Source organism: Caenorhabditis remanei, chromosome II, assembly GCF_010183535.1.
Source record: "Caenorhabditis remanei strain PX506 chromosome II, whole genome shotgun sequence".
Taxonomy (NCBI): domain Eukaryota; kingdom Metazoa; phylum Nematoda; class Chromadorea; order Rhabditida; family Rhabditidae; genus Caenorhabditis; species Caenorhabditis remanei.
This window is the reverse complement of record NC_071329.1, coordinates 1,491,377-1,558,396: the sequence shown is the minus strand read 5'-3', so window position 1 is coordinate 1,558,396 and position 67,020 is coordinate 1,491,377. Positions and strand designations below refer to the sequence as shown.

The following is a 67,020-nucleotide window of genomic DNA, read 5'->3' as shown; positions in this document are numbered from 1 at the left end:
ATCTACCTGATAGGACAATCAGTAATACCATGACACCCTCTCAAAGTTGGGTTTTTTGTTTCCTTTAGTCTGTACGTTATACCTAAATGCGGACATCCGGATTTTTAACTGGAATTTTCAATAGATTAACATAATTTGGTACTTCAGAAGTTTGGAATTCTCTGAATATCCTATATCCTTTCCAACGTTCTCCCCTATCCCTCCCTATCCACCAAAACTTTTCCCTTCCCCTCCATTTTCTACATAAAACTTGGAACAGCCAGGGTTATGACCCTTTTTTCTCCTATTCTCCTATAGTAGCGGGGTGGTTGGTTCAACAATCTGACAAATGGCCTTGTGAATAGGCTGGTTTCTGTATAGAGAAGGAGGGAAAAACTGAACATGATCTGGCTTTGTGGATTTTCGAAATTTTATAGGGGAGGGGGGAAGGCGGTGTGATAGATAATTGGAAGGTTGTGGTAGCGGTGCTAGACTGAAAAAAACTAAAAAATTGAATACAGATTCAGAATCCTCAGGATTTTTCGGTTGAGATACCGCGACCATGTGTTGACCAGTGACTCGCCCTTGCTATCTGTCTATTTATCTAGTGGTTAGATTCAGAACATTATTTTTTTTATCTGGCCGATAAAATAGAAATGTCGAACAGTGGTAATTAACCTACTGTACCTAGACATTTCCAAAATTGGAATAGGATGGGTTTTTAAGCTTAGTTGACTTTAAATAGAGATACTTTAAATTGCAAATATCTTCATTTTTTGTAATTGATAACTTTTTTGTACTAGCGGTATCTAGATTTCCATAGGGTGAATAAATTGGGTGCGCTTGAACAGGATGTAACTGTCTAGGGAGGGTACGTACAAAAAAGTGGTCAACTTCAAAAATGAGTGTCTATTTTTGAAATGTGGTCTCAGGAAGTTTGGGCGTTGTGGAATCCACTGCAGAGTTGGGGTGCACGGTCAAATTAAAAAATTTCTTTTTGCAAATATTTAACTTTTTTGAGGTTTGAGTCCGCTTACGGTAGAAATTTCTGATCTTGGAAGGTCAGGCCAGCAGGAGCTAGGCCACCAGCTGACAATCTCCAAATACATGCGTTCCAGAATTCTGATAATCAAACGTTTCAGTTTCTCAATTTCTGTTTAATAGAAGTAGGTCTGCAGTTTGACAGTCTAAAAAATTAGGCCGCCGAAAGCTAGGCCATAAAAACAACACTTTGGTAATACTTCTGTAAGTAAGGCTGCTCAGAGAATTTCGGCCCATCTTTACTCAAAATTTGAATTTTTTGAAATTTTTTTTGAAAAAGTCCAGTTTTTGACTAAAAATTTAAAATTAATTCAAAAGGTGGATATTTATGATAATTAAAGCACCTTTTACTCTGAATTTCGGAAAAATTTCAAAATGTTTTGTCAAAAATTGAGTACCCATTTTTGGACCGGGCCGGGCTCTGCCGATTTTTGATATTCCTACTTCATACCTTCATATAGATCGCCTATCCACCAAAATCCTAGGCCACCGTAAAAAACTAGTCCCTAGTAGTTTTCTCTGACAACAACCCTCTGTATACCTTCGCACCACACCTTTTTCCCCCTCTACCACCACTACCATCACTATCATCTCATCTAATCGTCACCTCCTCTATCCATCTTCCTTCAATTCTCTTCTATTTTCCCACCACCGCCTTCCTTCCTTTCTTCCCTTCAAAACAGTATACGACCTTCTGCGGGCGGGCGAGCGCTCAACCGTTTACGAGAGATGTCTTCAGGAGGTCTACTGGCTACGGTGTCCGATTGGTAAAAAGACCTTGACTGGGTGTTTGGGGGGGGGGGAAGATCGTATCGTGTTGAGACGCAGAGACATCTGGCTTCTCAATTGCAGATCATTGTGTCGTCCTCAATTTGAATATCCGACCACACCTCTATCCATTTAGTCATTTTGAAAAAGTAGTGGTACCTTTTTAGGCTAATTGGTCAATTAACGTTTTCTTATCAATTGGCACCTAGGTTAAGACTAGAGAATCTATTACAGGTTCTTATCAATTGTCACCTAGTTGTTTAGCCTAAGCCTAGGTTTAGAGACTTAGAGACTTAGAGAACTCAGAGTGTCTAACTTCTCTGCGCTCTCTTATATTTCCATTGTCTCTAAAACCTTTATGTTTTCCCCAACCCAGGTTTCATTTTCCCTACCAAATGCCATAAATCAGAGCGTCCTTCCCCTACCTTCGCTATTATTTTCCATTTCTCTGCTGCCCGCTAACCTGTTGTATGTACCCCAAGTCGATATATGTAGATAGCTACTAGCGGTTTTTTTGTTCAGAAAGTTTGGTGGCCCTGGTTTGGATTTCTAGGCCACCTAAAAATATTTATGCGAAAACAGAATATGAGAATTATGCCTGTCATGTCAAATCAATGGATTATTGCTAATAACATTGGAATTTTTTGAATTCTTGTTTTACGATATTTTCTATTTTTCATTGATTCTATTTTTTGCTAATTTGTGAATTTCGACACGTTCTTATCTAATTTTCTAATTCTTGCTTAATCAGGCATACTTAGCTAGCTAATTATATGTTTTATCTCCGGTGTTCATCAATTTTTTGAAATTTTAAATAGTGTCAGGGTTAGTTTTGAAACCGGTGTTATAGCTTTTGCGCATTTTCCTGATTTGATTGTGACTTTTGTTAGAAATATGAAAATTTTTATCAGCCATACTTGCAACGAGCCGGGCTAAAAATTTGAACTAAATTTTTCCGAAAACGTCGGATTTTTGACTATACAGTACCGCTAAAAAGTATATTAAGTTTTGGTTTTTCAGTTGTAAAGGCCCAACTTTGAGACTTTGTCATGGTAATACTTATTGTCCCATCAAGTAGATTTTTAGTGGATCATACAAATCAAAAGTAGAACTCCATTTTTGTAGTTGACAACTTTTTTGTACGGACACTCCCTATAGAGTTATAGTCTTTTTAAAGGGGGCAGCTCAAAAATCGCACTATTTTGAACTGAAATGGGTCAATTTGAGAGAGAAATTACTTTGACGATATGTAACTTGCTAGGGAGTGTCCGTACAGAAAAGTTGTCAACTACAAAAATGGAGTTCTACTTTTGATTTGTATGATCCATTAAATAGTTATTTTGTGGGATCGTTAGTTTTACTATGACACATTCTCAAAGTTGGGCGTTTTCAACTGAAAAAGGCAGGACTTAATACACTTTTGAGTGGTACTGTACTTGAGAATTCAATCAAAAGCTAGTTATGCATCAAAAAATTGGATTTTTTAAAATGTAAAATTTTGAAAAATTCAAAAGATTTGGTTGTACCTTTTCTTGAATCCGGGCCGAGCAAAATCTCAGCCGGGGCCGGCCGGGGCCGGCCGAGATTGGACAAGTTTGGTTTTTTAATTATCGATTATCAATAATAAAACTAATTAAGTTTATCTTATTGCTGTCAAATGCGGACTTCTTTTGTTCTAATGACGCAATTTTTCATCAAATTCGAAAATTTCAACAAAAAAAACCTGTGAACATTGTCACCATCGGTGTGTGTGTCTAATTAAGCGTATGTTCTCCATTTCAACATTTCAAATCCTAAACATTATCTATCTCCGATGTTCATCTTTCTCCCGCCCGTCTTACTATGTCATTCATCTAGGACAGATGATCCATCCCGCCCAGGAACGGCTTCGTCTCGTCAGAAAAAGAAAAATGAAAGTTCGAAGGGGGGTCACTCGCTTCAATTCTCCATCCGTCTTCATAGCCTGTCTCCGAAAAAGAAAGAGACAGAAACGGGTTGTGACTCACTCCGCTTTTTGAAATGGGAGGATGGGGAAATTAATGAGGAGCGACATGGAGAGGGGGTACACTTAGATTTGTACTTTATATAGAGCGGAAAACTACTAAAATTATTGGGGAAATTCATAGGTTACAGAAAAAAGTTAGTGGGAAACTCAATGAATAGCTTTACATGAAAATTTTGATTTCCCAACTTCTAAAATCTCACTTATTTTTCACTATTCGTTATTTCTGGCGTTTTCGGATTTTTGACCGTTTTTCGTTGATTTTTTCCGAATTTTTCAATGCAAAATGAGTTTTGCTAGATTCGGGCACATAAATTATTGAAAAAAATGACAAAAAATTGACAAAAATTCTAACATTCGGTGTAAATCCAAAAATGTTGTGAAAAACATGCAATACCCAGAATTATAGTATTTACGATAAATACGTTAAACCTCCCACAGTTTTTTTTATGTGGCATAGTATTTTGATACGCAGTTACTATGCCATGATGTCTTTCTTAATCATTCATAGATCTGAATGTTAGTGCTGAAAATTCATTCATTAGAGGTTCGAAATGAAGAAAATCCCAATTAAAATTTTTTAAAAGATTTTTTGATAATTGATGTTCTAATTTTAATTTCACCCTAAAAACCTAATAATACGACTACCTGAATACTGAAAATCGAATATCTAAGGTTTTTAGACCTGCAGAATTTGAAAATAATTGTTTTTCGATTTCACAAAAAAGGAATGACCTAAATTTATAGTTAACATTTTTTTTGGATAATTATATATTTTTTGTACTAGAATTTTGCTGTAACTTTGTGATTCAGTTTTTAGAATCATTTGTTCTAAAACTTTGTTCTAAAACCAACATATCCTATTCAAAAATTTCAAATCGTCAATATTCTGTAACCTTCTTACTATACTTGTCCTAAAATCCTCAATTTCTAGGTTTTCCCATTTTCCGTTCCATTCGAACAATCGTTCTAACCTCAACTAATTTAATTCTTCTAAACTCAAACTAAGTCCTGACCCATTTCCAGAGCCAATTACAGTTTTAAACTTGCCCCTTTCCTCTAAACCTCTCTCCCTATTTCTCTGGTATGACCTTTAATGTCCGTATAAAGAGACATCGCACAGTGGGCCCCTCCACCCGATTACCTCTAATTTCCCCTTTCTATATGTCTCTTTTCTCCTTCTTTTTCCCCTTTTTCGGACCCTCTCTTCTCCTGACACAGACTAACACAGAACACCTCTTTATCCACCTACCCCACACACCGCACTACGCATTAATTATACTTATGGCTGGGGAAAGAAGGTCCTTTTTATATGGATTTCTTTTTGGCTGCTGGAGGTTTTGTAACATTTTTGTGAGATGTTGATTATCAGTAGAGCAATTTTGCATAGTCTGTTTTTTTAAAAGTAGCTATCGACAAGTTTCCTGTAAAACATCGTTTGATATTTCATAACTTTTCAAACGTTTGAATTTCTCTAAGTATGTAGTAAATTCGCTCTAATTTATAAATTTTAAAATTTCCGTTTTTTGACTATCAGTAGAGCGATTTTGCATACTGTGGGTTGGCATAGCTTTGAAATTTTTTGGATGTTTGTATTGACAACCGGCTGGCTGTATTTTACAACTTTTTGAAATCAAAACTGTTCCAAGCATGTAGCAAACGCGCTCTCATAACACTTATATTTCAAAGTCCCCTTTTTAGATGAGTTTTATGTAAATTTGTTTTTCTAAAGGTTTTTTTGAGCATTTTAAAGGTTTTGAACTGATTTTTTTCAGTTTAGAATTTTTTTTTTCCAAAATATGTCTAAAAAGCTAAATTCATGACAAATCTGAATCTATTTTCAAATTTTGTGTGGGATCAAAATGTCCCGAGTTACAACGGTTTAAAGGTGCTCCGCTTTGTGAAAGTTGAGCAATTTTAATTTTCAAAGTGTTTGGAAAAAATTTGGTATCTTCATGTTTTTAACTTTTTAACTATTATATAATATATCAGTTTCTCATAAACTTTTTCTAATGTTTCATTTTCTTAGGAGTCTTAACACTAGTGATTCAAAGCCATGTATGTATCTCTGTTCGTTTTGACGCCATCGAAAATTGAAAAACAGATTCAGAATCCTCACTTCATGAGTTTTCAAAATTTTTTTAGAATAAATTTGTGATTTTGGATGGCTGATACACCGGTGAAAAGCTAAAACTCCTCAGGTTCTTAGAACCGAACTTACTACATACTCATCTCAGTGGGAATAGCGCTCTATTGATAAAATTGCTTCCAACCAAATAGCCATCTCAACTCTATGTATCTAAATAATTGTTTTCATCCTCTCCATACGTCTCTCCATGGTAGCTAATATATTATTTTTTCTATTTTTGCTAATCCTCAAATACCATTTTTCCCAAATTTTCGTACAAGTTATGATTTGATAGTCCCCACATGCTTTCAAATTTCAATCAGAATCTCATATGACTAAAAAGATAAATTAATGACGGTTCTGAATCCATTTTCAAATAATTTGTATGATCAAAATGAACCGAGTTACAATGCTTTATAGATACTCCCGTGGTGTATCTCGGTTAATTTTACATGTGTCAAAAATTTTGGAAAAACTCAGAATCTTTAGGTTTTTAGCTCGTCAGAGATGCACCATACTCTCTAATCACATTTTTATGCTCTCTGGCGTGCCTTTGACGCGTTTTAAATGTCCGAATTTGCTGTTTTCACGGGTGTCTTTCAAGAGTTTGAAACCTTCTTTCCGCGAAACAGGCGTGCCTTTGACGCCTTCAAAGTCACGAAATACCTTTTTCGCGGATCTGGTGCTCCTTTAACGCGTCTAAAACATCTGTTTTTCGGTTTCAAAGTGTCCTGGCGCACGTTTAGACGCGTTTTGTCTGTGTATCTAAATAATTGTTTTTATTCCTCCTCAACGTTCCCCCCTTTTTCTCCCATTCCACTAATTACCCCCCTTCCTACCGGTTCAAAGAGAAATGACCTTACCTAAGGAGGTCCCCCCTCTCCTAAGTTAAGTGTTGTCGACTTGACTCACTGTGTTTTGGAAATACAAACATTCATGTAGAAAAGAAGAAACGCATCATTTCCGAACACACATACCCATACCGGGGGGCAATAAAATGTCCATCCCGATAAGTCGTCGGACTGTATTTTCCCTCTGCAGGTGGTCTAGCTATCGGACAGTCAGTTGAGGGATGCTTCTCCTCTTTTAGTACTCCCCCACCGTCTTCTTTATTCCTACATATTATCTTATTAGTATATACTAAATCCGGTCTGTCCGGAAGAGAACATTTCCACTTTTTTTATGAAAACGTCGTTGGCAGATCTCAACGTACTACGCATAACAGTTATAACGCTAGAACGCTTGGCTTAGTGTTTTTTGGGAAAAACTGATCCGTGGCCTAACTTCCCAGTTTTTTCTTTTTTTTCTAGACCAACCTCTTTCGACCTTTACCAATTTTTCACTGGTTGTTTTAGGGGTAGCGTTAGCACTATTAAAAAAAAATCTTATCCGTGGCCTAACATTCCAAATCTAAGCGCCCAGGCCACCTGTTCCAATTTTTCTTGTATACAAATCCATACCTGTGTAATAGGATTAAAGAATTTGAAAAACCTTCGGTAGCCTAGTTTTTGAAATTCCTTTTGTGTTTTCTAGGCCAATCTCTCTACAGGTTGAAAAAGTGACTTTTAACAAAGTTGATGTGAATTATCTGTCTGTTCGGATATATCAGATGTCCAATTTTTTTTCAAGATTTTCTGAGTATTTGTCTGTCCGGATTATTGTTTTTCCCGATGTCCAGGTTTCTGGTATGTCTATATGTCGGCATTTTTGTTACAATGCCGCCAACTCACCTCAAATTTTTCAGACTTTCAAAATCTGTATATTTAAACTTTTTATTATTAGGAGTTTCAAATTTTCCTAGTTTTTTTAAAGCTTGGCACACTTTTTGTTACAAAATTTGTATTTTGCATGAAATTTGAGTGACTGAGTCTGAAAATTAAAACAAAAAAATCAAAACTTGAAAACATGTTATATTTGCTAAAATTCCGCCAAATTTTACTGAGAAATTTCTAAATCCCGCTAAATTGCGTGAATTTTCGTAAATTCTATAATTTCCGTATATTTTGCTTAAAAAAGAGTTTTGCTGAAAATTGCTTCAAACGAATGCAGCGATACTTTGTCAATGTTTTTTTTGTCTGTCTGTTTGTTCGGTTGTCTGTTTATCCAATTTACCGAAAACTCCGATTACTCCTGTTTCAACGTTTCCTTCCTCACTATCTAAACCATATATTTTATTTTTTAATTCCAGATTTCAAAAAATGGACTTTGACTTTGACTCCGAGCCGAAAACGCCTCCCCAACTGCCCCCAGCACCTCCAATCCGTACAGTTTCCACAAACAACCCGAAAGTCACGTTCAAAGGACCCCAGACCTGGAGGGAGTCGATTGGAATGTTCATGATAATGGCTCTGGCATTGGTTGTGGCGGTAAGTCCCTTATTCATAGAAAATACCAAAGATGAATCCCCACCGGTCACGCTTGTCTTGTGATAAAAAAGAGGTGAAGTGAAACGAAAAGAAAGTTTTTTTCTAGAAAATGGATTATGTTCACTTGAATACTGCTTGTTACCTTTTTGCAGAAGGTTTAAATTGTTCCAGTGGAGCGCGTTTGACTCATTTACCCAGATTAGAATTATAAAAAGTTCCGGGAAGAAATCAGATTAGTTTAGTCATTTGTCATATACTCAGAAATGTTCCATTCTAGAACAAAAGTTAGTCAGAAATAAATAGTTGTGAGATCAAACGGAAGTAGATTTTATTTATTTTCGAGTAGGAAAAAAATGTGCTGAAAAAGAAATTCTGGCCTCGGTGCAATAAGATTAGGAAGAGAATGGAAATCGGAATAAATAAGTGATTAGGTTATGGGGAGGTGGATGTGAATGAATCAAAGTCTGAGATGTTTTGGACTTTTTGTGGAGGAAGGAGAGGTACAGTACCCCTAGAGAAGGTATACTGTAGTTTTGAGTATAAACTTGAAAGCAGATACTACTAATATACTGTACATAGCAACTGGTGCTCAGTTTTATGGTCTGACTGTAGCTGACTACTGTAATTACAGCTAAAATGGTCACCTAGTGATCTATATCATTGGAAAGCTGAAATCACGCTGATTCCAAATATGTATTCAGTTTTTGACCTCGAGGTCTGGTAATTGAGAAAATCGAGGTCAAAGTTTTGACCACCATTACCTTAGGTAGGTTTACTGTATATGAGTACTGACTACTGTAGAACCTACTGTTGTACTGAATAGATTTACAGGGTAATTAAGACTAAATGATAGATATACTGTACTTACAGTCTAGATTACTGTACCTGCCTCATTCTGTAATTCTGAGTTTCCTCTCCTACCGCAAGAGCTTGGCTACCGTAGTAACTTTGGTCGACTCAACCACATTTTCATTTTTCCCAGCGTACGTGAGAATCCGAAAAGTGTAGTTTGAGTAGTTGATTAAATGTTCGAGAACACTGGAGCCGAATTTTTATTTGGAATTGTGTGCACCTGGATGGTCAGGTACCTGGATGGCTAAAGATAGAACTGCTTAAGTTTAAAACCGAGTTAGATACCGTGATCCGGTACCGTAGTAAATTTCGAAAAAATTTCATTAAGAACCGTTGAAATCCCGGCAAAACACTAGTCTAAATCACAGATTTCACGGATTTAGGTTCCCGACGTGTGTCTGTTTGTCCGGATGCCCTGTTGATACAGTAACCCATAAGCCTATGTTCTCGACCTCCCAGTACTCCTTATCTTTCCTTTAGCCCCTCAAGACCTGAAAATTCCCCGTTTCTCCGGATGTCCATATTTTCAGGATTGATGTTAGCAATCCAGACAATCCTAGTTAAGTAGCTCTCTCATTTTCTACAGTAACCCCTTAGCTGAATCCTGATAGCTAGACCTACAGTTCAACTTAAGCCTAAGCTCTTGCCCAATCTTCTACAGTACCCCTTACCCCTTGAGATTTTTGGAAATCTGAAAATCGACAACATTCGACACAAGGTTTTTTCATTCAATAACTTTTTTATTAGCAGAAAATAATACCTTTTCTTTTAAATATATACAAAGAACATTCTTACTGAACATGGTGAAAAAAAAACAAGGGAAATTTCAGAGACAACAGAAACAAAAATAACATGATTGATAGATTTTGTAGAAGAAAAATATATATGTAGATCATAAGAGCAGCTACCCATTGTAACGATATTCGATAGAGCCAGCATTTGTATATGTAGATGATCAGTATTTGTACAGAAAGAACAGAATCAGAGGCGACTCAATAAAAAGCCGAATAGCACCGCCGGAATCCGCGACGCTTCTCCTCAATGGACCGCTTGATAGCCGCCTGGACGGCTTGCGATTTGTGAAGGTCGACGTTGTTGAGAATGTCTTGGTTGATGTGGAACATGTCTTAGAAATAAGTTGAAAACTTCACAAACTGAGTGAATGAGTAAAGGTGGAGCCCTAGGGAGCTTTTATATGTGCTCTCGAAGTGACCACGCCCCTTTCAAGCGAGCACATGAGGCGGAGGGTCAGAAGAAAAGGGGAGGAGGGGAGTCATGCTAATTAATCAGCAAGATTTGAAGGGATTATGAGATGGGAAAAAAAAATCTGAAAAATGTGGGAAAATAGGAGAGAAGAGCAAAGTTTGGGATATCTAGGATATCAAGTTTTGTAGAATTTGATAAGATAGCACAGGCAACAATTGTTTTAGCTTAGAGCCGTTCTGAGCCATAGTCGCTTTTTTACGGATTTTTAACCTCTGAAGAAAGCCTGGGTAGTCACGGAAGCATACGGAAGCTTCTGGATCCTCCAAAAAACGGTGAGCACGGTTTTAGAAAGCCGACGGATTCTGGACAGTTTTCGAACGTTAGAACGCCAATATCCCGTCCAGAGGCACGTCTGAGACGTTCGGCAGGTTCTGAAGCAGACTTTCAGCGTTTTGACTATTCCGAAGGCGTAAAGACCCTGCGGTATCTTTATGAAGCGTTTGACCGTCTGAAAAAGGTCCAGAAGTTTATAGAAGGCTTCAGAATCATCCCGACGTCTTGATGATGCTCCAGAACGTTTTCAGTTAGACTTTCAGCAACTTTTAGCTAATTCCCACCAAATCTTCAGTCGATTTCATACCCCCTCCTTTGCTCTCCTTGTTACATGCAAATTTAGCCTCCGTATCGTCGATTATCTGAAAATACCCATTTTCTTTAATTTTTAGTTTAAAAAAAAGGTATTTTATGCTGAAAATAGGGATTTTGAGCGCATTGCTGAAATTCTACAAACCAAATCACTGTGTCATTGTTGGTCAGGGTTTAGCGGAATTATTCCTTCCGCTTTCCGCTTTCCGCCTTTCTTCATTTCGAAAACCGCATTCCGCTGTACTGTACCACAGTTGGCGATCTCAGGAAGACCTTGGGCAATAAGCACAGGTACAACCGTTAGTGTGGAAACTGTGCTCTGTAGAAAATCTCAACTACAGTACCTCTCCAGCATGTGCTTTCTGCTCTCTTTCTCTATCAGAATGACACACCTGACATTATTGTTCATTCTCTCAAAAACTCAATTTCTTCTCCTTCCCTTGTCTGCCACTAATTTCAACGCTGACCCTCATTCGATTAGGTGTTGAGCTGACTGGAAAAATAGAATCTCATGGAAATTCTTTCAGCTGCAAGCATAGACTCTATAATTTGATAACACAGTGTGTTTTTTCAACTTTGACAAAAAATTCATATGGGAAAAAGTTGAAACTAATCGTTCGGATAATTGAGGTAATCGGTGGGAAGGAACTTTTGAAATTTGGTTTTTGAAAATTTCGACTTTTTCTTTGTTTTCCTTGAAGTTCAAAATTATATGTATGTCATAGCAATTCTAAGACCAAATTTCGGGCAATAGACTCTTAAAACTGGACTAGGGACCTAGCCGATCATACGAATAGTGTCTAGTTTTCTTCTGATTTTTTAATCGAAAAATCAAACCAGAAGCCTGTTAAGTACGCTTTGACGGTTTCATTCAAAACATCTCTTGTTGAATTACTAATAAGGTTAGTAGACCGGTACATCAGGGTGACCACGAGAAAGAAAAACAGATGAATGATAAGACTAGGCAACATGTGGGAAGTTGATGTATGAATTTAAAAAAAAATTGGTCGCAGGGCCAAAAATTAGAGAGAAAAACAGACTGTTTTCGAAGTTTCGAGTCGACATCTATGTAATACCAAAAAGGTCATTTTTTGCATAAAATACATAGAAATAAATAGAAAAAGAATTTTCTGGCAGATTTGCTTGCAAAGAAGATTCAAAAGAGTATAATCATGGCCAGGAGTAAAAAAAACCTAACTCTTGACCTAGAAAACCAGGTTTTGGGCGTCTAGGTCATCACAACTCGGTCATCATCAATTTTGTGTATAGAAATCGAATTCTAATTGACGCGACCGTTCTAAGGGTCCTGTTTTCTTATCCATGCGTCTTTAAAGTTGGATAATTGCAGAATACAAAAAAATCCTATCAGTATTCAAATTTTCTTCCGAAAAATTAACATGACCGAATTTTGGTGTCCTAGAAACCCAAAAATGGTATTTCTAGGTCTAGAATGAGATTTTGGAAGAAATCAAATGAAGTTGGCCATGATTGAACTTATTAGAACCGTTTCGAAAAGCTGAATTCAACAATTGAGCTCAAAATGCGGAAAAATTGCACATTTTCAAGGTTTGAGCCAAAAAAATGGTAACAATTGAAGAAAACCCTTTTGCGATTTTTCAGCTTTTTGAGGTTATTTAAGTTCAATCAGTTATTTTGCATTTACCTGAACCGCGACGCAGCACGCATCGCAACCATGGCCTAGAAATCCGAGCTAGGCCACTAATTTCCAAAGTACAGTTCCCCCAACTTATTTCTTCCTTCCTGTGCTAATACCTGGTCTCTAGTTTAGTCAACCATAAGGATAAGGCTAAGATTTCAAAAAATCAGTGTTGTTTTCCAGTTTTAGTCCAGTGACTTTCAGTTTGTCTGAAATTTTCTCGAGCACATTCCGCTTGACCAACACCACCAAAATTTTCTAATTCCTGATTTCAGATGAGCATTTCTTTGACATTTTTGCACGTAGCGATTATAACTGACTTGATTGCTCATTTGTTATTGTAGACTTTTTGAGATCTCCGGAGCATAATAGAGAGAAGAACGGAAATTGGACACCTCCTGTCTACACTGCCGTTTGTTCCAGCTAATTAATTGTAATCAGAACAGAGATAGCATGTGATATTCTACATAGACTATTCAAAAGTATAATAGAAAACAAGTCTCATTCAAGAACACTGTATATGTCTGCAGGCTGGGATAAGATGATCATTGATATTAGACAGACAGAGAGTCGACGGAGTTAGTGAAGTGGATCTGAATTTCAGACAAAAACTTCAAGGGGAAAAGTAGAGAGTAGTTTTAAGACACGGAACCTTTTTTTATAGAAAATGGAAGGAATTAATAGTAAGGGACATTATGACAGACCTACATTAGAAAACGTATAGATTAGATAAACCTGATAACTGGACAGACAGACATCTGGACAGCAATTTGACAGGAATTAAGACGGAATTTAGACAATTAGGCAGGAATTTGCTTACTTGGATAATCCGGACATCTACACATACAGACACTCAGATAGACATATCAATTTTCTGATCAACAGAAACATTACCATCAGACAAACTAATGTAAGGACATGCATGTGTCGGGAACATTTAAGCATTAGACAATTTGGGCATCTGGACACACAGACATTGTGACAGACATAATAAAAACTCACAAGCAGAGTTTCGAGGATTTGGAAAATTTTGACTAAATTGAAACTTTTCAAGTCATTTTTGTGGTTTATTCACTCAGAAACATATTTTGCTACATACGGTGACATCGGGATAGCTGGAAATCCGGACAGACAGAAAACGAGGAACACCTCGAGATTTGAAATCTACAGTAACCTGGACACCTGAACATCCCGACATTTGGAAATCGAAACAGATTGTATACAAACGCTGAAAAAAGATAGCCAAGACTATCGGAGACTCCGGGCATGCGGACACCCGGAATTCCAGACATACAATTTGTATCACACAACTCAGGCGGCGGCTTTACAGCGTCCGTGTTGATGTACATACCTACAGTGGTCCTCGGACATCTGGACACACCTGGGAATCGGTGACAGACAGACAGACTATCCGCCAGAATGGGTCGGGTCTCAGAGCATACTGTAACCCGGATATCTGGATACCTTGAAATCCGTACAGAAAGTGATAGCTTTAAACGTAAAATCTACCGTAACCCGGATTCAAAACATCTATAATGACGCTCTAATCCCCTAAAACATAGTTTTGACTTCCTAGGATGAACAGCCACACAGACAGACTCTCTGCCACTTTTCCACTCAAAGATGAGCCTTCCGACCTGTCCTCTGTCTTTCCAAAATAATGATTTCATTTTTCAACCTCAAAATCCTTGATCAGTACCTCCTATTACTTTGCTCATTACTCATTTTTTTCCAATTCCATTCATTTTTACTACACACACACATCACTTTCCCATTCATCTCCTACTAGACTCTTTTTTTTTCTTCAATTTTCAGTTTTCGAAAAAATTTGACAAATCCTCCAAAATCTGCCCCTTATTATCGGATTATCTCCACCACAGTGATAATGTTGATCCAATAATATGTACATATATTCAAGTGTTGCCTCTGAAGAACCCCCTCAAAAAATCTGAGAACAAAAACTATGATGAATTTTTTTTCGAAATAATATAATTTATTACATAGGTCAAACGTATTTGACAAGAGAGGATGTGTCATCTATTATAGCATTTTGACAAAAGCTGTTTGTTTTTTTTCTAAATAATTTTTGAGACGTCCTGTCTAGCATCAATTTGAAAGAAAACATCCAGTAAGAAAAGGGTGAATTGCGTCAGGGTGGTGGTGATACCGATGACCGATTAAAGTTCTTGGAAGCAAACTTGGGGATTAATGAGAAGAAAATATTAAGATGAAATATAAACAAGTCTGGAACAACGTCAAAAAATTGATGGTGATGACAATGGCTGGGGTGCCTGCGTCGCTTTCTGTAAGGTTTATAAAGATGAGGGACCGGGGTGTCTTACTGTGGGAAGGATTGTGGAGGTTACTGTATTTGGAAGTTTTTCGGGAAATTTAGTTCCAGCCAAGTCATCTAACTAACAAGAACTAGTTTTAGAAAATGTTTGAGAATTTGCTGAAAATTGACTCATAGGTAGTTTCGACCATTCTGAAAACAATGTTCTGCCCATTGAAGCTTTACACAAGGTACAGTACCTAAAATCTCGGATTTGTACTAGAGTTTTGAGAAATGCGTGGCGGTTTGCGTAGGTCTTACTGAAACTGTTAATTATAGTAGGTAGGATAGTCTGAACTTCAAGTTGACCGGCGCGTTACGGTTGCGGTGCGGTGTGAGATATCTCCCTAACAAAGCTTGTTCCTACTGTAGTGAGCTTGGTTCTCGTGAATAAGTCTAACCCGTAACCATTTTGGCTCTGTTCCGATCGGTAAAGGTCTCTTGCGAACTTCATGTTGTTATTTTTTACAGTAAACTCTAGGTTTATAGTGAGATAGATGTTAACCGAATCATTAGGGTTTGTTGCAACAGGTACCAATTAACAAAATGGTTAATCAGAAAAAAGAGAAACATTTTATGTGACTAGAATTCTGAGGGTTCTGAATCTGTCTTCAAAGTTTGTCTAGCATCAAAATGACCCGAGTTAGACGACTTTCATTTTTCAAAGTTACATATATCTGTCCGGTTTAACTAACGACAGACAAAATTTGTAGCCGGATTCTGAATTCACACGACTTCAGCTTTAATCTCATTACCAAAAAAGGAAACTATCACAAAATTCGTTACAGAAATTACACAAGCATAAACCTATCCTCTCTATTCTTTTCAGATCTCCAGTCTCATCCTCCTCTGCTACGTGTGGAAGGACAAACAAGTCTACGATCACATCGTTGACTTCCTCGACAAAACCATCCAAATCTCCAAAATCGCCGAACGCCCATTCCTCGGAGTTTACCAGCTATCGGAGAAGGAGCATGAAGTGTTGGCAAGTGAGAGAACGGTAGGTCAAAGGTTACGGTAGGCGTCGCGGCTCAAATCAAATTATCTCACAAAGGAAGTCTTTGGAGACGCCACTTTCCAATGATCCAGAAATTTGGTTATAGGTACTTTCGGCAACGGGGAGTCCATTTCTATCATCAGAACCTGCTAAATGCCTCTGCTATCCGAGTTATGAGCTCTCACATTTTTAATCTGGCCTAGCTTTTGCACATGGAACTCCAAATCAACGCCACCCAGCGGTTTAACTGTGTTCTACTATTTGCCAATTTGGAATTCCATGTGACAGAGGTTTACCATATGAAAAGTTTGAGAGCTCATAACTCGGCTCGCAGAGACATTTAGCATGTTCAGATGTCAGAAATGGACTCCCCGTAGCCGAAAGTACCTACAACCAAATTTATAGATCGTCTGAAAACAGCGTCTCCAAAGACATCCCTTATACAGTAAGATCCCCTCCCCCCTATTCTGAAATTCTCCTCCTGATCCTAGATTTTTGGTTTCCGGTGTGTCTCAGTTTTTGACACATACCCTTTACAATTTGTATAGAATCATTTTTGATCTTCATCATGTATATATATTTCAACTTTTGTTTTTCTACTAACCCACAAATACAAAAAACAAAAAAACATGGAGGATTAACTGAACGGAAATAGAAGTCCCCTGGTGTTTGACACTTTGATTCATTGAACCCACGCATCCTGAAAAGATAAAAAAAGAAGAGGATATTAAAATTAATGAACTTTAATTACAGTACAAATGGTTTCTTCGTGGATATCTATTATCGGAACTCGGTGTCTTTTTCTTCGTCTTCCTCGCCGGATTCCTCTACTTTTGCTTTGATATTTCCGGAGGGAAGGCCAAAGTTGTGTTCTGGGTGAGTTATTTGGATGGGGTGTCGGTGACGCGTTTTTCCAATTGAACAAAAATTGTGAAGGTTATAACTTTGCTGAAATTGGACCGATTTTAATGATAATAAGTGAATTTTGAAGCTGAAAAACAGGAGAATATGTTAAGTATGTCTGGATGTAGACTCAGTATGAACAACTAAAATTTCAATAGCCCTGGGTTCGCAGTATCGGTTCCTGATCTTATAATAAATCTTATAATAAAACTGTAAACAGTTTGAAACTATATAATCTTGACGTTCCCTAAAAATTTGTATACTAGCTTTTTCAAACATGCAGATTTTGAAAATGGTGTCAGTTTTGTTTTTAAATTGATTTTTTTGTGTCATTTCATTAATCCTGGATATCGTTATCCAGTAAAACAACGGTTTGACTATACAAAATCCTGCAGCCATGAACCCATTCGGTATTCTGAGCAACGTTTTGCTGTATCTTTTGTCAAAATGCACGTAATTTCTCAAAAACTAAACCAAAAACTGAGTTTTTAAGTTAAAAATTTTGTTTTTCGAAATTTGACTTTATTGAGTGATTAAATTATTCCACTGTCATTGTTTTTAAGCTCATTTTATTGTATCTACGAAAAAAAAACACAACAATCCCTTTCAGAACTTGTTTTCAGATCAAACACCTGTTTAAGAAGTTTTAACAAATTTCCACTTAAAAATCATTATTTTTGAATTTAGAGTGTGTCTAAAAATACATTTTCACAAGTTTTATAGAAAATTCCACGAGCTTGTTAACGAATTAGCAGTTGATCTAATTCTTCGAAGTTCAGTTCCGGTCAAAACCGGAAATACCAATGAAACATTAAGTTTTGTAGTTAAATGCACATTTGAAACTTGAAAAATATACCAAAATGATGATCTCGGCGAGACCTATGTCCCTGATCTACTACGAGACAGATGGCAGTTTGTTAGTGTGCCGCGAGGTGGCCTTAGTGATCATTTTTGGGGTTTTCAGCACATTAGTCCGTCCCGTAATATATCAGAAACATAGAACTAGATCTACATTATGGTATATTTTTCAGCTCATAAGATTGAGTGTTTTAGGCGAATTACGCACATGCAAACATGCGTTTAATTACAAAACTTAATGTTTCTTTAGTATTTCCGGTTTTGACCGGAAATACTGAACTTCGAACTGGATCAACTGATAATTCGTTAATAAGCTCGTGTAATTTTCAATAAAATTTATAAAAATGTATTTTTAGACACAAGCTGAATTCGAAAATGATGATAGTTTGTGGTGTGGAAATTTCTAGAAATTGGGTTTTGGTTAAATGTAGTACTTGGAATCTGCAATTCTTCGTATCCCCCAATTATCATATTTTAATTTCCCTCTCCAATTCCAGATAATCATCGCCACCGGCCTAATCTACGCCGTCGTGCCCATCCACATCTTCACGTTCGTCCTAATGCCCTACTCCTCGATGCTTCCGAATGCAACCGAAAAACTGCTAAACCACGCGATACCTCACAACGTGGGTGGCATTCAACAAATGGAAATGGGTCTCGGGTGCACATTCGATTTGAATTTGTACGCGGCGAATAGAAGAAAACTTAATCCGAATGTAAGTCTCTCTCTCTCTATTTTGGTCGAGTTGGGTGGGTGAAGTCTTTGGTTCCTTTTACAAATTGGATGAGCAGAAAAAAGAACAAAACGTGCAAATTATTTCTCTCTGCAAAAAAGAGATTAGATGAATAATTGGGATAGTAAGAGAAGCGGATTAGTAGTGATGGGTCAAACGTCACCGAATCGAAAAATTATGTGTTCAAAATTTTTCAAACGAAGACATATAACGGAACTAAATTTGTTGAGTAAAAAGGGTAGATGTCTAGATTTTTTGTCAGATTCTTAAAATAGGGTTCATGGAAATGGGGGAAGATGAGCCGGAGAGATCAGAAAATCAGAGGGCCAATGAGAAACTTGAGAAGAAGAGTGTGTGTACTTTGGATGTGAACGATCACTAAGTTTTTGGATAATTATCAATAATCAGTTTCGATGAGACAGAGTTGATTGGAGTCAACATTTATAGATGTTTCCAAAAGAGCTGGTTTCATGGAATCGCCGTTTTTACATGATACAGTTAGCTGGGGTAATCTACAGTACCCGTTGAAGAATGATCATAGTGTGTTGTCAAACATCTCTAATGCTCTGCAAAAAACGTCTGAAAAAAATATGAATGCAGATTTTTTGGTGAGATCGGTTATAGCTTACATTGCCTTAAATATGTAATTATATAACCGAAAAAATGAGGATTCTGAATCTGGCTTCAAAATTTCCCTAACTTTTAGAATAACGGATGTAAACGGTTTTTGTTAAAGGGTACGATTCAAAAATGGATAAAAGTCCACAGGCGTTTTTGAATTATTTTTATATTTCAAAAAAGCTAAAATTATGAGGATTCTAAAAATGCAGTCAAATTTTCGAATAATGCAAGTATGAACCGAGATACATAGGTTTGAAGTTGTCCTCCTGAAATTGACCCAGGAAAAAAAGGAGCAGGCTGAAAGTGGTGTATTTCGGTTCATACAAGTCCTAGGTAAATTTTGAAACCAGATTCAGAATCCTCACGACTTAAGCTATCCTATCATATAAGAATCTTTTTTCTTTGTCAGTTCAAGCGCAGAATTTGGCCAACATGAAACACCTTAATAGCTGCAAAACATATTTTCTTATATCGGACACGTGTACGACCGAGAGGACCTTAATCTGACACATGAAAAGTTTTAGCAGAGGGGATCCATCTGAAAAAACTTATCTGAAATTCCGACGGAAGGAACTCGAGGACTTTTTCTGACTGACGGATTAGTTACAGTGAGGTCCTCAAATTTTACCAGAACGGTCTCTAGGACTTTTTATCCTTAGCTTGCCAATCTGAGACTCCGGCGGAACGGACTTTTTTCTGACAGACAAATTAGTGCATGTTAGTGGCATCAAGTGGCACAAATTCTGTGTCTTCCCCTAATTAGTGACACCCCTTTCCTAATTAGCGCGATATAAGGCTTCCCCTTAACTGTACATTTCCCCTTTTAAGACTTCAGTGATGTTTAGACGGAATTTCCAAATAAATATGTTTATTGAAGAAGATGAAACCCGTTAAAAGATAAAAGAGAGCACAAAAATAAATATACATTTCCAATTAAAGATCAATTAAGTCATTTGAGAAAAAGAAAGTTGGGAAACCTTAATGAAGTGAGGTGAAGCTGCGACGGAGGCCACGACGTCTGTCGAGAAGACTTCTCTCGATGATCTTCTTCTCTCCGTTGCTCGGCTTACGGCTCACCAACGTCTTCTTGACCATGATCTCAGTGGTGGAGAAGTTGTAGACGTCTTGGTGAATATGGAACATTTTTAGACACAGAATTTGGACAGAATAGGGAGATGTCCTGAGCACAAGAATTAGGAGAAGACTTTGCTTTGATTTAGCTTGCCTAGAGAGTTTTATACTGGGCGCTGCTCAGACTCCGCCCCCATCGCTCCGGGTGGGAGGAGACAAGTGATATCAGATTAAAACGGAAGACATTCCTTTCTGATCTCCCTAATGATAAGGGATTAACGGGTGGGAGAGAGGGGTGGGGAAGAGCTAAAGTTGAATTGTTCAAGAGTTGATGAGGTCACTTCCATTTTCAGATTGTATACATTGTATACATATGTATGTTTCTAAGAATTGAGTGGTGTTGACGGAGTGAGATGGATGGGTACACTGACGTAGCACAGGATTACCTTTATAGAGGTAGACAGGTGTTTGAGGTGTTGGGTGTTTGCACATCCTGGTGTTTTGTCAGAATAAATCAGTCTGAAATATTTTCAGACAAGATAAGTTTTTGCAGAAATTAATTTATTTATCACATTGCAAGAGTCTGAAAACGTTAGCAGAATAGGTTACGTTGGAGAGCTAGGTTACTGTAACTGACAAATTTTTATTTATTTGGAAGACAATTGTTATCAAGAGATCGGTACGAGCTGTTTTAAAGGTCTTTTGAATCAATTTTTTGTCCCGGATTACTATGCTTCACTTAAAAAAATTTTGTAAACTAGCTAATGGTACATAATTAGTACACTTAGTTAGTTTACGTTGTCAAAAAGTACGTTTAGAAGAACTTAATATTTAAAAAGCCGATTTTTGCGATTTTCAGTAGAAAAACCCCAAACTGGGTCACGGTGTCCTTTATAGCTTCGTATTGTCAAATTTTAGGGCGTATAATTGAAACAAAGAGCCTCACTTTGTAGTCGGCCAATTTTTTTAAAGAACTGTCCCTAAACTCATGTTTTGAGGAACCGCATCTCCTTAATAAGAGATCACACAAAAAAGTTGTCAACTACAAAAATGAAGGCATTCACTTTTATTACATTGCCAAAAACTATTTCAACCCAAATTTTGGCATAGTGAGACTAAGAGTACTTTGTACTGGAGATGTTCTGCTAAATTCTGAAATTTTTCGGAGCATGAAAATGAGCATAGGTACCGTATACTCAAACTCAGAACACGTTCTTCTAGACTTCTGCGCCTCAAACGCAGGCATCAGAAACTGTGAATTGTCCCAGCTAACGGTGTCTTATCAAAATTGATATTTTCCATAAGTCATATCAAAAAAATCCAGATATTTGGTTATTGTTCTCATCTAAAGTACACAATCTTCGGTTTCTTAAGATCTCTAATAAATGTGATCGAGACCGTTTCAAAATGAGTTCAACTCGAAAGTACTAACTTAGGTCTTCACTTTTGTAGTTGGCCACTTTTTTAAAATGACTATACTTAGTGATGTACGTTACCGCACCACATCTCGCTAGAGACGGACAGCACAGAAAAGTGGTCAATTACAAAAGTGTAGCTCTAGGTTAGTTAAATGTACCCACAAAATTTTAGCCAGCATTATTTCTGACAAGGGAAGTCTTTGGAGACGCCACTTTCAAACGACCTATAAATTTGGTCACAGTTACTTTCGGCTACGGGGAGTCCATTTCTACAGTCAAAACCTGCTAAATGTCAATGAGAGCCGAGTTATGGGCTCTCAAACTATTCAAATGGTCAAGCTTTTTCACATGGAATTGCAAATCGGCCGCATATACGCTATCGCGCGGTTCCATTTGTGTTCCCCAGCAGTTGACCTTGTGCTCGTACGTTGCAAAAATGAGAATATTTGGCGTATACTATTTGCCGATTTTGAATTCCAAGTGAAAAAGCTTAACCATATGAAAAGTTTGAGAGCTCATAACTCGGCTCGCAGAGACATTTCGCAGGTTCTGATTACAGAAATGGACTCCCCGTTGCCGAAAGTACCTATAACCAAATTTATAGATCTTTTGAAAACAGCGTCTCCAAAGACTTCCCTTGTTAGGCGTGCTTCAGTCACTTTTTAGCAGACTTGCAAAATTCCGGGCCGGGCCGAGAAAGCTCCGGCCCGGCCCGGCCCGGTCGGCCCGGATTTGAATTTTTGAACTTTTTTCACTACAATTTTTTGTCCAAAAATTTATTTTCTGAAAATTTTTCATATTTTTCCTCAAGTATATTTTTCAAAACCCTTCGAAACCTATAAAAAATTGTTTTTAAGAAATATTTTTCAAAAAAAATCGGGAAATTTTCGAAAAAAAAATTTGAATTTTTTTCAGTACTGAACTTCCGGGCCCACCGGGCCGGGCCGGGCCGGGCCGGGCCGGGCCGGGCCGGTCCGCGGGCCGGGCCCTAGAAATTTTCATTCCGGCCCGGCCCGGCCCGGCCCGTTGCAAGTCTGCTTTTTAGTTACTCATGTCATTCCATTTTTTTCATTTCTACCCATATCCATTAAAAATTTGAAATTTTCCATTTAATTCTCTATTTCAACCTATAATCCTTACACAGGGTTTAGCTGACGACTCATAGTCTTGTTTACAACATGTACCCAGAAGATTTTTCCGAGAAATTTGAGGAATAATACGGAAGTTTTGAAGGGAAAAATCAAAACACATATGTAAAGTGTTTAGTTTGATGGTTTATTTAAGAAAATGGAAATTCTTTGATCTACATGCCGACTAATTAGTTATCAATAAGAGAGAATATTATAGGATTAGGAATAAAGTTGTTCGGAGCTAGTGATCGAACGGATTGGGTGGTTACGTAACAAATGTTAGTTCTGCAAAGAAAAAAGAACGAACAAGAAACAGAAAAGAATAAGAATCAACATGTTGTTGCTATTATCCGTTCCTGAGAAGATAAACTTTGATGAATGTGAACAAAGTGAAAATGTTAAAAATAGTGGGATTTCAGTTTGACTCAGGGGTGTCTGGAAAACGATTTGTTTGAATGATGGTTACAGTTAGGGTGCTGGATTACTGTAGGTATGAGACGGAGAAATTTCGAAGATTCCGACTTTTTGAGTAAACAGCTACCGTACTTTTTAAAAATAGAGTTTTTGGGTAGATCTTCGGTAACATTTTTTTAATATGGGGCAGAAATAAAATAAAAAAAACTCCTAAACCTTCAATATCCGCAAACGTCAGGTTCATACTGTGGAGTTACTGTAGATTCGAATCTCATCCTAGCATCTACTGTAGTCAGATAATACTCCGAAACGTGATCTTTGCTGAACAGTGCGGCTTCAAGTATACTGCAGTTATGACCATACCCATTTATTCCAGAACACGTGTGACCCTCAAATCGAGTCCTCCTTCATCCCACTCTACATGCTCATCACCCTCCTCGTTATCCGTCTCACCCCAATCGCCATCGGTGTACTGTTAGCCGCCAAAAAGACGCCGTTGAGTGAAGGTGTCGCCCAAGTTGTGGAGAAGATAAGGAAGAATGAGAAGCGGAGGTATGTAGACCCACTTTTTATGTCTTTCCTATCTTTAGAATAGTGTTTCTTAGTTAAACCGTTTTAGGTTATACGTTAAGAAGCAACAACGAACCACAACCACTTTTGATGGGGACCATGTGAGCAAGAGCACCACGTTCGGGATTGAGGGTACACCGCCGAGGTTGGTTTATTTTTAGGCTAGAAGATTTTTGATAGCCTCCTGCTTGAAAATCTTTGATCTTACATAACACATACATATTTACTATGTATATGTAAACACATTTCTCCACTATCACAAGACGAACCAGTCAGTGAATGAAATCCTAGTATTTGAGAGGGTGAGATTATCACGGATTGGGATATTCACTAATTGGATAAGGGATAAAGATCGACGATGAGCAACAACAAATAATAATGATGTTGAGGGTTATCTTATAGAATTACGTCAACTCCACTTCCGCCTGTACCGTCGCCAGCTCAGATTGATCATAGCATCAGGTAAGGGAAAATAGAGAATTTGGAACTTATAAAATCCAGATCATTTAAAAATATGGATCTTAAAATAAGGTTTTTGATCGTGGATGTTTAATTAAAGAGCTGATAGTACTGGCCATAAAGAATGCGACACTTGCAGTTTTTAGTTGAAAACGGTCAACTTTGGGAGTGTGACACGGCCTCGCTGATAGTCGCACAATATTTATTGTTAGTGGATTATACAGATCACAAGTACAGCTTCATTTTTGCAGTTGACAACTTTTTTGTACGGGTACTCCCTAGCAAGTTATCAATCGTCAAAGAAATTTCTTGCAATTGTTGCCATTTTTCAGTGCTAAAAAAAGATTTTTGAGCTGTTTACTTTGACGATTGATAACTTGCTAGGGAGTACCCGTACAAAAAAGTTGTCAACTACAAAAATGAAGCTATATTTGTGACCTACACACTTCATAAGCAATCTATATTGTGAGACTATCAAGGAGACCGTGTCACACTCATAAAGTTGGCCATTTTCAACTAAAAACTACAAGTGTCGCATTCTTTATGGCCAGTACTGTATATTCATGAAAATCGGCTCTGGGACATTTTGAGAAATAAAAATATGAATTGAATGAAAAAGCGAACAAAAACGAGCTGAATTGAGTTTTCTAGCCGTGTACTTCGCGTGGACAAGAGAAGTTTTTAAATGTTGAATTTTCGACTGATTTTTACGGGAATTTCTAGCCTTTCTCTTCAGCAAAAATGAAGTTTATTAGGGAAAAATAATTCGATGAAAAAACGAGCGAAAACTTACTAAATTAGCCAATTGAGCGTGTACTTCTCGTGGAAAAAAGGAATTTTGGCTTTTTGAGAACTTGAGAACTGGCCCCCAGAAATTTCAAAATCATGCGTTCAAAAAACATTTCTAGACCACGTTTGGGTTTCTAGGCCAAGAGGCATTCTTCATTCTTCACAGTTTTCTAACTCACTATAAAATCATAATCTGCAGTTTGAAAATATCACCGTCAAGTTTTTCCACTTTTGAAATTTCTAGGCCCACCAATTGCAAACCTCATAATTTTTACTCTTCCAGCTACAACAACGCTGCCTATTTCGCCACTTCCGGTGCGTTCTCCTCCAGATCCAGTGAAATATCACGAATCGATGCTAATGAGTTATTCAAGTGAGTTTTTTTTAATTCTGCAAAAGTTAAAAGCTGAAAATAAGGAGATTCTAAAAATCCGAATAGATTTTATCTTCAACATAAAATTTTTGACAGATTCAGAATCCTTATTACTTCGGCTTTCCAGAATTACCAATTTCGTGATCTTTCTCTCACGAGATCCCCCATTTTTTCCAGAAATCCCATCAACCGCGCCCCATCTGGCAGTCTACAGTCGGAAGTTTAATCCCCTTTATCTTATAACTACCGTATACCCCCATCCCTTCCCATCTCAATACCGCTCATCTCCAACGTTGCCTTTCCCTCCATCCCCGCCTTTCCCCATGTTTCATTTTCTCTCTCTCTATATATTTTTTGATCCCTTGACAAAAATCGTCCTCCTCCCACCTTAAAAACCCCCCCTTCCCTGTTCCGTACTGGTATATCTCTATTAACTTTTCTCTTCTATTTCTGATTTTGACTTATAACTATACTTATGTACTTGCTTCATATCAAAATTTTTTGAATAAACTGTGTTTTTTTTGTGCAGAAAAGATACCGACATGTTTTTTGACATCTGGGAATCCACAGAATAATCGGTACTGAATGTCACCGTGTTTAATAGAAGTCACGTTTCTGGACAAACAGACATCTGGACACACAGACAGACAACCAGACAGGGACGCAGACAAGTTACACACAAAGACGCAACGTTTTTTGGTTTGAAAAGTCAGCTTTTGACCAGAAACCTACATTTTACAGTCTGGCGCCCCTTTGACGCGTTTTGAGCAATTTGTACTGTCAGAGGACGTGTTTCGGGGAGATTTTCAAGCTGAAAGCTGAATTATGGACATTGGGGCCCACAAACTGACATAGATGGGTAAATAGAAGTGCAGACATGCAGACATCGGGACACACAGACAGACGCACAGACCTCCTGGCAAATATTACAGTACCGGACAAAAAGGTATCAACTTTGGCTGTTTTCAGTGTAAAATGATCAACTTTGACAGTGTATTTCCGTGTCACCTGATTGTACGATCAACTCAATTTTGTACGGGCTGAACAGAGCAAAAATAGCATATAATTTTTGTATTTGACCATTTTTTTGTAGGAACACTACCATGAAAGTTATAGGTTGTTTAAGTGAAAATCTCAAAAATTTCGCTAATTTACATTGAACTTAGTCGATTTCAGGGAGTAATTAGTTTCTTTACCTGTAACTTTCATGGTAGTGTCCATACAAAAAAATGGTCAACTACAAAAATGATGTGCTATTTTTGCTCTATCTAACCCATACAAAATTGAGTTTATCGGACAATCAGATAACACCGAAATACACTGTCAACAAAGTTGGTCATTTTCCACTGAAAACAGCCAAATTTGATACCTTTTTGTCCGGTACTGTACGTACAGATTTAGCATCATGGTTGTGATAAAAACTTTTTTTAGTTTCCGGCACGAACATTCCAAGGGTTTCAGTAACGCTGATCACTCAAAACGGATACTCGGACAGACAGACAGACTATCCGACTTACAACATGTCATGTCATCTTGCAACTGATAATTTGGAGAGAGTTTCGAAATTTTGGGCCAGTAATTTGAAACTCTAGCCGTAATAAACGTTAAATAACTGTCATTTTCCCAAATACCACCCCGTCTCTCACCCATTGTCTCCAACTGTGAGCAGTCACCCACCACTGCCATAAGTAAGGCCAATTGGTCTTCCCAAAAGGGCAATTGCACTTTCTATTGATTCTCCACCACCCCTACTCCACGTTAGTCTGTGACAAAGACTCTGTACGTTCTCTTGTACATTTTACTTTATTGCATTTTATTTCTAATAAAAAAATGACGCCACGATCTGAAGGAACCATCCGAAAGCTTGTCAAGCAGGTGGCTGATGGAGAGGATGTAAGTTTTTTCAAAAAATATAAATAGTTCTATTTTTTTCCTTATTTTTTGAAGATTATCACTGCGCTTAAATCATTGGCCGTCCTCGACATCCCACTAGCTCTATCCACTGATCTCCAGCTCGTAGATCTCCTCACCCCACTTTCCGGCTCCCCGTTGCTCAATGGCTCCATCCATGAGATTTTGAAGAAGTTGGAGGGGAAGAAAGGGAAGGAATCCAATGGAAAGTCCTCAATTCTTAAACCGGTTCGAAGAGTCTCCAAGGGAGGATCTTATAGGAAGAGAAGATCCAGTGGGGTTACCAAAAAGATTCCGGTTGAAATTGAAGTGAAGAAGGCTGAGGAGAAAAAAGAAGACGTCAAGGAGAACCAGAAGGTAAGGAACACCGTGAGATGCCATGTTACACATATTTGTTCAGGCGACGACCACCTCCACTCGTCTCTTCAAGAAGAACGAACCGAAGAAGAAGGAATCGGCGATTTGGAAGAAGATTAAGAAGGTTCAGGGATAATGGAGGTAAGCTAAAGTTTTTAGGGTCCTGAGATTTTGAGAATTTGCTGATAGCTTTGCTATTTCTAGCCTAAAATCTCAAGCTTTGAAAAACCCATGTGTCGAAAGCTCTAAAGATTCTATTTATTTTTAAGTTTTGCGGAAATCTGGACGCCTGGACATGAATGACTTTGAGATATCGTCTTGGTATCCATATTTGACCCACAACCTCAATTTTTATAGGGTATTTAGATCACACCTAGATCTCAATTTTTGTAGTTGACAACTTTTTTCTACGGGTGGTACTTTGCGAGTTACGGAATGCTGAACGTGCATACGTCCAACACCCCTATCTACTCTAATAGACAGTCTTCTTTGACCCGTACCTCACCAGGGACCGCCTGTACAAAAAAGTGATCAACTACAAAAATGAAGCTCTTGAGTTGATCTATAATGTTGATAGAACTTAATAAAATGTTGACCTTTCTAACATTAAGACGTTCTTGAAACTTTTTTTTTGCAATTTTCAAAAAAATTGAGAGAAAATTGCTGTGGAAAGCGAAACTTAGAAACAACTGTCTTATCACTTTTACTTAAATTTTTCTTACTCCCGGATTCAGAATCTGTTTTTTTTTCTGAAAAAGGAGACATTACCTATATGAGGCTTACTATTCCTAAAAGTTACGAGGAAAAAAGTTTTGTACCTCGGTTTCTTTTTAAATTTTACAAAATCGTAAACTTGAACGTTTCAGAAATGATAAAGCTATAAGCAGCAAACTTGCAACGAGCCGAATTTTTTATAAAAAATTGTCAAAAATCTCTCGTACGCTTGATCTTATATGGATATTTAAAAACATGGCCCGGGTTTCAGTACAAAAATTTGAATTTTTTTAAACTATGTTCTTAAATATCCACATAAGCTTAAGCGTACGAGAGATTTTCAACAATTTTTGATAAAAATTTCAACAAACTTTGGAAAACATGTGCACATTTTTGAATCCGTGCCGAACCGAGATTTCACAAGTATATTTCCCTCTTCTAGCGTTTTTCAATTTCCAATCGTTATAATTTTTCATTTCAGAATCCTCCTGATCTCCACAACTGACGCCATCATCACGAACAACTGCAAACAAATCTATCAATATCTCATAAATCTCGAACATTCTATTTTAATAAACACATTTTATTAATATCACACCTTGTCTCCTCAAAACCTAATGACCTCATGCTCATTGTCCATCATATACACCAACGCCCCATCAAAACGACTCATAGATCATGTCTCTCTCTCTCTCTCTCCATTTCTTCCCAGAGGGATTTCTCTTCTCCTTCATCTGATTCCAATCGATCCCTTCCCCCCTTCCCGTTCCCACTACCTCTAAACAACTGCTCTCTTTATCTCTCTTCCTTCTATACCTATCTCTCTCTTTCATCCCGCCCGAGAGTTGTATACTACTACATCTCTAGCTGCCATCGATGAGCAGATTCTTATTTCACTCTCTCTCTTCTTGTTGTGTCTATCTGTTTGATTCGTCGTCAATTTCGAAAAAGTTTTGACTCTCTGCACTTATTTATTTGTCTAGCCGGCCTTGGTTTTTGAAGAACAAATATAGGGGTCAGATTATCAGTGGGTGGGTGGATTTGAGGGAACACTGAAGGTCTTGAAGATTTTGAGTTGACAGGAAGAACTTTTTTGTGTAAAAATCGCATTTTTAAGCCTTATGCGTCAATAATAAAAGTTTTTTAGAATTTTCTGACGCATCAGAATCTGCAATTAAAAAGGCAATATATGATTTCAGTCCTTCTTTAAATTTATGGTATTTTAACACCAAACTTTCGAGTTTTTTGTTTTCTAAAAAATGAATTGAAAAACTGCCTAATTATAAACTCCTGAGCTCAAAAATTCCCCGTTTTGAAACATTCCGTTTTTAAACGTTCTGTTTTTTCAGAACCATTTTTAGTCGTTCGACGTAAACCCAGATCTTTTTTGCAATCTGATTCAGTGTGTTTTTTTTTGTTGATATACGTTATCATTGTCTTTCCAATTTCTTATGTCCGGGATCCGTGTCTCATATAAAGTATTGGTTTATAACTTTATTCAAGAAAAAACATTATTTCGATCGGTCTGTGTGTCCAAATTGTTCCCCTCTGCTCAACTATTAATACAACAATAAAAGACTATGAATTAGTATTAGCTCGGCACAGTTCTTACAATTGCTTTATACCGAAATGCCCTCGAAAAATGTTCTTTTTCTCTGAGTCTCTTAATTTCGTACACAATTTTCTTCTGTTTCGGTAGCGCGCGGTTGTAAGAAGCGTGCCGTGCTAATATGTCAGGGGTGAACGGTTTCTTCTAATCATATTGTGCCGCCTGTCTAAATGACACTTTTCCAGATCCTATCATTTTTTTCTGAAAAATACTTTCTGCAAGTATGTGCCATCCGAACATCCCTTTGCCTCCCCCCTCTTGTTATCTTTTTCTCCGGACAAATGTTATTTTTTGACTCAGGGGCTGTCTTCAGGACTTTCTGAAGCTAATAGTTTTAAAGCCATATTACCATATCGCTTATCGAAGTCTGAGATATAAAAATGTGACTTCACTACTTTTTTAAATCTGTGGTATTTTATCACTTTTGAGTTTTAGTTTTTTTTAATGCATTGAAAAAGCGTTTAATTTTCAATCCCTGCTTTGAAACGTTCCGTTTCCAAACGTCTTGTTTTTCAAAACCACTTTTAGTCGTTCCCGTAAATCACGATTTTTTCCCATCTGTCTTATTTTTAGAATATTTTTAATATAATTATTGTTTTTCTAATTCCTCATGTTCCACCTTTTGAAACTGCAAGTTGTCAAACTCGAAAAAAAATAAAATCAAGCTATATTTAGTAGTCCAAAAAACTAGTCTCCTCAGTTGAGCCTTCATTTTTCTCATTGGTCACGTTTTTGTCATACGTGCAAAGCGGGCCGGAGCGTAAATCGCTTAAAACAGAATTTTATGTGCTGAAAAATATATCAAACTGTAGATCTGGGCTAGTTCGATCTTTCTATTATAATACAAGCCGGATGGCTAATCGTTAATAGTAGATCACAGACTTAGATCTCGCTGAGATCTACATTTTGATATATTTTTCATCCCATACTATTGAGCTTCTAAATCTTCTGTCGGTCCTTGGCATATTATTTTTTGAGAGTTCACCAGTATGTATCTCAATTGATGATCAGTCATCTTTTTCTTTGTTTTGTAATTTTTTAAAGGTTTTATAACACAAATATATAACTTTTCTAGATGGTTAACCAGTATGTATCTCTATTTCCATTTTTGTAGTTTTTGTCCGGATCCTTGTTTAGAAGTTGTGTATCATTGAAAAATTGATTAATGAAAATTACTAGATTTGAACTCTGACGGGGAGATCCAAAAAAGTTGTCACATTTGAAAAAAAGAGAATCAGACAAACCTTTTTTGAAAGTCTATTTATGTGCCCAAGTGTCCAGCTTTCCTCAGTCCAACTATTAATAATTAAAAAACTGTAAGACTATGTATTAGTGACACTTTTCTATCATTTTTTCTGAAAATTACTTTTTGCAAGTATGAGCCATCCGAACATCCCTCTTGTTATTTTTTCTAGGGACAAATGTTGTTTTTTCTTTATTCAAGTTGTTCCTTCTTCAATCCCTTTCCACTACCACCAATCACAATATCTCTTTCTCTTCTCATTCCAATCCAAGAGAGAGAGAGTTCATGGCTCCGTCTTGTTTTCCTCTTCCCCTTCACAACTTTATCTTCTTTTTCTTCTTCTTCTTGTCGGCTACAAAGAATCCTTTCCCTCCTCGTCTTTTCCTCGGGAGCCATTTTTTCTGCGCCTTCATCTACTCGGTCGCTCTCACTCTTTTGACGCCGCGTTTTTGACTATTACATCGTGATTCGACGACGGAAACTTGGAAACTCGAGAGCCTTCGAGAAGAGGAAAGAAGTAACTGCATAGGAAGAAGGACAAGGGTTCTTTGTGCTCTAGGATTGGATTTTTTGATGTTGACGTACATAGTTTTGTGATGATCCGAGATATTTGGAATGTTACATAAGATTCTATAAGTTTAAACCAAGCGGGCGTAGTTTTGAATGAGGAGAGCTAGAGAGTTACCTGAGTTTTGAGCTAAAATCCAATAATATGCGTAAATTTTTCGCGGTTCCCATTTATTGTGACCATTATAACTTTGTCTTGTAGAATATCCCGTCGATTAAAATGATAGGCAACTCAGTTCCTTTAAAAACTTCTAAAAAATAATTACCACGTCTTAAAAGCTGAAATTTTTCTCAAGGTGTTCTATATGGGTTCATCTTGAAAAATCTGAAGTCTCATTCAAAATTGTTGCGTTTCTTCCATCTTTTCAATTTTATGTACTTAAAAAACATAAAGACACGAGAATTCTAAATCTGTTTTCAGACTTTTTCTAGCATTCAAATGAACCAAGCTTCATTGCCTTTATCGAAGTTGACGTACTTTTGTGATGATCCGGGGATATTAGGAATGTTACATAAGATTTTATAAGTTTGAGTCAAGCGGATGTAGTTTTCGATGAGGAAAGCTAGATTTAATGATGACTATTGAAAATGTCACTGAAATCCGGCAAGAATCCAGACAAAATGTGAGAAAATTTCAATATTTTAAAGCGAAAAACCAAATTTCTACTTGGTTTCCTCAATTTTGACTGTTCTAACTCTGACTTGAAGAATATCCCATTAATCGGCAAGAAAATTCTACATATAGGAAAACAGCAGGTTAATTAGGAATATAAATTATTGATAACCAACAAAAACATTTTCAAATGAAAACTCTTTCTATTGAATTTCAAGATTTTCCGAACCGGGCTACATAAGAAAGTATTACTTTAACCCTTTCCATTAAAAACTAAAAAATAATTACCATTCCTGAAAACGAACAAGGTAATTATGTTAATGTTTATCGGATCTGCACCGTGATTTAAAAACAAACGTATAAAAAATAATTACCATTCCTGAAAAGTAGACATCATGAGGCTTCTAAATCTGTTTTCGGACTTTTTCTTTTGTTTTTATCGATTTAGTTCCATTGAATTTCTTGTACCTCTGTTTATTTTAGCGTTAGGCAAAAATTATGAAAAGATTCGAAATTCTCATCTATTTAGCTTTCTATTTATCTTATTTTCCTGAAAATACGTCAATTTTTCAAGACATTATACCTAATTTAATAACAACTAACAGTTTTCTGGATTTTTTAGTTTTCCATGTTTATCTATTACGTACGTTCAATATACTCTTCTAATTTTCGCCATTCCTATCATTTATCATTATCTAATTCCCATATCTAACTTCTAGGCCCGCCACCCCTTGCTGCCGGAATGGTGTTCGACGCGCGTCTCGGGTATGACCCAGACGAGTGGGAGGAATGCCCGGAGCCGGAGCATTTCCTCGTCTTCTCCGGCTTCACTCGTTATCTGCTCACTATTGGCGCCATCGCTTTCGTCTACTATTTCTTCAAACTTCTGGATGACAAGAACAAAAAAGAATCTGGAGGAGACAACAAAGACGACGAGAAATCGGAAGAGCAGGCACAAACTTCGGTAGAACAAGTACTGGCGGCAGCCAGTCATAAATTGCAAGATGTCAAGCAGACAGTGGTATGCTTAACGGTCTTTTTCAAAAAAAATTATTCCAAAAATTTCAGCAACACGTCCCGGAAAGCGCTGAAGAGCTGATGCGTGAAGCGGACCAATATCTGAAAGATCAAGTGCACAATGTTCAAAATAATGTGCAACATTTTGCGGAGCAAGCGGCTAACAAGTTCCCAAGTTTGGAAGTTGATTTGAATGTTGGGTAAGTATTTTTTCATGAAACGCTGCGCAATCTTGAAAATGAGCAATGTTTGTAGGATTTTAGGTTTCTGCTTAAAACCGGAAACTTCAAAATGAACCAGTCATAGTTCCTTGGAGCCGCTGCGCACCCGCGACGCGCGGTCAAAATTCAAAATTCACCATGACGGGCGGTCTATAAGACTTTGTATCAAGTCCGGGAGCAGGTTTGAGTGGAATTCCGCCTTTCACCTTCTATCTAGAGGATATCAGCTTGGAAAATGTGTTCCCTACTCGAATTTACCGTTATTTTTGAGGTTTTTTACAGCAAAGCTATCAGGTTTTACCAAAAACCAAAATTTCACACAAATTGAACCATTTTAGGGGTTTTTAACAACAAAATAAAGCCAAAATCGTTTTCTGAAATGGATTTTTATTGCGCCATCCGTTTTTGGCACTTTTTCATTCCACGTTCCGCCTTCCGCCCGTCCCGGAAGTTTGAGATTCAGTTTTGACCGCAACGCAACCGCGACGCGTAGCCTAAACTTCAAAAAAAAAATTTTAGCCATCTAGAATCTCAGAATCCAGATTTTAAGCTATTTTTAGCCAATTTTAGCGTTAAAACCTAGTTTTCAATCCGAAAACTCAAAGTTAACTATTCTCGTACTATTTTGCCGATTTCCGCTCAATTTGAAGACATTTTTCACAGATTTTCAGCAATTTGGAACTGTCTTAGCAAGAAAAAAACTGAAATCCAGGATTTTAGCTGATTTTTCTAAAATTTTCGCAGATTTTAGACCTACAAATTCCCAAGTTTAAAAACATTTAATTTCCAGCCACGCCATCGACGCCACCAAAGAAAAGTTCGACACGGTGATCTCCTCCGTCGACAGTCATCTCCATCAAACCAAGAACATGGATCTCTCCCCAACATCCCGAGACTCTACCCTATTCGAGCAGATTCCTTCGATCGCTCCGGACTCTCCATTCTCTCACGACTTTGAGCACGTTCCACCACATCTAAAAAAGGCGGCGGAGCAATATTATGCTCAACAACAACCACCACCACCAGTCCCACAACATAAGCAACCTGCTCCGATTAGTCCGACGGATCAACAGTTGCTTCAGGAATTCGATATCTATGATGTTCCAGCAGATCAGAGAATTAATCAGATCACCGAGCAACTTGGGCAACTCGGACAGAAGACTCCTGCTCAGATTCAACAGCTTCAGCACCAGCAGCTCCAACATCAACAACTTCAACAACAAGGAGCATTCCAACAATTCCAACAACCTCTCGGACTCCAAATCCAGCCGCAACAGTCACAACAGTACTTTGACTTCTCCCAGCTATCCCCGGGAGCCCGTGCTCGTTACGAGCAACAACAATTTGTGGACATCTCCCAACTGTCGCCAGGAGCACGAGCTCTGATTGCTGAGCAACAGGCTGCTGGTGCATTCCAACCGGTTGCACCGAGAAAGTTGACAAGGGAGAAGAGGCTTAGTGAGCAGGACGAACGCGCGCTCCAAGACTGGGAGAAAGAAAAAGCGTTGTTGGAAGCGGATCGAATCAAGAAACTTCTCGACCATGAAGCTGGAGGAGATTCCAACACCGACTTGTCGAGCTCCCAGAAGGCTTACGATCACTTCGCACCGGCATCTCATATCTCGTATGAGAGTCATAGTACAGGAGCACAGCATCAGTGAGTTTTTGTTTGGGAGAGAGCGCGAATTTTGAAAAATTGCGTAAAAATTCTAATGTTCACCGTCATGACAAATCGTAATAGCGTTATCAATAGAGCGCGGCTGCGGAAGAAGGCTGGGGCTCTATACGTATAAGAGATCTGTGGAGGGTTTAACATCATTAGGTCGACCGCAACGCAACCGCGCCGCACGGTCAAAATTTTTGGGCGTACTTTTTGAAAATAATACTGCCGAATCGGTCTTTCAATTTTCATTAAAATTTTATGCTCCGTCCTAAAAATAGAGGTTTTTATTGAACCAGCTACCTTTAATCTGCTTTTATAGATTGATGTATTGGAATCGGGGCACACAGTTACCATATTTAGGGGCGTGGTCTAATTTCAAGTGATTTTTTTAATAGTTCGCAATTACTAAGTATCTCAGTATCAGATATGTTACAACAAAATATGGAAAAAATCATCATCTAAAAAATGAAATTTTATACTGCCTTCCGCTTCCCGCCATTACAAACACTAACCGCTACGCAACCGCGACGCAAACCCAAATCTTACTATTTCTAGGCCTCTCACCCCAATTGCTCCAAAACGAGCCGACCAACAACAACAACAAATCGCACCACCACCACTCACTTCAATCACCAAGTACGTTTATTCATTTATTCAAGTATATACAAAAATCATCTCAAAAATCTCAAAAAACGTAAATCAATATTCGTTAAAAGTATCCGTACTTGATCCTAAACTATCTTCCTTCTTTGCCAACTTTTTCTTACTCCGATCTTTAAAACTTGGCTCCCTCGACTTGAGCATACTCTCCGATTGCCATGCTCTATACCTCTTGTACAGAAAAATCAAGAAGAGTATAGTGCCTTGTGACCCTAAGACTATAGTGAATAGGTAGTGCCAGAATGTGGTGTAAGGGGAGTAGAGGGTGCCGAATTGAAGGACCCATGGAAGGCCAAGAGAAATCTGCATCACGACAATCGACACTATTTTCGTTATGACGTTCGGATCGTAGTGGTGGCCCTGTAAGATTTTGTAGGTTGTGGAGGATATTTAAAACACTCTGTTTTATAATTGTTGAAGTAGCGGTAAATTTTGTGTAAACCTGTGTAACTTAGCTCCTTCTGATGCTAAACAAAAGTTGAAAACAGATTCAGAAAAATTTTATTTTTTGCTAGGTACTTTTTAAACCATGTTCTATTGGTTACCTTCTAAATCATCTTTCTGACTTACAAGAAAAATTTGGCGGCTCATAGTTCAGATTTAGAAAATGTTGCCGATTACTTTTTTAATTATATAGAATTGATTTCTTTTTGGTTAAAAGTTCTTATCACTCCTCTTTCTTGTTCTTTAACTGAGAGCGGTGTACTAAACAACCTAATTTATTTAATACCACTGTGAAATAAGCCTTATTATTCCATCACTGCTTAGATATTTTTTAAAAAGCCTTATTATTCCTGTTTATTCCATCCCTGCTTAGATATAAAAAATTTAAAAAAATGTTGTGATAAAAAGCTGAAAACGTGAGAATTCTGAATCTCGACTGAAATTTTTGTTTGGGCGACTTCGTACCGAGATACAAGGTTTGCAGTATGATTCTCTTGTTGAAATAATTCTACGATTACAGTGAACTGAGATACAGGACTTAGAAGATAAAGTTCATTGTAACTTGGTTCATTTCAATGCTAGTCAGATTTTAAATACAGATTCAGAATCCATACGACTTCAGCTTTCTAAAAATATATTATTCAAAAGCTGAAGATGTGAGCATTCTGAATATGTTTTCAAAATTTTCCTACTATCAAAATAAACGGAGATACAAGAGTTTTAGTATTGCCAAAAAACGTCGGCTAGGCTCGAAGCCCAAACTTTCAAACTAGATTCCGAATCTCCACGATTTTACATTTTGAATCATGTATCTTTATGTATATTCCCAGTTTTGGCTTGTTCACTTACAATTTCTTCGAAATTTTTCAAAAAAAAAAAAAACTCACCCCCTGACTAAACTTCCTCTTCATCCCGCAAAACACTTTGTATATCATAAAACTTGTGCAAACCACCGTACTAAACAATAGTACAGTAACCGGTATGATAATCGCCGCAACCACATAGTCCGGTCGTACCCAACAGAAACAATCTTGGCGGTCGAAGAATTTTGTGAAGACTAGCAGAAAAATTGATAGGGTGAAGGGGATGGCTGAAATAAGAATCAGAATTTGAATCACGTTTTTTTGATTATGTTGGTTTGACCTACCAACTGAAATAGAGAGAACCGCTGGTGTGCTTAGAAGGATTTTAAGGATATGGTATACGGTAGATGGGAGAAAGACAACAATATTGCGTAGGGCTTGGAAGATTGTTAAGAGAAGAGAGCACAAGAGCAACGCGTACATGACTGCAGCCATCGGTGTGCACATTGTTCCTGAGATATACTGGTTTGAGAACACGGTGAAGAACACGTAGAATAGGAGAAGATCAAAGTGATAGGCGAGTGCCAGAAAGTCACGACGAGCCAGGTTATGACCACGCACGTAGCTGTAGAGACGACTGTTGGACAGAGAGGGGATACTGTAATTAGGTAGGGTTACTGTAGGTACGGTAGAAAAGGACTTACTAAGCAGCGATACTGAAAAATGTGAGGAATATTAAAGAGAAGATTGATAGGCCGTTGACAACATAGCCAAGGGTGATAAGAGCGTTGTCACAGACATTCGGGTCGTTTAGAGCGGCATCCTGAAGTAAAATTTGAATTTTTTGTTTAAATGGGCCGCGGCCTACCACTATAATCGCAAAGTCCGTGAGATGTGTACACTTCGCCTCCAGAATCCCGTCGGAATCCGAAACAATCTCACATTGCCTGGTATCCGCCCATTGACGTCGCCCCACATCCCACCATGTCACTTTTAAGTTTCCGTGTAATGGTCTTAACAAAGTGGAGACATTGAACCGGAGTAGAGCCATTGTGACGTCGGATGTCGAGGCGACAGACACGGCGACACCGTTATTGAGTACGGTAGCACTCATGACGGGAGTGGTGGGAAGGGAGGTTTGACGGGCGCAAGGCGTGAGTGGTACGGTTTCTGGAAATGGGGGTTTGAATTAGTTTAAAGGTCATGACGTGAGAATTCTGAATCTGCTTTCAGAATTCAGCTAGTACAAAAACAAACTAAGTTGCAGGGGTTTTAGTCTTACTGATTTTTTGTTAAAACAGAAATCCTTGTAACTTACCTAGCACCCAGTTTTAATTTTTATTGAATTTTAAAAACAAATTCTGACTCTTCACGTTTCCCAGTTCCTGAATTATATATTACTAGAAAGTTGAAGATGTGGGGATTCTGAATCTGTTTTTTGAATTTAGCTAGGACAAAAATGAACCAAGTTGCAGGGGCTTTAGTCTTACTGATTTTTTGTAAAAACTAAAATCCTCGTAACTTACCTAGCTGTGGCTTTTATTAAATTTGAAAAACATATTCAGAATCCTCATGACGTCAGCTATCTGATCATATGAATTTCAAACAAGAACTTTGGATATTGCACAATTTTACGTTTAGCAAACTTTTTCAGTAAAACCATGTAACTCGCTCAGTTTTCACTTTTTTCAAAAATTTTTAACTGATTTAGAATCCTCACGTCGTAAGCTTTCTAGCCATACTAACTAAAAACACCAAAAATAAAAACTCACGACTAGTAACATTCATAACTTCTTCTCCTTCCTCCTCCTCCACAGATCTCTTATATCTTGGCGGTGGTGTATAAGTGCCCGCTTGTCCCGAAGATATCGGATGATTAGTTCCACTGTAACTTCGATATTGTTGCTGCCCGACAAACAGCGAGGTGTCACGGTAGATAGTAAAGTAGACATGGGATACTGTAACTCAAAATTTAGGACGGATGCGTCCAATGGGAAACTTACAAGACTGTGTGCTACATAATTCGGATAACGGCACTAGTATAGAATGCCACTTCCCTAGAGAATCCGTGGAATTGATAAGCTCAAATTTAGTGCCAAGATCCAGCAGACCATCATCTGTTCCTAGATTCGAACAATCGATTTTTTTGGAGCTAAACCCTAAATTTGAGCCTTCGAGGTACTCTATCCGCTGGTCTACTGTATTGTCGACCATAGTGCCAAGGCTGTCGAGCACTCTGAAATTTTTTGCATATAAATTGATATATTGAGAAAGCTGAGGATGCTGAATCTAGGTTTTAATTTTGAAAAAGTGAAAACTGGCCGAGATACGGAGGTTTCAAGTTAGGGGTCTTCCCTGTCAACGTAAACTGGCTCATTCTTGTCCTATGCAGTTTTTGAAAACAGATTCAGATTCCTCACGTTTTAAGCTTTTAAATTGTATTTTAATGAAAAAATATCGATAAAATGAACCGACATACAACGGAACTAGTCTTAACGAAAAAAAACTTGCAAGACTAAAAGCTTCGTAACTCGGTTTGTTTTGTGTTAGCCAAATTTTGAAAATAGATTCAAAATCCTGACGTCTTCAGATTTCCAAAATTATATAATTTGAAAGCTAAAAATGTGAGGATTTTGAATCTATATTCAACATTTTTCTACCCTCAAAATGAACCAAGACACAATGACTTCAGCTTTTTATATTTTTGTCATCTTTGTCATAAGCTAGTTTAAATTTTTTGATAATATGACCTAACTTTCTCACTTTTCAAAACTTAGACCACTCAAAAAATCACGAAAAATCCCCTAAAACTCACAAAAACCTTCTTCAAGCATCTTCAAAACTTTCCTAGCTTTTTCTTATTTAGAACGCGCCAACGTCACGCCAGCCAATTTATATTTTTGTGAAAAAAGGCGTGAAAATGCATTATTCGCCGTGACTACCTAAAAACAGCAAAAACACTTTCCAAGAACGCGCCGACGTCACGCCAAATGGAAGACAGATGAATTGTTAATGTTATAGGATGGGCGATTACTTTTTCATGTCAGTTGTACAGCAATGTTTATGAATGCTTAACGTTTTATAGAGTCAAAGGACTAACTATTTTACTAAGGACGCGGTTAGTGAAAAATTGTTCTCGTATTTTAGATCTGGGAGTTTTCCAATTTTGAAGTATTTAAAAAAAATTTGACCTACCTCTGCGCCGAGTTCCCACTCTGATACATCGTCGTCGGTGTCACATACAACATGTTATCCAAATTCCGTAAGATTGACCAGGAGTTCTAAAAAGTGTCATAACTACAGTACTACTCTAATTTTGTTTGCTTTTTTGCACTTCCTACTAACCTCACCTCGGCTTTCAATCCGGGCACATTTGCCGCATTGATAAGAATCGTCGATATTTCCATGACTTGTGTGGCGTTCAGGTTGACACCGATTTTCGAGTAGACCAGTGTCTCGTTGAGTACGGTAGACACGTTATTAATCCCGACACCACTCTGAAAGTCTTACTGTAGGTCTCTCACAAAAAAATCTTTGACCAAATTAACACGCTTCCGCTCAAGAGTTTCAATTAATCCGATTAATTCTTACTAACATCGCTCAAATTTTTCAGCGTCGGCACAAACATGTCCGGTGTCGTCGTAGTAGGCGGTGACGTCGTCGAAGATGACGTGGCATTCGTGGAGTTCCTCACCGTTCTGTAACAAGCAATTAATTTTTTAATTGGTCTTAATTGAGTGTCAACTATCACACGTAGTAGAAGTAGTTGTTGTGGTCGTGCTAGTGCTGCTTGTAGTTGGCTTGGTGGTGGTTACTGTAGTCGTGATAAGCTTTGTTGTTGTTGTGGCTACAGTAGTCTTGGGTACTGTAGTGGTGGCTACAGTAGTCGTTGTAAGCTTTGTCGTTGTGGGTACTGTAGTTGTTGTGGCTACTGTAGTGGTCGTGGGTACTGTAGTCTTGGCTACCGTAGTGGTTACTGTAGTAGTGGAAGCTTCCGTGCTAGTGGTTAACCTGGAGGTGCTTGGAATTGCCAAAGTTGTAGAATCTGATGTTGGGTCGTAGTTCCAGAATGGGCGGTTGCTAATGCTGGAATTAATATTTGTGTTTTTTAGACAAGGAGCTAAAGGCGTGAGAAGTACGAAACTGTTTTTAGATTTTTGCAAGAGATTCAATTGTATCTCGATTCAAATTCGTCCTAACAAAAATTTAAGTTCAGATTCAGAATCCTTACATTTTCAGCTTTTGAAATATATATTTTTAGAATGCGGAAGTCATAAGGATTCTGAATCTGTATTCAAAACATGTCTAACATTGAAATGAACCAAGTTACAGTGATTTTAATCTTGAATAATCTGTATCTCGGTTCAAATTTGCGCGGACAGAAATAATAGAATTCAGATTCAGAAAAACTTTTTCTAGAACAAAAATGAACAAGGTTACAGTATTTTTTGGTGTTAATGAAAAATGTTTTCAACAGATTCAGAATTCTCACGTCTTCAGCTTTTCAGCCTGTTTTCTAAAGTTCTTTTCGCATGTAGCATGGCCTAGGAATCAATTTTTTGAGTTTCTAGTCCCCTAATCCAATAAACATTTACCAAGTATCATTGGACGACAAAAAGCAACTCGCCACAATCGAATGACATATACAAATCGAGTCGGCAAACGAGTTGCCACGTGTGTCCGTCGAATACTGAGATCCATAAGAGCACCCGCCTAAACTCAGCGTTTCAGAACACCCATTGATATACACATCGGGTGACTGACTGCCACCGCGGTACAGGAAACTGATAAGATTGGATTGCTGGAATTCAAAAATCATTGAGAAAATGTTAAAATCTAAATTTGAATACCATATCAATTTTATTCACAACTATATTGAGCAGCTGGTTCGGCTGGATTTGAAATTTGCAGATTAGGTTGAGAATGCCGCAGCTGGAAATTTAATAGGCTACATTTAGGAGTGTTGGAATAGAAATAATGGTCAAAAAGACAGTGCTGATAAGGAATATTTTTATGTGTGCTTAAGGAAACTTTTGTTTGACATTTTGATTAGGGTGGTAAGGGGTTTAGAGGGTCTAAAAATATAAAATTAAGGACAGGACATTTTGAAACCAAAGTTTTCAAGTGTTTCAAAATTCAATATTTTTAGAAAAAGTTGTTAAGCAGGACATTTAAAAACCGAGACGGTTTGCAACTAGACTTTTCAAAACTGGATCATTTAGAAACTATCAAAATTAGACATGTTAGAACCAATGTATTTCGAAAATGGTATATTAGTAACGGAGAGATTTTAAGCAAGTTTTAAACACCAACGTTTTAAAACTAGGACATTTTAAAACCTTGCCATTTTAGAATGTCCCGTTTCAAAATATCACGGTTTCGAAACGTTAGAATTTCAAAACATGACGGTTTAAAATGTCCCATTTGCAAATTGCCAAAGTTTTGTATTTTCTTAGTACCAAAATGTCTTTGTTTCAAAATAAAGATTCCTGTTTCAGAACAGCTTAGTTCTAGAATGTCTGGTTTTGAAATATTTGGTTTTAAAACGTCTTAGAGGGTCAAAATTTCAGAACATCCGGTTTCGTGATTTTTGTCGTTTTAAAACAATCGGTTCCGGATTATCTTCAAAATTTTTCAGTTTTAGGCTTAAAAATGTCCCGTTTTGAAATGATTTAGTTCTAAAATATCTATTTTAGAAATGTCCAAACATCACAATTTCAAAGTTTTTCTATGTTTCAAAAACTTTATCGTCCTGAACATACTTGCAAAACGGGCCGGCGCGTAACTCACTTCAAACTCAATACTATGAGCTCAAAAATATACAAAAATGTAGATCTCGACGAGTTCTATGTCTATAATATAATACGGGCCGGATGACTATTCGTTGATATACTGCGGACCGGTGAAAAGTTATTTTAAAAAAACCATTCCAGCCCGTCGCGGTACATTAACGAATAGCCATCCAGTCCGTATCATGTTAGAAACGTGGAACTCGTCGAGATCTACATTTTGGTATATTTTTCAGCACATAATATTGAGTTTGACGCGAGTTACGCGTCGGCCCCTTTCGGCCCGGTTTGCAAGTATGGAATTTTTCAACAATTCAAATTAGAAAAAACTCACTTCCTCCCATTGACCCACATTGAAAAATGCAACGGCGACACATTCGCCACGGATGTCGTGAAAACCGCCACACCATTATCCGAGAAAGTGATATCGACTTGAACATTCAAATAGTAGACTTGCAAGAAATTGTTCAAATTACTCTCCTTGAACACGAAAGTATACGTGATAGCGCCTTGTGTGGCACCAAATAAAACGAATAGACAGACGAAGTGTCTCCAGAAAAACGAAGACATCGGAATGCATAAACCAATTATGCGGGACGAATGGAGGAAATAGGGAGGGGTGTGAGAAGGGGGGGAGAAACGACGAGCAAAAAGAAGAGGAAAATTTGATAAGATGACACACACACGGGTGAATTGATACGGAGAAGAGAGTTTTCACAATAAAAACTTCGTTTGCGTATGTATGGCAGTGTCTGCGTCTCCTCTCTCGTCTCGTCAATTTTCAGTTTTTCTTCCTACGCAGACAATTGGTCTGTTTTCTTGTGTTTGCGTAACTTGTGTATTTTGAAGTGTACCAGATCATTCTAGGTCATAAGGTGTGGCCTAGGGAATTAGCATAGTTCGGAAGTTTTGGAATGTTAAGAGGAGTAACGGAAAATCGAAAACATAATTAAAATTTTTGTCATAATTTACGTTTTTTTTATATGCTAAAAATTGCTGTAAACGCGGCAATAATTTCCGTTCTCCTGACTCAAAAGGAGTCGAAACGAGCCCGTGTAGTCCTCTCGGACAAGATTTTTGCTCAATTTCTCATTTCCTTACTTTTTCCAACAAATTGTTGTGTTTTTCCTATTTTTTCGATACAAATGTTGGAAAAAGTGAGAAAACAGAGATTGAGAAAAAATCTTGTCCGAGAGGACTCCACGACCAGACGCGGGAAAATTCTTCCATCAAAGCTTTAGGAAAACGGGAATTGCGGAGCAGTTTTTGGCATATGCATAATTATTAAAAATTCTTAGAATTGCCTATAGTATCGGAAATTTAAATTTTAAAAAATTGACTTCTGTCCTCTGTTAACTATTAACTCGGTCGTGGCAACAGGATATGTTGGATTATTTTGAAAATTGGTGTGTGAATAGTTTAAGAAGTGGACAACATTTTTGTAGTTGACCACTTTTTTGTACGGACCGTCACTCAAAAGATATGGTTGTTGGAAGGGACCTATAGCTCGACGTGGCTCTTCGAAAACAATATAGTTACACATCTTGTAATTTTAAAGCTTTATAGCTAGTTTATTTTGTTTTGTTTTGTTTTTTCAACTTAGTGGAGTTTCGTAGGCCAGGTACCAGATTCTAGCCCATCTGGATGCTCCAAGAGAAGTGAAATTTCATATTTATTAATTTCTAACAATTCCAAACAATTTTACCCATTTGTTAGTTAAAGCTATCAGAGATACAGTACATATTCGCATCCCCCCCACCTCCGTTAACACAAAAAATGATAACAAAAAAAAACTAAAAGTGTACTTTGTACTCTCATTCTTCCACTACAACCGTATTCGAGTACTTCTTCCTCTCCATCTTCTCTTCCCTTGCACTCCATTTTCTCGATTCGTTCACTAGTCGTTGTCTTCTATACAAAAATATCAGAAAGAGGTCGATTCCCTGGGTGCCCAACAAGATCACAAAGACATAGTTCCAAGCGCTGGAGCCAGTGACACCGATCACGATGAACTCGATTCCCTGGAATCATCATGTTTTTGAGTTGACCTTGCGGCGGTCTTATCATAATTGTGTATGTCTTTTAAGACGTCACTACTATTTTTAGTGATGTTGATTGTATTGACTCATTATCAATTTGCTACTGGTAATAATTTTTGGAATTCCGGGATTAGGCTCCGCCTTCAAAACAGAAACAAAATTGAAACTTGCGTAACTTGCTTCAAATAGAGTTCTATGAGCTAAAAAATATAGCAAATTGGTGATCTCAGCCAGTTCTATGTTTTTGATTTAATATGGGACGTATTACTGTACCAAAAAATCCGAAAACGCAAAAATGGTCAAAAACGTCATTCTAGCCAGGACCGCGGTACATTAACGACTAGCCATCCGGACCGTATTCAGAATTGTGCGCAATTTTTTACAACTTTTTTTGAAATTTTTTCAAATTTTCATAAAAATTCTCTCGTACGCTTCTATCTTAATACTCAAACAATTTTTTGAAAACAACTTCACAGAAATCGCGCATTTTTAATGAAACGTTTTTCAAAACTTTTGAATTTCTAAAGGATTCGAGTCGGGCCGGGTTGAGGAAAATGTTTCAGTCGGTCCGGCCTGGCCCGGAATTACCCAACCCTGCCCGTATTTTATCAGTGGCATAGAACTCGCCGAGATCTACATTTTGGTATAATTTTCAGCTCACAAAAGTCAGATTGAAGTGAGTTACGCCCCGGCTGGAAAATATGCAAACCTGACTTAAAACCTCTAATCTGTGTGTCGTCACTTCGGTTTTGGGGGCGGAGCCTAAAAATGCTTAAAACAACCAACTCACCCATGGCAATCCCATCGCAAACTGCATAATAATCAGACCCAAAATCTTCGACCAAAACTCGGCGTCATAATGAGATGCCTCCTTACTCGCCAGCCCTCTCTTAGCTTGGAAGAACATTTTATAAATTGCGAAACTCGAACAAATCGTTCCATTGATAATTGGCAACACCACGGGGACCACCACAGCATATGCTATATAATCCGGACGGACCCAGCAGAATGAGTCGTTTCTCTCGAAGAATGGGGTGTCGAAGATGGCGAGCATTATGGTTAGGGTGAATGGAATGACTAGTCCGATGCTTAGAGCGGCTGGAGGGGAAGTCATCACTCCGAAGAATGCACGAAGTTTCGGGGAGAAGAAGTGACACACCATACGGATACCGATCAGCATGCTTATCATGATGGCGCTAAAAAATAAGTATGTGAGAAGGGGGACGGAAACGCGACGCAGCCGCAACACAGAAGCAACTCGCTTCAAACTCAATGTCCCACGCTGAAAAATATACCTAATTGGAGAACACATGTCACTGACCAACTCTTAGAACGGGTTTTGCATAATTTTTACATATTAACTCGACCCGCGGCTCCAGGAGTCGGCCAGTGACATAAAACTCGTCGAGATCTCCATTTCGGTATATTTTTCAGGCCAGTAAGTCTGCCTGAACTGATCCGGATAAATTCAGGTCAGCTTGGCCATAGAACTTTTAAATTCTGGGTTGCTAGAGTACCACCAGAATCGCCTGATTCTGAGCTACAATTCGGTGTTCTCAGGGTTTAAAAATACATATTTTAAACAAAGTTTTAATTCATTTTTGACGATGGCCTAGAAACCCGAATTCCAGATTTTGTAGGCCACCGCTTAAATCTAGGCTTCCGGTCAGTTGTTGAAAAACACGATTTTTGACAATTTTACGTTCCAATTTAGGCTGGCGGTCTAGAAACCATATTTGGATTTCTAGGTCACCTGTGGAACCACCTAGAACTGAGCTTCAAGACTGGCCTAGTACCCAAACTCCCAAATTTCTAGGCCACAACCAGGCTTTCTGACAATGTTGTTTGAGCTCGTGATGTTACAGACCTATTGTTACAAGTACCTTAACATAAGCCCCCGGTGACAACCGTTACGGGACCGCGACGCACTTGCGAAACTCAGAAACGTATTCTTATTAGTGTTTGTACCCTTACAAACCGAACCTTTACAAGCAAATTTTGTTCAGGTAGACCCGCAAAGCCCCGCCCCCTTCCCCTTAATTACCTAATCAATGAAAAATACGACATCGCTGCAATCACCACACAGTACGTCGTTGTCGTAATCGGCTCATTGATATCATCACTCGATTGATCCATAAAAAACAGGGACAGTATAAAAAACATGAAGAATATACAGTGATACGCAAGGCTCACAATATCTCCGGAGGTTTGCGCTTGCCCTCGGATGTAGGAAAGGATTTTTTGAAGGTTGTTGTAACGGAGGCTGGAATTTTTTGAATTTATATGATATCATGCCCAGGTAGAACTTACTAAACCAAAGATCCAATCAGAATAAGCGCTAGCAAGCATACAATCGATGCTCCGTTGACAGAGTACCCAATTATGATAAGTGGCCAACTGCATACATACTCCGCATCGATTTGTCCATCAATCAGTACTGTAAAATCTGTCAAGTGTTCACAGGACGCCGTGACTATCCCATTTTCATCGCTCTCCATTTTACATTGCTCTTGTAAGGACCATTGCTGGGTGCCCGGGATGAACCACGACACTATTTTGTTGCCGTGGAGAGGGCGGGGGATCTGAGTGATCAATTGTATAATTAACGGGGATTATAATTACCTTTCCAGTATTAAATTGAAGTTTTGCAATAACACCTGGTCTTGAATCATCTTGAGCAGCAAACGTTTTCACTACCGTATCACCAGCCATCAAAGTGGCAGACATCACGGGTACTGGCGGTATAGACACCTGACGTGTACACCTTGAAGGGGCGGGGATTTGAGAGATGGTATCCGCATCATCTTCATTTAAAACCACGTGTCGCTTATCTCGCTTACTAAGGCTCTGACTGGTTGGCTCTGTATCCTCCCCTCCATAACTTCGATACTTTTGCGGTCCAGAAAATAGTTTCTGGTGTCGGTAAATCGTGAAAAACACGTGAGACACTTGTTGACTTCCACAAACGGTACCTAGTGGTACTATTATAGAATTCTCACTTGTCGCCGATAGCTTGTTTGTGTCGTTGAGAACGGCGAACCCTTTATCAGGACCATAGTCGATTAGCCCGTCATCTGTGTGGGTTTCGGTCTGGAATAAATTCTGCGTAGCGACACAAAACATAGTGGGCCGGCACGTATTTCGCTTAAAACTGAGTATTATGCGGTGAAAAATATACCAAAATGTAGATCTCGGTGAGTTCTATAGCTGTGAATTACTACGGTTCGGATGGCTAACTGTTAATGTACCACAGGCAGGGGTTAAGTGCCAAAAAACGCGAAAATGGTCACAAAACCATTCTAGCCCGGTTTCGCGGCACATTAACAGTTAATCATCCGGACCGTAGTAAGTAAGAAACATAGAACTTGCTGTGATTAGTATTTTAGTATACTTTTCAGCTAATAGGTTTGAGTTTGAAGATAATTACGCGCTGGTCAGGTTTACAAGTATGGAAAAAAGTTGTGATCATTTTGTTTCCTGATATCACAGCTCCTAACCCGGTTTCACAAGACCTTAGTTTTAAAACGTCTTAGTTGTGAATGACTTGTTTCTGAACAGTCGGTTTCCAAATCTCTTAGTTTTGAAATGTTCCTACGAAAGGATGGCTTTTGCTAATGTACCGCGGGCCAGGCTAGAACGGTTTATGGCGCTTTTTACCGGTCCGTGGTATATTAACGACTAACCATCCGGCCCGTAGTAAGTCACAACTATAGATCTCGCTGAGATCTGCATTTTGGTATATTTTTCAGATCATAGCATTGAGTTTGAAGCGAGCTACGCTTTTATGGTAAAAACTTACATTACAATTCACCTGTTTCGCATTGAACCCCAGATTCCTCCCACCCAAATATTGTATCAACTTGTCCTTGGTGTTCTTCACCATTGGCAACAGAACAGAGAGCAACCGGAATTCTTTCGACTGACCATTCCGTATCTCCTTCTGATGTGCATTCAAGACATGATCCATGTTCTGAAGGATTTGTAACGCGTTCTCTTTAGTGATCCCCGGAAGGTTCGCAGAGTTATGTAGGATTTTTGTAATGTCAAAGATTTGGGTTCGATTGAGAGCGGGACCTTGTTGGGAGTAGTGGTTGGTGTCGTTGAGCACCTGCGTCACGTTGTTGAGACCGACACCGCCCTGCAACAAGTCAGCTGATCAAAAACTATATTTTTTAATAGCTGAAGTCATGAGAATTCTAAAACTGAATTTAAAATTCAGCTAGAACGAAGATAAACCGAGGTACTAGGGTTTGTCTTACGGCCTTTATTTTTGGAACCTTATAATCCTTATAACAGAAGTTTGATAGCAGATTTGAATTCTTCACGTTTTCAGCTTTCTGGATATATAAATTTAGTACGAACAAGAATTTTTAACTAGGGATCGGCCCTTATTGAAGTTTCAGCCCAGAAATATCAGCCGGTTCATTTGAAAGTCTTGAATCTTGGCTAATTTTTGTCGGATCAACATTTTAAAACCTAATTCAGAATCTTTATTTACATGTTCAGCTTTCCAGACGCATGAATTTAATTGAAAATAAATAATTCCCAGCAGAGATGTAAGGATTTTGCAAATAACTTAAAAATGTATCTATATGAAAGCCTTTCAAATTTTGAAACCTAATTCGGAATCCCTTTTCAGTAAATTTTATTAAAACTTACATCTGACAAATCCTGCAACGACGGCATAGTCGCAGGTGTAGTTGGTGTGACCGTACTACTAGACGTTCCCATATCAGTTGTCACTACCGTAGTAGACGATGATCCAACAACATCTTTCCACCATTTCTGCGCTCCTTTCGTACTGTAACCTATCAAAATTATTGTTACTATATCTTACCGAGTTAGACTCACCAAACCCCGCCCTTTCCAATCTTACAATCCACCTGGGCACTTCTACAACTGCACACTTCATCCACATAGTCTTCTCCTTCGATTTTTGTCACTTCGCTTATCCGGATACAGTTCCCAAACTCTGAGAGGCCATCTTCACAACCAAGTACTACGATTCTTGGGGTGTCTGTGAACTCGAAATCGAATAGATCTAGAATTTGATCCTCCCGATAGACGGTGACATTCACGCTAGAGGATTTCATGAAAGATCCCGAACACTTTTTGTTTTGACACGGTTCATTTGCCACGTACACTTTAAACCACGCCTCCGCAGAGTTCTCAACTTTTATCGAGTAACTACAGTCGGCTACTGTACAAGACATATCCGATGAGATCGTTACTTGGTGCTTTTTGTTGTTTCTTCCCTCTGCTAGAGATATTTCGAAGGAGAACTTGTTCAGCAGGTCGTAAGTGGTGGTGGTAGTGGGCTTAGGCGTTGTTGTAGTTGTAGCGGTAGTTGTAGTGGTTACTGTAGTTGTAGTGGTGGGCGTTGTGGTGGTGGTGGTTGCTGTAGTAGTGGGCCCCGTTGTTGTGGTTACGGTAGTTGTGGCCAGTGATGTAGACTGATCCTTCTCCCACCATGTCACTGCTCCACTTGAGCTGAAATTGGGATTTTTTCACTTTTAGTTTTGAAATGTTATGGTTTCCAAACGGCCGGTTTTGAAACGTCCCATATGAAATGTTTATGACTATAAAGCTGATGACTTGAGGATTCTAAATTTGTTTTTAGTTTTACTCCAGAACCAAAAATAACCGAACTACAACAATTAAAACCTGACGAACTAAAATCGCTGTGTCTTCGCCCATTTTACTCCAAAACAAATTTTGAAAACAGATTCAGAATCTTCGCGACGTCAGCTTTCCAGTCATACACATTTCCAAATGAGAATTTGCGAGCGTTAGAAACACTCACCACTTCCCCACCGCCGCCGTGTCATCACAATTATCCGCATCCCCTTTGCACAGACATACATCATCAATGTAATAGAATCCACCGTTGTAAGAAGTTTTAAAAATATGAAGACAATTTCCAGTGGTGTCTATCAAGCCACTCCCATCATTTTGCATAGATTGACACCCCATAACCAGGAGTTGAGGCCCATCATCTGTCACTTGGAATTCTATAAAATCCAGGTGCTCTTGGAGTCTGTGAACTGAAATGATCACAGCTGGGTCGCCATATTTCAGGGTGACATGGAGTGGGGATACAAATCTAAATTTCTTTATTTTAAAACAATGAAGATTCCTGAAATCTTACTGTAATCCATTCTCCAGCACAGTATAATAGTCCGGGTTCTGGTTATCCACCGTGGCTCCATAATTACAAATGTTTTTGGTGGTGCAATTCATTGCGGCGGTCACCATCACTATTTTGTGATCTTGAGTATTTGAGAGCTCCTCGTTAAGGGTCACTTTGACAGTGGTGTATTGGTTGGATGGGGAGGGGGGAGTAGTTGTGGCAACGGAGGTGGATGGTTCAGTAGAGGAGGAATGAGTGAAGCGAGGGTCGGGTTGCCACCAGGTAGGAGTGCCGGAGGAGCTGAAAATCGTGGTTATTTGAGGTTTCAAAACTGGTACGGATAAGAACCGCCCGGGTTAGAGTTGAGAGATTTGAAAGGCGGAAGGCGGAATGAAAAATGCGGAATTCCGCTCAACCCTGGGTGGTCCCAACAATCCGGGCATTTGGGAACTGAGACGTTTTGAAACTATTACACATTTTCAAAACGTCTACAGGTATCAAAACGGATTTATTCCAAAACTTCTTGGTTCTCAAGTTTCTGGCTGCGAAACGCCCCGAATTTGCTTTCACCCTGTGCAACACCTTTGATTTGAAATTTCTCGATTTTGTCTTGGCGCGCGGTTGTGGTTGCGTCGCGGCTCTTCTACCGAATCACCCTTTTCGATTTTCGAAAACTAAATTGGACTGGGAACGAGTGTTAAAGAATCTGGAACGTTTTGAAACCATAACGATTCAAAACAAGACGTTTCACAACTAAGACATTCCCTAACAGGAATTTCACAGCCTACTTCCAAATTCCGACTTCCGGATAAGGAAAATCGCTTCCATGCAACTTGGTCGTTATCCAAAAATAAAGTGTTTGCGTTCTACTGATATCGGAATGCTCTACATCTCGTTTCACAACCATTCGGTTTCAAAACATCCCAAAGCTTTAAAACTCTCCCTCCCAACTTACCACGACGTACTCTGCTTCACATCGTCACAATAACTCGCTACATCTCGACACGTACAAACTTCATCGTTCCCATTCAACGCCAAAATGCACTTTCCTGGAATCAGCCACCCTTGTGTGCAATTCAACACCACGACATCCTGGAATTTCAGCGCGAACACTTCCAGCATTTCCCCGCCAAGTCTGTAGACATGAGCGTGTCTCTCTTCTGAATCTGTGAACGATCCCTCGCATGATTCGTCGCAGCTGGAACTTAGAATAAAATATGTTTGTCCAGAGGAGTAACTCACTTCTCAAAAGTATCTACTGAAATCCCAAAATACTCTGGGTTACTGTTGACTATGGTAGTGTGGAAGGAGCACGCCGAGTCGGAGCAAACCATATTGGTATGGATAGTGATGCTTTCGGTGCCTGCTTTAACAGTTTCGTGTAGATTCACATCGAATGATATCGAGTATGGAGTGGGCGTGGTGGTGAGTACTGTAGACGTGGATACTGTAGATGTGGATACTGTAGATGTGGAAGATAATGTTAGGATAGGTTGCCACCAGGTAGGGTTGTCGTCAGAGCTGTAATGTGACTATGTAAAAAGGTTTTGAACCTTCAAAGCCTTGTAACTTGGCTCTTCTTGCTCCTTGCAATTTTTTGTAAACTGATTCAGAATCCCCTTGACCTCAGCTTTCTAGCTACATAAATTCTTACCATATCCCCGGATGAGTGCCCCCATCGCATTGCATCTCACTATTCTGACAAATGCACATATGATCATCTCTCTGGATAACTGTATCATAGTACTGGGCACTCCTGCACTTCCCGTATTTAAACATTCCGTAGGTGCACCCGAGCACTTTCACATTAGGGAATTCTACAAATTCCATATCAAACAAGGTCAGTTGTTCTGAGACACGAGTGACGGTGACTGGGACGTGATAGCTTTGGAGGAATGAGTCTGAGCACACGGAGCCGGGGCATCTGGAACTGGTTTTTTAGGGAAACACCACAAAAGTTGTGTATTTTTTCTCATTTTTCCTGGAACTCCTAAACTTATACGTTACGGTGTCGGAATATCGCGGTAAGGAAATTTATTTAAATAGGGAGTTGAATTCATAGGAATCTGAATCTGTGTTTAAAATTTATATAACTTAAAAATGAACAGAGATACAGGGTTTTGAATTTTTGTGAAAAATCCAGCTTGGTCGGTTTTGCAGTAAACCTTGTAACTCGGTTCATTTTGATTCTAGAGAAAAAAAGCTAATTCATTTTCAAAACCTTCACACCGTCATTTTTCCTACCGTAGCAAAAGTTATCTTGAATAATTTATTGCTTCTAAAAAGCTGAAGCCGTCAAGATTCTGAAACCAGTTTTTAATTTTGTATAACTCACAAATGAACCAAGATACAGGGGTTAATGTCTCACTGAGTTTCCTCAATTCTAGCAATTGTAGCACAGCTATAATTTGACTCATATTGACCTGATTCAAAAATTGAGATCATCAGGCTCTCATTTATCTGAAAAGTTGTCCAGGGGTTTCATAAAATACCACTAGAAAATATCTAGTTTTGCACCAATTCACAATCCCCATAACTCCAACGCCCATTTTTGTTTTCAAAACAAAAACTCACTCCTTCCCATTGACTCTCACTGTATAATAAGTCTGTGCGTAGTCTACTATCCTTACAGTATACTGGCACGCTGTATCCGAACAGTTCATCGCTAGAGTGACAGTCACATTGTTATCTTCATCCGGATTTCCACCATAAACTCCTTCAAATAGGAAAAAAGTCAAATCGAAAACATTCGGGTTCTCAGGTGGTAATGTGGTAGTAGTAGTAGTAGCCAGAGTGCTTTGTGTGGGAAACGTCGAGTGAGGGTCCACGTGGTCTACCCACCAGACTAGGGATCCGTCTACACTGAAATTTAGTTTTTTAGTTTTTCAGTGTTTTTTCGGATAGACTTACCACATAGAAACCGGAGAGGTATCTTTGCACATCGCTGTCTTTCCCTGACAACTGCATACAACATCATTGTAATACTGGTTGTCTACTAGAGGTTGATTATAGATTTGCTGACATGTATCCACAAGAACTAGGCCAGCGTCACAACCTAGTACTAAGATTTGTGGATTGTGGAATAGGTCTTTCCATTGATAGGTTAGAATTTCTACGGCTTTTGGGTGACCAACTCGTTGGATTATAACTGCAGCGGAGTGACCAATGAGGAAGTTTCCGGCGCATGTGGGTTGGGAGCATCTGAAATTATTCCTCAATTGTGTGTAACTCAGTTTATTACCATGTTACAGAAGCTTTGAGTATATTTTCAGAATCCTCTAACTTTCAGCTTTCAAACTATGAGGATAGCCTATTTCCACACGCTGAGTCCTTATCAACATTGTTTTTGGTAAAAATTGGTAAAAATTGGAGTCCCACGACGAAGATTCTTGGGTGTTACTGTAACTTAAGTATCCAAAAGATGTATTTTTGCACAGAAAAGACAAAAATCAGCTCAAAAACTGAGAAAGTTACTAATTTTCTAAAATTCTTAGTTTCTTTACTTCTTGCTGAGGTTATTTAGGTGACTAAAATCCCAACGCGTCAAACTTGCGCCAGACAGTAATTTCTAAACTTTTTTGAAACACTCGAAGTTCAGTTTTGTAACAATCAATAAAATGATGTACGCGCCAAAGGTCCGCCAGCGTCGAAAAATCTGTGTGTTGAGAATTTACAAAAAATACAGAAAATACAGGTCGTCTCCGTTGCAAGACCCATAAAAATTGAATTTTTAGATTTGGCTCATTCGGAGCCTTCAAAAAAGAAAAACTCACTCGTCATTCCCCACATAAACCGTATAATTACTCGGGTTATTATTAATGACGGTAGTCTTATAGTAACAGTTGACAATTGTACAATTCAAGTAGGCCGTCACTATGACATCTTGGATATTGCTCGGTCCACTATTCGTCAGTGTCTCTTGGAACGACACGGTGATATCATCTATGGGATAAGACCATGCGCTAGGTGATGTTGTGGTCGCGAGTGAAGTGGTGGGGGAGGAGGAGTCTCTGATAGAGTCCCACCATTTCGTTTTTCCGATTGTGCTGAAAATGATGTCATATTTAATTTTGTTTGAAGAAGTAGGGGAAAGGTTAAGTAGGATTACAAACAGAGTTGAGCGGGAAGCGGTTTTTGAAATGTCATTTTTTTGACGATTTTGGTCTTATTTTGTCTAAAAACCCATTAAAATGGTTACAATAAAGGAAGAAGGCCGAATTCCACTCTACTCTGATTACCAATTATTTAACCTACCATGTTCCTTCCGGCGTTTTCTTATCACATGTATCCGATGTCTGCGAACAGACACACACTTCATCGTAGTACGAATCCTCAACACCACCAACTTTTAATACAGTCTCAGAAATTTTTGTGCATGATTTATCAGTGACATATCCCTTCTCACATCCTAAAACCACGATATTCGGCTCTGCATCGAATGTCAAATCGAATAGTTTAATATACTCTCCGGATGACTTGTAGACAGTGACATTGACAGTTTGGTGACGGAAGAATCTGCCTTCGCATATGTTACTGGGGCATCTAAAAATAAGAAGAAGTTAGAAACTTAAGGGTTTGACCGCTGATACTTTCGAGACTGTAAATTCTGAATCTTAAATAAAATTCTGCTAAATCCGTCTGTGAGCCTAGATATGACGGGTCAAAGTTTCCCTTCACCATCGATGGTTGCAAAAAATGGGGATATGTTTCGGTAGACAATTCGGCAACGGAAGCTTAACCCTTGGAAAAGTTTGACGAGTCATAACTCGACTCACAGAAGGATTTTGCAGAATTTTATTTCAGATTCGAAATCTACGGTCTCGAAAGTATCAGGGACCAAATTCTTAAGCCATTAAAATTACAAAACGTCCAGACTTTGTATTTACCAAACTGATTGCTGAACGCGTCAAAGGTGCGCCAGATACATTAACAAAAATTAAATTGTGCTGTATGGTTACTAGTTATGTCTGAGCACTGTTTTTTTTGAAAACTGAACTTTTGTTTAATTAAAAAATTAAATTTTAACTTAAAAACGCGTCAAAGGTGCGCCAGACGTTTGCTATCAAACGTATATTCAACCACGTTCGAAATATTATGAAAACTGATGAAATTCTCAGAAAACTAAAAACGCCCCAAAGGCGCGCCAACCTGATTTTAAAAAAGTTGAATTTTTGTAATTAGTATATATTTTGAAATCAAAAACGCGTCGAAGGTGCGCCAAACAAGACATTTCAAGAACATATATATGAGGATGTCTCACTAACACAAACGGTTAGTAAACGCGTCAAAAGTGCGCCAGTCTATTCATTAAACTGAAAATTTTTACATTTCGACTACTTCTTCCCTCTCTCCCTTCTACAAGGTTTTGTTGCTTTTGCAAATAATGCTTACAACCAAACATATGTATGTACACATACATACATAGGCAAATATTGTTTTCAGCATTTCCTTCCCCTTGCTTTCAAAAAACTTACTGCCTGTTGTTCACTAGTATCTGATAAAAGCCAAAATTTGAAACAGTAATCGCGTAGACACAATCCGAGTCACCGCATGTCATTTTGGTGTCGAACAAGAGGAATTTCTGGTTTTGGTCATTTTCTTCTGATGGTTGCTCTTTGAGGCTTAGGGTGAAGGGGTAGTATTGAGCAGTGGCAAAATGGAGAATTGAGATTTGAAGGAGCAGAAGAAGAGGACGCATCCGACAAAAAGCAGAAAAAAAAATAAATGATGTGTATCTTTTTCAATTCTTCTGAAACTCTGTGGGGGTGCCTGAAAGAAAAGAGGTGGTGTTAAAGGCGAACATAATCCGAGTGAATAGTGAAATAAGACAGAAAGTGGGGGGAAAATGACAATGGCAGACTGATAAGGTGTGAAGATGAGTTGCAAGAGATGAAAAGAGAAATATGATAAGGTTTCGAAAGGTCCTAAAGGGAGGGAATGATACGATAAAAGAGAGGGGGGGGGAGGTGAGTCAGTAGGAAAGTGCGCTCTGTTGAGAATGCCAGTTTTTTTTTGCGGAAAACACCCGAAAAAATGCAATAACATAGCAGTGAGGTCGCGGAAACGCGTTCCTTCGCACAACGGTGCCAAAAAAGACTTGGCACGGATTTTTCCTTTTTTTTATGAGCTGCGACGCGCACGCAACGTGACTACGAAAAATTTAGATCTGATTGTTGCGGACTTTACGCCTCGCACTCCTTTTTCAGTCCAAACCCTTACTAAGGCCGCAACGCGACCGCGTCGCACAAGAGATTTATCAAATCGAACTAGCCTACCGGTGCTCCACTAGATTTGGAGGCAAATTCAAAATTTAATTTTTCCAATTCGCTGTGGCATTTTGATACGCAGCTTAATCGACCAAATCGTCCACTTTTTGAGCCGATTTATGCCAGTTTACACGCACGTTTAGTCAGTTTTTCGATCGGCGTTAGTATTTTTGAGATCAACTTGAATTTCGCGTAAAAGCCTCTGTGATAATCAAACCGCTTCGTGGCCGCACCGCACAGTCTAAACTTACATATACCATGCCGCACGGCTCAAGTTAATTATTAGCATTCCTGTTATAAATGACGTTTCTTTTCAGAATAACAAAAAATTCTCTGGAATTCCATAAATTTTCTAAACAAATGACTCATCTTCTCCACAAAACCACACCCTCCCTTCAAAAATGTGTTTATAATCGGTTTACATCAACTATCTCTACCACAGTAACAAAAAAAAAATTAATTGACGTTTTTTCAAAATTATGAAATGATCTATGGAGTACACACAAACAACAACATGAAAATCAAAATGTGACGGTGGTCGTAGAATTCCGCGAATCATAGTATTGACCTAATAGCGGCAATATAAAGTTAGGGAGGTGATAAGAACGTGACTGCGTGGGAAGCATGATACGTAATTTTTTTTTCGGTGAAATTCTGAAGTCTGTCTGTGTGTCTAGAAAAGGAGAGGTGATGTCATTTTGATAGAGCATATTGTACGGCATACTGTAGTTGGTCACATTAAAAAGTTGGTCATTGTAAGAGAAAAATTCAATGTGTTGCCAACGATCGGAAAACTGATATTTCGAGAATTCTGACAATGTTAGAAATTTTCGGACCGATGCGGATCCTACAGAGATACACCAGTTTTAAATAGAGCATGGTACAGTAAGGTTTGCCCAACCTTCTCAGCTTGTTGTCATCTTCTTCAAAGTTTGAAGGCAGATTCAGATTCTCCACGTACGTCTTCAGCTTTTGGTCCAACATTTTTTGAAAATTCTACATGCCTAAAAAGCTAAAAACCTGCAGATTCTGAATCTGGTTTTAGAATTTGTCACAGAACTAAACCTGACAAAGATTCATTACCGCGAAACTATTAAACCTTATTGTCACTATATCCAAATTTTTTTAACGGATTCAAAATCCCCACGTCTTCAACTTTCCAGTGATACAAATTTAAAGAAAGATTTAGGCTAGTGTATCTCACTCCGTTTTTATTCTATCCCAGATTTTAATACTGATTCTGAATCTCTATGTCTTCAGCTCTTTGCAAGTACACATTTGGAATGTTTTACATGTTCAAAAAGCAGAAAACGTCCGGATTCTGAATCTGTTTTTAGAATTTGTCTAGGGCCAAAACTGACAAAGATACATCACTCTTGGTGTGCGAAACTATCATCCTATCTAAAATTTATTTAATTTCAGCGTCCGCGACTCGCAGCTCACCGACTACGACATAAGCGACTTCAACGCTCACGAGGAACCTCATTACCACACAGTCCTGACTCCCCAGCAACTTCAATACCAACAGCAACAGCAACTCCTTCAACAACAACATCAACAACGTCCCAGCGCAATCCAAGAGGAGCGTCGCCGCACGACCGCTGACTCCGATGACTATGTGAAGGTGTCCGAACCGATCTATGACTACCCACCCAAAACCACTCCAACCGAAACTGTACCACCTAAACGTATCAGTCCAACCGAGGCAGCTCAACTTCAGGAGCTCTATCAGGAGTATGATTTGGGGTTGGATCTCCCAGGTGTTGCTCCGATCGGAGGGAAGCCTCCAGTCCAGCAGCAAGGGGCACGTCCATTGCTTATCCAGCAGCAACAAGTGCAGAGTCCGGGACCAAACTTCAACCAGGGAGTCCAAGGAGTCGTCATCCGTCAGAATTCTGTTCCAGAGTCCCCAAGAACCGTGATCAATGTTCCGATTAGTCGTAAGACAGATGTACCAATCCAACAGAATCAACAGAACCAGTTCTCCTACAACGTCCCAATCCAGGTTAAGGATGATCCTCGTAACCTGGCGACCGCTGACTTGTTTGTCCAAGACGCTCTCGAGTACATTGGACATCAACAGAATCCTGACAAAGGACAATTTGTGATGGAGGAGGAGATGTTGAGCAGTCATGAGCCAGCATTGGACTCTGGAAAAAAGAAGTTGTCGGCGAAGAACCCGTCGTTCGAGGCTACTAGCAGACAAGTCAGAACTAATGATGTATTCGAGAGAGTGGAGACGGATGAACACGATGATATGACATATGCACCGGAAATCCAATCTGTAGAGATTCCACCGGATCAGATGAGTGAGACCAGTGAGAACATGATCGACTACTTTGATAAGGTCGCCGCGGAATCCGAGCAGCAGATTCAGCGTGAGTTTTACTTATGTTAGGAAAAGCTAATTGTGAGAATTGTTTGAGGTTTCTTGATTTGGAAACTTAGGTCATCACACTTAACATTTCATGAGGTGGTCTAACTAGGCAAGGTCACCGTGAAGATATGGCACATGACCTATACCATTGAAGAACTGGAAAACCCTGATTCCAAATATATAGTCAGTTTTTGCCCCCGAAGTCTGACATTCAAGAAAAAGGTCAAAGTTTGGACGTAAGGTAATGACCGTAAGGTAATGACTTGTCCGTGGTCCGAACTTTGACCTTGTTTTTCTCAAATACCGGGCATCGTGGGCAAAAACTGAATATATATTTGGAATTAGCGTGATTTCAGCTTTTCAATGATATTGGTCATGTTCCATATTTCCACACTGACTAAATGACATTCCCTAGTTAGTTTTAAAACGTCCCTGACAAAAATACAGTTTTTGGCTCGTTTCTTTGAACATCCATGCCTTGGGACTATGTTTATTTATCTGTCCTTTAGTGGGCCCAATGTGAAACCAAAAACTACAAACTACAATATTTCAGACCTGCAACAGCAACAACAGAACACTCTAAAGAAGCAGACTCAACAGGTAACCATTTTATTTTATATTATATTTCATTGCAACCAAAAACCCCACCATTTTTTCAGTTCGATAAGTTTTTTTTTCTTACTCTATGTTTTACTCCTATCTTCCTTCGCTATCCTTGTGTTTTGTCGTTATTTAGAGAGAAATTAAAGATTTCTAGGGCATGATCTACACACAAATTTATGTTCATTACCATAACTTCGCACAAACACCCCTAATCAATTATGTGTCATTTTTATAGATAGAGCCGAGTATTCCCGACTCATCGCTGTTGAAGCCCGTCGGTCGGGTAAGCATTTTTTATTTAAAAATTTTTGGAGTTTTGATCTTACCCCGTGTCTTATGAGTGTACTGTACCGGTGTAGTAAAGAAGTATGAAGATATGAAAGTGCGTTTTTTGTTGTCTGTGGTCCAAAACTTACCCCAAAAATGAGAAAGTTGTGGTGATAAGGTGGGAATGGTTTTAAATAGAGTCGCGACGCAAACACAAGCTGAAACGCAAGTACGGGCTTAAACCGCAAGTGGTGAAATTCCAGCCGATTTTTTAACGAGCAACATTGAATTTTAAGATAAATTCGCATTTTAGGCAAATATTTTCGAAAAAAAAAACATTGAAAACATTGATAAAACACGAATTTAACTTAAAATTCAATGTTGCTCGTTGAAAAATCAGATGGAATTTCATGTAAGAATGACAATGACGCTCCAAAACCCAGTTGGGTATGAAAAATAAGAATCGCTGTGAATTTTTTAGATTCGCTGAGTATCGACCACGATACACAGTTAAATAATCATTGCTTACATTTGAGGGAATACGTGCTTCTGCTACTATTAGCTCAAAAAACAAGAATTTTTTTGATTTTCTGATAGAAAATACGTTTTTAGACCTGAAAAATTTTAAAATTTTGAAAAAAAATAGGTTATCTGAGTATTTTAATCAAAAAGTGCAGTTTCAAAAATTTCATTCAAATTTTAGGCTCCGCCCTTAATACTGGAGTCAGGACACATCCGACAACTCTAGCTGATTCTATTTGACATTGATTTACTTAAAACGCGCGAGGAGTCTGGGAGAGGGGCGGAGCAAATTTTTGCGATTCCAGTAGAGCACGGTTGCATTAGACGGAAACCATTCCCACATCAAACTCCTCCTATCCCTAACCCACCTTAACCAACCCACATTCCAGGCGCCACAAATCCTCCCAGCTTTCGGCAACCGCGCCCCGAGCAACTCCTCCCTTGGCTCCGATAGAAGATCTGGAAGTGGAGTGAGCAGTAGTGATGTCTACCCATACCGTCATCTCCGAAAGCAAAGTTCCCTTTTATCCGTCCTCGGAGTGACTTCAATGCAAGAGATGCTTCTGACCATCACAAGTCTCGACTCGTTATCCGAGGCGATGCGTAAAGCGGGTCTCGAAACGACTAATTTGATCTTTGGTATCGATTACACGGCGAGTAACAAGTATCAAGGAGAAGAGTCATTCGGAGGTCGCAGTCTTCACACTATCCATCCACATGTTAAGAATCCTTATCAACAAGTTATCACAATTCTCGGAAGAACATTGGCGCCATTTGCCGGACAAGGAAAACTGGGAGTCTATGGATTTGGAGATGCGAAGACTGGCGATTGGAGTGTGTTCAATTTGAAGGGAGAAGGCGATTGCAGAAGTTTGGATGAGGTTTTGAATGTGTATAATACGGTCACACCGACTGTCGCTCTCTCGGGACCAACCAACTTCGCTCCGTTGATTTATCAGGCGATGGAGATTTGTCAGAAGTCGAGAGATGTGAGTTTTTTAATTTAATTTTTAATCCTTGGCTTGTAAAACCGATAGAACTGTGAGAATTAGCGCGTTTTGCAGGAAATTTCTGGAATTTTCAAGGTTTGACACTTTAGGAAAATTAGGACCGTTCCGCAACCGCGACGCACAGGACAAAAACAAGAATGCCAGAATTATACGGCTTACTGTCACAGAACGTTTACATTTGCCGCAGAAAATAGAAAATCGACCAAATTTCGACTTTTTGCGTATGAAAATGCTGGGACCGCTGCGCAACCGCGACGCGCCGTCAAAACTTCAAATGCTTGTAACTTGGCTTGTAAGATGGCTAAAACTGTCAAAATTAGCGCGTTTTGAAAGGAATTTCTAGTGTTTTTAGTTTGTGAATCTTGTTTCTCACATTTAAAAAAGGTAGAGCCGTGACGCAACCGCGACGCGTTGTCAAAATTTCTAATCATTGAAGCTTAGCGCATTTTGTAGAGAAATATCAATTTTCACTTTTGGATACCTTGACCGCTACGAAACCGCGACGCGCCGTCAAAATTTCAAATTCGAGAAAATTGGCTTGTAAGACCGCTAGAACAGCGGAAAGGAAAAAAACCAAACATTTTCCATTTCGCCTTCCGCCATTTCAATAACAGCTCTGGTGGGAATTGGCGAGTTTTTCAGATTTTAATGTGAAAATGACCGCAGCAAAGCCAAAAATTAACCTAAGTAGGAATCAGGGTTGAGTGGAATTCCGCCTTCCGCCTTTCGTCATTTCAAAAGTTGCTTTCTGCTCTGGTGGGAATTGGCGCGTTTTGAACGGGGTTTTTCAAATTTTAATGTGGAAATGACCGTTTCGAAAGAAAATTCAACCTAAACACTTACCCATTTCAGTACCACATCTTGGTGATCATTGCCGACGGTCAGGTGACGAACGAGCGTGCCACTCGACGAGCCATCGTTCAAGCCTGCCAACATCCTCTCTCAATCATTGTCGTTGGTGTCGGAGATGGACCATGGGACATGATGAGGGTAATTATCTAATTAACTACATAACTGTTGTACCTTCAATCTTAGATATTCGACGAATCACTTCCAAAACGACCATGGGACAACTTCCACTTTGTCGAGTTCCACGACATCATCAAAAAATCCACGTCGTTGGAGGATGGTGACGTGAAAGTCGCTGTTCAGTCGTTATTAGAGATCCCGGATCAGTACAGGTAAGGGCGTCGCGGTTTGCGTCGCGGCTGCGTTGCGGTTAGTAGATCACGTTTTCAGGTGCATCTGCGAACTCGGCCTTCTGGACAGATCGATTCCACCGCGTGGCAGCGAAATTCGACGCGAAATGATGCATAATCCGTTGTAATTAATTTGTTCCTTTTCTTTTCTAATCTTTTCTCATCTTTTCTAAACGTGGCCTAAAAACCTCTGCTGGATTTTTAGGTCATATCTATCAACACAACTTATTCCTCTATTTTTTGCTTACTTGCCTTTTTGTCGAACGAAATTTTTAGTCCCTGAAAACAAGCTTCGACTTTTTAATTTTTTTATCCGGTCTTTACATTTTTTGCAGTCAATCGATAAACGGTTAGAAATTTGATAAGAGGAATGAAAATTCATTCAGAAAATGGGCACATATGAAGGCAAGGGAGTGATATAGAAAATTGAGCAGGAAACGAAATTTTTGATATTGAAATTATTATCACGATTGAAACGATAATAAAATATTCAAAAAATGATTTTAAAAGAATTCTTATTAGGGAGACGACAACGACAGAGAGAGAGGGGGTTTCCTAATAATTTAAGAGTTACTAAACACACATTGTCGCTTCTTCTTTTATTTCTGAGATCATATTCACAACTGCAAGTCCTCGAGTTGTTTGAGCAGGTTCAGTTGGGAGGAACGTTCGGATGTTGGTTGGGAATCCACTTGGGCTTCGACCTCGGTGGCGCGGAGTTGACGTTGTTTTGGCTCGGTCTGGAATGAATGAGATAATTGGGAAAGCTCGCGTTTTCAAGATTTTCAATTTTTTTTTAATATCACAACATTTGGTTCCGAAACGTTCTAATTTTTTATCTGCTTCACTAGAGAAGGTCACCTAGTCAATTTGGTGATATGGGACATGGTCTATATCATTGGAAAGCTCAGAAAACGCTGATTCCAAATATATATTCAGTTTTTGCCCCCGAAGCCTGGTATTTGAGAAAATTAAGGTAAAAATTCGGAAAAATGACAAATTATTACTTTTCTGACATGGTGTTTAGAAGTTGATAATTTTTTATTTTTCCAAACTTTGACCTAATTTTTCTGAAATATCAGACCTTGAGGGCTAAAACTAATGATAGATTTAGAATCAGCGTTTTCACAGCTTTTCAATGATATAAGATAATACCATATCTCCACACTGAAGGTGACCTTTCCTAGCCAGTTTCTATAGAAACAAAATTGTGGTCATTTCAAAACCGGACACTTTGAAACCGGAAAACACAGGATTTTTAAATGTCGAATCTCCAAGTATCTGGTTTTTTGGTTCTGAAATGACCTGGTTTCGAACTGTCTTAGTTTTGAGTGAGGTAAGATCACTCGGTTTCTAAATGGTTGGTTTTTAAACGTCCTGAATTTGCGGTGAAGAAAACGGACAACGGGCAGTTCAATGTGCTCACGCCAGACAGAAAACGTAATAATTTTTCGGAAATGTGTCCCAGTCAATAGAGTTTTTTGAATTCGTTACAAAATGTCCGGTTTTGAAATGTATCACTATCAGTTGGGTCAGTTTAAGAACTAAAATGTCTTGGAGCTTTTATGAACACATGGATTCTGAATCTCATACTTACCGCTTTAGTCTCTACTGGTGTGGCTGGAATGTGGACTGGTCTGAAATCACTTTCATTTCTACTTCATCTCCTCCCAACTCTCTCCAAACTCACGTCTTTCTTCCCAAACGTTGCCCTCTTCTAGCCTGTCCTCTGAATGGCCGTCTTCCAGCCGGACGTCTTCTTGGTCTCTGGCATGTGACACAGAAGATTCTCACTGGCTCATTAGCAACAACATTGTTTCTATAATGAAGTGATGGCCACGCAGGGCACTGTCCGTTTCGAATAGCAAATGCGGTAGATGGGTTGAATTCGCAGTGTCCGTTGAGTGGGTTGTAATGGGCGATCTGAATGTTTTTTGTAAAATTAGGCCTGTTGGCACCGTGCCAAAAACTCACAGCGCAATTGAATTCATGACAAGTTCTGGCGCACTGGTCAACTGTGACAGCGACGGCGAAATGAGTGAACGTAAGACGGGATGGACCACTGATTGGAGTGGAGATGTAGAAGATGGACGATGGACATTGACCAGATCGAAGGCTCTGTCCCGATTGTGGTGGGAATCTGGGAGCGGCGGTGGTTGGTTGTGGTTGTGGCTGTGGTGGTGGTGGTGGTGGACGTCTGCAAATAATTTTTAGTCTGAGATAAGATAGGTGCTCAACTTACGTAGCAAATGGTTGCGGTCTGAATGGAGCCTGGGTGAATGGAGCCTGAGTGAACGGAGCCTGAGTGAATGGCGCTTGAGTGAATTGTGGTCTCGGCTGGAAGGGTTGCGGTTGGAATGGTTGTGGTTGTGGACGGAATGGTTGGGGTTGTTGTGGTTGGAATGGTTGAATTGGGCGTGGTTGTTGTGGAGCGATGACACGTGGAGGCGCCGTTGGTGCCGGGGGACGGATGAATTGAGGAGCGATGGTGGCGACCGTCTGAGGAATGAATGGCACGAATGGGGCGCGGGTGCTGGAAATAGGAAATGGGGAGTTGGGATATGTAAAAGAAGAGGGAACTTACGTGACTGGCGCTGGTGGGAGGGTGGCAAGGGTGGCTGGGGTGGTTTGGACGAATGGGATGGTTCTGATGGTGGTGGCAGGGGGTCTGGAATAAGGGAAGATAAGAACAAACTGCTAAGTAAATGTGCGTGCACTGTACTTCTCCGGATATTAAATTTAAAATTTTAAAGTTTTAATAATAAAAACTAATCCAGCCAAACACTTTGCCATGACGGATGCTTAAACCCACGTTCTTAATATTGGCATATTTTCACAGTATACCAAAATACCACTAGTTGTCTAATTGTAAAATTATATATTTTTTATACTAAACCAGTCATAGTCTTCATTTTTGTAGTTGACAACTTTTTTGTACGGACCCTTACTAGGGGGATATGGCTTAGTTTCCATAACTGTTGATAGCACCGATATTTAAAGGATCTCCCGTTAAGACACCCTCAAATCACCAAGAGTTTCTTAAATTTATGAAATTTTAACATAGGTTTATAGAAAAAGTGTAGACCTCCATTTTTGTAGTTGACAACTTTTTTATACGGGCGGTCCCTGTAGAGATACGGTAGGTCGAAGTACAAAAAACGATCAACTACAAAAATAGAGATCTCAGGTTATCCTAATTGCTCTTTGTATGTAAAACTATCTCAGATATTCATTTTCGCTGGAATTCAAATTCCAGAAGTTCACGATCATATCCAGATCCCATACCTGGTAGTTCTTGGAGTCGTCGTCGGCGCTTGAGTGGTCTTCTTCGGTTCCTTCTTATCACCTCCTGGACGGTATGGCTTTGGAACGAAAAGAAGCTTCTCGTTGTCAGCCGACACTACATTATTATCATCATACGCTCCAAATGGGTCCTGCACGTTAGGCGTGTTGTCTGGAGCCACTTCGATTTGTCCTCCATCGACCTCGTTGAAAATTTCACGGCGGACTCCGTCGATCGTTCCGACATCTATAAACATTTTATATTATACACCCCGCAATGGCAAAGAAAAGACACTTCTCTTGTAGCCAACTGGCGGCGGAAAAGTGAAAAAGAGATGAAAAGAATAAGAATCAGGTAGGCAGAGAAGAAAGGGGGAACGCACTTTTTGAATGACTTTTGC

At 38.8% G+C, this 67,020-nt stretch overlaps 8 protein-coding genes across 8 annotated transcripts in view; 4 read left to right on the top strand and 4 right to left on the bottom strand.

The window, feature by feature from the left end:
• Positions 1–8,116: 8,116 nt before the first annotated feature.
• Positions 8,117–24,158, top strand: GCK72_003923 (uncharacterized protein; the record flags this gene model as incomplete). The annotated part of the gene is made up of 7 exons (XM_053724336.1): positions 8,117–8,284; positions 15,806–15,976; positions 16,727–16,849; positions 18,232–18,450; positions 23,499–23,674; positions 23,742–23,837; positions 24,095–24,158. The coding sequence occupies 7 exons, from the start codon at positions 8,117–8,119 to the stop codon at positions 24,156–24,158; spliced, it is 1,017 nt and encodes a 338-aa protein (XP_053588530.1).
• A 2,985-nt stretch (positions 24,159–27,143) lies between these two features.
• GCK72_003922 (uncharacterized protein) lies at positions 27,144–27,717 on the top strand (the record flags this gene model as incomplete). Its single annotated transcript, XM_053724335.1, has 3 exons — positions 27,144–27,206; positions 27,261–27,581; positions 27,625–27,717. The coding sequence occupies 3 exons, from the start codon at positions 27,144–27,146 to the stop codon at positions 27,715–27,717; spliced, it is 477 nt and encodes a 158-aa protein (XP_053588529.1).
• Positions 27,718–33,069: 5,352 nt separating this feature from the next.
• Positions 33,070–36,254, top strand: GCK72_003921 (uncharacterized protein; the record flags this gene model as incomplete). The annotated part of the gene is made up of 5 exons (XM_003100280.2): positions 33,070–33,348; positions 33,396–33,544; positions 34,356–35,222; positions 35,784–35,886; positions 36,120–36,254. The coding sequence occupies 5 exons, from the start codon at positions 33,070–33,072 to the stop codon at positions 36,252–36,254; spliced, it is 1,533 nt and encodes a 510-aa protein (XP_003100328.2).
• On the bottom strand, positions 35,928–39,349 carry GCK72_003920 (uncharacterized protein; the record flags this gene model as incomplete). The annotated part of the gene is made up of 7 exons (XM_053724334.1): positions 35,928–36,248; positions 37,220–37,422; positions 37,480–37,793; positions 37,840–37,958; positions 38,004–38,305; positions 38,908–39,093; positions 39,139–39,349. The coding sequence occupies 7 exons, from the start codon at positions 39,347–39,349 to the stop codon at positions 35,928–35,930; spliced, it is 1,656 nt and encodes a 551-aa protein (XP_053588528.1).
• A 977-nt stretch (positions 39,350–40,326) lies between these two features.
• On the bottom strand, positions 40,327–43,494 carry GCK72_003919 (uncharacterized protein; the record flags this gene model as incomplete). The annotated part of the gene is made up of 7 exons (XM_053724333.1): positions 40,327–40,416; positions 40,486–40,632; positions 40,731–40,833; positions 40,889–41,221; positions 41,731–41,936; positions 41,986–42,067; positions 43,259–43,494. 7 exons carry the CDS (start codon positions 43,492–43,494, stop codon positions 40,327–40,329), a joined length of 1,197 nt encoding a protein of 398 aa, XP_053588527.1.
• A 1,244-nt stretch (positions 43,495–44,738) lies between these two features.
• GCK72_003917 (uncharacterized protein) lies at positions 44,739–56,791 on the bottom strand (the record flags this gene model as incomplete). The annotated part of the gene is made up of 18 exons (XM_053724331.1): positions 44,739–44,945; positions 45,754–46,159; positions 47,008–47,226; positions 47,274–47,488; positions 47,586–48,053; positions 48,763–49,101; positions 49,623–49,764; positions 49,815–50,453; positions 50,767–51,066; positions 51,112–51,393; positions 52,049–52,291; positions 52,336–52,614; positions 52,748–53,017; positions 53,668–53,955; positions 54,004–54,294; positions 54,867–55,139; positions 55,348–55,635; positions 56,568–56,791. 18 exons carry the CDS (start codon positions 56,789–56,791, stop codon positions 44,739–44,741), a joined length of 5,373 nt encoding a protein of 1,790 aa, XP_053588525.1.
• On the top strand, positions 52,387–52,620 carry GCK72_003918 (uncharacterized protein; the record flags this gene model as incomplete). The annotated part of the gene is made up of 1 exon (XM_053724332.1): positions 52,387–52,620. One exon carries the CDS (start codon positions 52,387–52,389, stop codon positions 52,618–52,620), a length of 234 nt encoding a protein of 77 aa, XP_053588526.1.
• A 7,163-nt stretch (positions 56,792–63,954) lies between the features above and the next one.
• Positions 63,955–67,020, bottom strand: part of GCK72_003916 (uncharacterized protein) — a gene marked incomplete at both ends in the record, with an annotated part of 3,838 nt that continues 772 nt past the window's right edge. Inside the window, 7 exons of the mRNA XM_003100290.2 lie at positions 63,955–64,077; positions 64,935–64,974; positions 65,028–65,260; positions 65,312–65,534; positions 65,580–65,870; positions 65,922–66,005; positions 66,623–66,866. Of these exons, the coding sequence (XP_003100338.2) occupies positions 63,955–64,077; positions 64,935–64,974; positions 65,028–65,260; positions 65,312–65,534; positions 65,580–65,870; positions 65,922–66,005; positions 66,623–66,866 (1,238 nt within the window). The remainder of the gene's footprint in view (positions 64,078–64,934; positions 64,975–65,027; positions 65,261–65,311; positions 65,535–65,579; positions 65,871–65,921; positions 66,006–66,622; positions 66,867–67,020) is intronic.